A 72089-nucleotide genomic window follows, 5' to 3' on the forward strand; every position below is an offset into this window, starting at 1 on the left:
GTTGGAGCACGACATGTACAGTAAACCCTCATTAACACGAATATCAAGGGACCGAAAAATCAAGAGTTCCTGTTAAAAAAAAATTCATGCTAACCGGGGACTCAAATTTTATTGTTGCAATACAGCTCTTTCTACACATTAACCATTTACAATACGTATTATGTATAGAAAACACTACTACAGTACTTAACTTTAAAAAAAAGTGCTCGCAGATCATTTTCTGTGAAAAATTCCAGTATATTGCTCTGTTGCAGACGGGAACGCAAATGCCTGGTAACTTCACAGCAAACTGTACTCATAGCTTCAGTAAAACTAGCGGTCAATTCAGATGTTGCAGCAAAATGTTCTAAAGTGTCCAATAGAATAGAAAAACACATCTGAACACACAACTGAATTTGTTGGTTAAATATGTATAAGCTCATTGTTGACGCGATTGTCGAGCAATTGCACCTAAGTTTTAATCTTGATGTTACTCGTACTGGCTATGTTTTAAAGAATAGAAAACACATTTGAACACATTGTTGATCTGAATCTGTTGGTTACAATACTGTATAAGTTGATTGTTGACAAGATGAGCAGAGGAACGACAGAGGAACAACAGAAAAAAAATATGAAAAACTTTGAAAGTTCGTGTTAAATGAGATCTAATGATGCTATGGACTAAAAAACAGTTCGTAATTCGTGGCAACCGAAATTCGCGTTAACCGATAAAACTTTCTATAAGATATAATATAATCCCTACCGGGACCAACATTTCGTTCATGTTAACTAAGTGTTCGTCTTAAGCGAGTTTGTGTTAACGAGGGTTTACTGTATATGTAGGCACGAAAAAGTGGCTGTAATTCTGATGGATTCGCAGTGCAACTGTTTTAGGTACGTGTGGTAATCAGATTGTTGCATGCTCAGAATCCAGCATACAGCCACCAGCAATTGTATGCGATGTACAAGTCGGACATCGTGAGCGATAGTATGGTCAAACGATGGTGCAGACAATTCATGGAAGGCCAATTCAATGTACATGACCCCATACACCTGAGAACATGTCGGCTCTTTTGCATCACATCATGAGATATCTTGGCCCACAGTCCCGGCTTTGCATGTACCGAGTTTCATATTATTGTTCAGCTGAAGAGGTTTGGCAGGGTTTTGACAGTTACACTGTAGTACAAATAGTTCCTGTCTTTTCTGCGAGACACAGATGCCATGGCATACAAAATTTAATGCCATGCTACAACAACTGCCAGAACAACGATAGTGATTATGCCGAAAATTAGGTTAGTAGTCACTCCAACTAATGCAATAAATTAGTACTCATATTCTTCTTTATTTATGCCTAACTGGTAGGGACTTTGATTTTTCGTTATGTTTGGTGTTATTCTTTCATATTTTTTTTTTTTTTTACTATTCGATGTTATTTTCCCCAAAATTCATATTTTTGTGAAATCACAGACAAAAAAGGAATATCGAATGTGTGGGGAAAGTACGTTCAAGAGCTCTACCAGAAAGAGAATCGCCCAGACAGTCTGAATGTAGAAAATGAAGACGACGTGCCTGATGATGAGAAAGGATACTATATCCTGAATGAAGAATTTGAGCAAGCACTTAAAGAAATGAGGAATGGGAAAGCAACAGGCACTGATGAAATTTCTGTTGAAATTATCAAATTCCTGGGAGATGGAAAAAGAGAAATACTGCACTTATGCAATGAAATCTATGAGAAAGGGGATTGGCCACAAGATTTCACGGAGACTGTTTTGGTACCTCTGCAGAAGAAAAGCAATGACAGAAAATGTTCTGAGTACAGGACAATCAGCTTATCTCACTCGGCAACAATTCTTCTAAGAATTCTGAACAGACGCCTATACTCGAAGGTCAGTGGCGAGTTAGAGGAAGAACAGTTTGGTTTCAGGAAACGAAGAGGTACAAGGGATGCAATTGGTTTACCGAGGACCATTGGGGAAAGATATTTAGAGAAAGGAAAGGAGGTGTTTGTAGTATTTGTAGACCTGGAGAAACTTTTGATAGAGTGAATTGGGTTAAACTTTCAGAAATTCTGAAGAAAATTGGTGTAGATTGGAAAGAGAGAAGACTTCTAAGCAACTTATACATGAATCAACGAGTTAAAGGGAGAACAGGAGACGAAATGACAGAAGGCTGTGAAACTGGAAGAGGAGTACGATAGGCATCAACCCTACTATATACAATATTACATCCATTATCATTATTAATAAAGACAGCTAGGTAGAGGGGTACAGGCATTAAAACACACACAATTTTTCATTCATATATTATTATGTGCTAAAATAAAATATGCAGTACCACTCAATATAATTCCTCATTTAAACACAATAAGCGAGTTGCTTATCTGTTTTCACACTTCATTCACAAAATCTTTATGCTTTGCTTCTTTCTTCTTACATTCATTTTTATGCAGCTTTCAATTGTATTTGCTACTTTTAAAGCAGTCGTCTCCTCCCCACTAACCTACAAAAAAAACACAGGCTTCAACAATCTATTTATAAAATGCCAACATTTTCACACAAATATATAAAGACTAGGGCTAAGAAGTTGATAGCCTAAAAATGAATTATTTTTAAACTATTCAACAAAAAAGCTATTTTAATAGTTTTACTTCAAACTACTCCACAACTGTTTTCTACAGGAGTCATTCACTCTTCTTTCTTACATTAAGACTACCCAACATACAAAGTTATATAACAATATTTTCTGGTTCTATCAATCAGGTTTGTCATCAACTTCCTAGACCTAGTAACAACAACAAAACCAGCTTTAGCTCTAATTTTCATGGTATTACACAATTGAACATGTTGAAACTCCCAACATTCAGAAAATTAACCTCAAGTAATAAAAAAGTAAATGTCAAAATCACCCAGGTAATGTTTTGACTGCTACACAAGACAACACTTCCTGCTTGAAAAATTTTACAATTGCTTCCCTCAAGGATTTTTTATTCCCCTTAAAAACTCTCTCTACATTTAAGAGTTAATGAAGACAGATAGGCCAAATCTTCCAGATAATAGCCTAAATAAAACCTTTACAGCTTTCAAGATCACATTTTGATATATGATGTTCCAGCAAATATTTCCATTACCATTGGTAATTCTGCCTAAAACTTTGTCTGTCAGCTTTGGGAAGGACATAGACAGGAGACGCATTCCAGGAAATTAACAATATTAACTTTGTCACTCAACCTCTTAATGACAGAACTTTTACCACAGGCAACAAAAAACGAGGAACTTCATAAATATTTTTTTAAAAAAATAGCATGTAGAGTGATGCCTTCCAACAACTATGCAAAGTTTCATTGAGATCAAACTTGTACTTATAACATTATATAAAGCTGAAGTGTTGCCAGCCAGCTTTGGGACAAACTCCTAACCTAAAGAGAATCATGGTAAAATTCCACTTTATGAGAATATGTGATGCAACTTTCTCTTTATTTTTCAAAAGAAATTTCAAACTTTGGGCCTTTTTACTCATTCTCAAATTTATCCCATAGTAACAAAAATGAAACAAAAGGCTTTTTTTCAAACAGTGCTTGGTTTGATAGTTGCTGCTGTATGCAAACACACGGACAGGGCAAATTTTAACAATCGTGCCTTTGCCCCTTTCATTGTCGGACATTGCTTGTGGGATTTAAATTTATTTTTAAAAATGCAGTAGTTTAGATGTTATAGCCTCTTTTACAAATCTATCTCGCAATAATAATGCAGAAACAAATGACTTTTTCAAATTTCACTTGTTAATAATAGTAACAATGGATATATTGTTTTCTAATTTGACTATATCATGCCTTCATATTTACACTAAAGATTAAAAAAGACAGAAATATCATGTTTAGTTTTCAAGAAATCGCAAGTTAATTGCTGACACACATGGCTGGTCAAAATATCAACCATCCATCCTCAAGGGGTATAAATGTGGCAGTTGAAATTTCAATAAATTGTACACTAAAGGTAAATTATGTGGACACCAAACTGAAGATATTTGTCACGAACTGCAGACATTGTGCACTAATGACTAGGGGCACATATTTTTGGTAAATAAAAAAGCAAAATTTCGGTACAAAAACGGAGTCAATTTCGGGTTCAAAAGCGGTAAATAAAATAAAATATCGGTGTTATAGCGGTGAAAAAATGGATGAAAAGTGGTATATAAAAAGACATATTGGTTTTAAAATTGTGAATATAATCCTAAATTTGATTTGAAAACTACACTTATTCCACAGAAGTAACATTTCACTTCTAATAGCACATTTATGTAGTTATCAGAGTGTTAAGTTTATTTCTGTGTAAAGGAGCCCATTTTTGCTTCTCCAATATTAACAGCAGAATTAATCAATTTTCCGGGAATTGCATAACTCTCAGGATAATTCAGACCTCCAAAGGTGTCGCGTCGGTGAATAAACCCTGAATTTCGTATTTAAGAGTTAATTTCGCTTTTTGCAGTTCATTTCGCATTATTTCGTGACAAAATATGATCACAAAATGCATCTCACACCTTTCAAAAACATGAAAACTTAACACTACAATGTGTTTTTTCAAATTTCGTTTTTTCGTTAAAAACGAAATATGCATGCCCCTACTAATGACTTTACAATATGAAAAATACCTTGTTTGCTAACATCTCGACTTTCACAAAGATGCCTTTGTGAAAGGTCAAGGAACTACATCAGTCATTTTTATTGTTGCATTTCACATAGAAAGCACAGCAAAATACAACTCAGACTTGTTGGGAAAAGTGAAAACTGTACCGTAGGCAGCATCTACATTCAGCCAATGTGGTCGAAGTGAAGAATTTTTGATTTGCACCTCATTACATGTATTTCAAATGTCTTGGTGAAGTAACTCACAATAAATGGGCAACACATGGAAGAATTTATTGTAGGTCTCAATATAACTGCTGAAAACAGGGAAGAGGCAGCAACATTCACAAATCCAATTCCATCACCTGACCACAACATACCGCATTTACATTTACACGTGCATAATGAACACCCTGGTTTTAGATGAGGAAAAACAACAAGCAATTATATCTCATATAAAATGAGCAATGCAATTCACGTTCAAGAAATGGCTTTCTTAGTTGCAAGCTGTAAAGCTGTTGCTGTGCTGATCAAGAGCGAATAGCATCATACCTATGTGGACTAAGAGGAGAATATTGTCTTGTGTATACGATGAATCACCAAAACACCTCCACTTTCACTTCTGTAACCAACTTATTTATTTGGTAGTAGAAGAAAGCATTACGGATTTGCAGCAGCCAAGAAGTTATTTTCTACTATTTCTCACCCAAGAAATTCCATTGATACACACATCTTGTGTGACGATAGGTGTATGCTCAAATTTCGACAAAACGGCACAGTTTCTCTTGGTGTTGCAAAACATTCCGATACAAAGTAAAAAAATATTAGAAATCACCCTTAAAACTTATGTTTTTTTTTAAAATTATAATTATTTAAATGCTCACGAAACCCAACCTGATAATTTGTATTTGCACATGCTGATATATACATGTTTCGTGCAGTGACATGGTGAAAATATGTGTGGTTTCATGTGGTCTGTCCAAATTATTCCATGCATAATAAGCACCACAGTTTTTCGAGGCAAAAATTTTGGAAAAAAAGTACACATTAGACATGAGAAAATATGGTAATAATGTTTAATCTGGCAAAAGGAACTTAACTTGACTAAGACAAATTAATTAAAAAAATACACAGCTGAAGATCTGCACATGTTAGCAACCAAACTAACTTTTACAATGCAGACTCCCATAAAGGGATCTTTCTAATGAGATCAAAACACAACTTCCACATGCACCAGGAAAATATATGACAAAAAAAAATTGAATACAAATCAGACACTATGGTAAAACACAAATGGGAAATGCTCTACAAAATTGTAACTGATAAGATAAAAAGAAACAGTGATTAACAACATTACAAAAGGACTGGATGAAGACCAGGAGGCACATAAATGAATTATATAAGCCTTGCATTAAAAAAGAATACCTATCCTCCCCTTCACGATATATGAAATCCAACTGGATCAGTATAACTTCAGTCCCGAGGCGGAACTTTCTTCACAAGGATATTACACCTGCCGCAAAATGACTTCAGACCCATGTGAAATCTCTATCACTTTGTAGCCTTGCATCTAGTGTTGTTTTGTTTGGAACACGGAACTGTTACTGCATGAACGTATCTGGCAACAGTGTATTACTGCTGATAAGCGAGTTAATTTCATTTCGACACAGGAAGGGTGACTTTCTGTTGTAGTGTGTGCGATAAATTGCTGTGTTTTCGTGTGGTGCACTTTGTGTTGGATATTTTCCTATTGTATTTGTGCTGGATATCTGACTACTGAACAGGTGTATTTGTGATAAGCTGGGAAAGTACTGTAGTAGTGTGGAACAAGCCAGCGAAGTGAAAACGTCCAGATATAGACGATATGTAAATCAACCTGCCTCCGACTGTCATTCCAAAGCACAAATTCTTTGGTGGGAGGCAAAGAAAAACAACCAAATCTACAGACGCTCTCCTAATGAGAGAAATAAAGGAAAACCCTCGACTGACAGCGTCAGAACTTAAAGTAATGCACCCGAGTCTGCTGGAAAAAGTTAGTGTTCACAAGATCCAGCACTGTTTACAGAAAGACTTGGATTTGTCGTGTCGTATCGCTGCTGAGAAGCCACTACTCACCGCCCGCATGAAGAAAGACCATCTTGCTTTTGCAAATAAATATGCACACTGGAGGAAAGTCATGTTTTCCGATGAAAGCTCAGTCCAACTGTTCCGAATAGAAGCTGCTAAGGTTCGACGTCCGTCATCTACAGGTCGATACGACCCAAATTATATGGTTCCGACCGTTAGGCACTCCCAGTTTGTAATGGTGTGGGGGTGTTTTTCAGGTGAAAAGGGTAGGGCAGGTTTATATTTCTTACCGCAAAATGTGACGATGAACGCAGACCGATATATCAACATTCTTAAGGACCATTTAGTGGATATGCTTCAGATCAACGAGTGTGATCTTTCCATGCATGATAACGCTCGTCATACGGCTAAGAAGGTAAGGAAATGACTTGAGGAACAACAGTTAAAGATGTTAGAGTGGACTGGGAATAGCCCCAGTCTCAACCCAATTGAAAATTGTTGGCATCCTATGAAGCAATTCCTGGGAAAGAACGGAACCTACAGACCCTCCAAACAGAACTGAAGAAAATGTGGTGCATTGAGATGGACTTAAATTACTTCCGAAGTCTTAGTGATTCCATGCCCAAGCGCATCCAAATGGTTCTCAAAAGTAAAGGCAACATGACTCCGTACTAATGTATGCATTTTTTGCTACATCTAATAGCTTAATAATAGCTTTCCACATGAATTTTCTGTATTTTTTGTGCTTTTGTTATAAGGTCCGAAGTCATTTTGCGGCGGGCGTAAATTGAGAGTATTTGAAAATAAGATCCTTAGGAAAATATTTGGCAACTACCACGTAAATTCACTATACTGTGAAAAATAGCAAAAAAGTCTTGACCATAAGCATAATTTCTTGACTGGTAAACATCCTGTTATAGGTAAATTTGACCATGTCAACATACCTATCTTCTGTGTATCCTGTGGTATCAAGGCTTCATGTGCTGCTGTCACTCCGCCTGCATTCTTGTGGTATTAGAATTGCATAGTCCAACTGGAAATAAAATACAATATGTAAGAAACACACATCATAAGTACAATTGATCTATGTTTTCCAGGAGTTGTTCACCTCAGGAGCACGAATTTGAGTTTGCCATGCAGAATGCACTACGGAGGTTTGGTTTCGATCATCAGTAACAGTACATAAGCATAAAATATTCCAATATTAAATAAATAGTCATGGAGCACTGATTGTCTCATTATTTCAAACATATTTCAGAAGCTTTTTTTTCTTGACATGGCCCAGTGAAAACCCATTATAAGAAATTGTGATATTCGTTTTTATCAAATATCGGGGTGTTTACCAAAATAACAAATCCAAATTCATGACTTTCTCATTACTTTTTTTTTTTAGATATTTTTTAGATTTTCTTATCCTTTATTTATATGACTCCTGCTCAAAGTTGGAAATTAGGAATTGAGAAAATAAAATATTTATTTAGCGTAAAACCCCTACCGATAGGTCAGTTAAGATAAAAACTGAAGCTGTACTGAACAAGAGAATTATACTTACTTTATCTATTACTGCATTTGGCAGATTAGTGAGGTACTGGCATCTGGACTCACAGCCAGTAAAATCATATATGGGGCTCCCTTCATCCATTTTATTTTACCACCATTCATCCTCATCTTTGCTATTAGCCAGCTAGATTGCTAACTATTCTAGCTAGATTGTCTCAGTATTGACTTCCTGTTGTATTTTAGTGAAGCTTCAAAATTTTGAAAATGAGTTACAGATTTCGATTTCTGAACTTCCATTAAGGCTTGACTGGATGCTTGGCAGCTGTAAGGGTGCGATATTCAAAAATATGAAAAATTATATCCACTTAGAATTCCTTCTAGAGCATTGACGTGAATTTTTGTGTAGTTTGTTTAAGCTGCTATCTAGATATTCTCAAAAGTTTCACGATTACGTAAGTCTATTAAATTATTGATAATATCTAGAATTCTAAGAGTATGAAATTTTTCATATTTTGGAATATCAAAGAGGTTTTTTGAATGGAAAGGAAAATTTTTAAACATTCACCCTTATGGCTGCCTAAGGTCCAGTCGAGCATTAAGGCTCAGGTGGACCTTTGGCATGCAAATGGGTGAATTTTTACAAATTTACCTCTCCATTCGAAAAACTTCTTGGATATTTCAAAATATGAAACATTACATCAGCTTAGAATTCCTTCTAGAGCATTGGCGTGAATTTTCATGTAGTTTTCTTTCATTGTTGTCTAGATATTATCAATAGTTTAATAGACTTATGTAATCACAAAACTACTGATAATATCTAGATAACAGTGAAAGAAAAGTACACAAAATTTCACATCAATACTCTAGAAGGAATTCTAAGTTGATGTAATGTTTCATATTTTGAAATATCCAAGAAGTCTTTCGAATGGAGAGGAAAATTTGAAAAAATTCACCCTTTTGCATGCCAAGGGTCCAGCTGAGCCTTAATGCAAGAAGTTTCGGGGGAAGGGTTGAAACCTAAAAAATATCCCTCTAAATATGGCCATGGTTGCAACAATCATGAGAAGAACGCTTGGGACCCTTCTGTTGAAATGCAATAACATTATTGATAGTAATGGATACCAGTAAGTTTGAGTTAACATTCTTGTAGTAAAAAAAAGACCAGCAGTACCTGTATCACACAATGTCTTGGGATCCTCAAGTCAGTGACATTGGTTGAAGTAATGGGATCCTCAAGTCAGTGACATTGGTTGAAGTAATGGGATCCTCAAGTCAGTGACATTGGTCGAAGTAACAGGATCCTCAAGTCAGTGACATTGGTTGAAGTAATGGGATCCTCAAGTCAGTGACATTGGTTGAAGTAAAGGGATCCTCAAGTCAGTGACATTGGTCGAAGTAACAGGATCCTCAAGTCAGTGACATTGGTCGAAGTAACAGGATCCTCAAGTCAGTGACATTGGTCGAAGTAACAGGATCCTCAAGTCAGTGACATTGGTCGAAGTAACGTGATCCTCAAGTCAGTGACATTGGTCGAAGTAACAGGATCCTCAAGTCAGTGACATTGGTTGAAGTAATGGGATCCTCAAGTCAGTGACATTGGTCGAAGTAACGTGATCCTCAAGTCAGTGACATTGGTCGAAGTAACGTGATCCTCAAGTCAGTGACATTGGTCGAAGTAACAGGATCCTCAAGTCAGTGACATTGGTCGAAGTAACAGGATCCTCAAGTCAGTGACATTGGTCGAAGTAACAGGATCCTCAAGTCAGTGACATTGGTCGAAGTAACGTGATCCTCAAGTCAGTGACATTGGTCGAAGTAACAGGATCCTCAAGTCAGTGACATTGGTCGAAGTAACAGGATCCTCAAGTCAGTGACATTGGTCGAAGTAACAGGATCCTCAAGTCAGTGACATTGGTCGAAGTAACAGGATCCTCAAGTAAGTGACATTGGTCGAAGTAACGTGATCCTCAAGTCAGTGACATTGGTCGAAGTAACAGGATCCTCAAGTCAGTGACATTGGTCGAAGTAACAGGATCCTCAAGTCAGTGACATTGGTCCAAGTAACAGGATCCTCAAGTCAGTGACATTGGTCCAAGTAACAGGATCCTCAAGTCAGTGACATTGGTCCAAGTAACAGGATCCTCAAGTCAGTGACATTGGTCGAAGTAACAGGATCCTCAAGTCAGTGACATTGGTCGAAGTAACGTGATCCTCAAGTCAGTGACATTGGTCGAAGTAACAGGATCCTCAAGTCAGTGACATTGGTCGAAGTAACGTGATCCTCAAGTCAGTGACATTGGTCGAAGTAACTTGATCCTCAAGTCAGTGACATTGGTCAAAGTAACAGGATCATCAAGTCAGTGACATTGGTCGAAGTAACAGGATCCTCAAGTCAGTGACATTGGTCGAAGTAACGTGATCCTCAAGTCAGTGACATTGGTCGAAGTAACGTGATCCTCAAGTCAGTGACATTGGTCGAAGTAACAGGATCCTCAAGTCAGTGACATTGGTCGAAGTAACGTGATCCTCAAGTCAGTGACATTGGTCGAAGTAACATGGTTGCTTCTACTTCCACCAAAGACTTTCACTGACAGAAGAACCTCACATGAAGAGGACACCACTTCCTTCTACTATGAACCAGCTTCATTCACAAGGTAGTTAGGTTTACTTTAGGCAACTGTTCCGAATGTTGAATGATTTTTTGCAAGTTTTACGAGAGCATTAATTAGGAAGTGCTTAAGATTATTGGGAACGACTGTGGAAGTAAGTTAGAAGCTTGGAGAAACAAATTAGCAGACTTAAAAACTTCACTAAGTATTAGTTAACGGAAAAATTATGATTTGAAATTTAGATTGTGCCTTCGGCATTCTTAGTTTCTGTTTGACTTGGACACAAGTTTTTGCAGATTTTCATGCAAGCCTCAAAGGAGATTTCATTCTTGACACCAGATCTTACATGAGCAGGTGCTTAAAAGTATTTAGGGACATTATTTTAATGTAAGAGCCCGACACCTGACCATGCACATGAAGTAGATGGCAACAGCAGTCCATATCCAAGATGACAGTGAACAAATGGCTGCTAACAAATAAAAAATCATACAAATGGAAACGGAAGAAAAAAAAATTGTTTCTCCAGAAAACGTGCGATAAGTAATCACTAAGATGCTGCAGTATTTGTTAACAGACAGAAATAGAAATTGAACCATACAAAAAGTGCCTATGGACCATGATTCGCAATTAAAACAAATCAGAACTAGCTGTACTTACCTATGGAATGTTATTCCTTATGCTTCGTGTCATTTATGTTAGTACAGATGCTTGCTGAACAAGACCCTGTTGCTGCGTAAATATTATTCAAAGTACACAAAATTACATGCTTCCTTATGGTGCTTCGGAATGTTGTGGGTTAAGCTTGCAGATGCAGTCACATGACCTCGCCTTCAGAAACCTCATACAGGACTTCTTCCACTCTCTTCTTTACTCCATGTGGTAGTACAATTACATTACCTAGAAATTCGGAGCAGGAAAATTAGGTGTCAGGAATGAAAAAACCTGAATCATGGAATTTTTAAACAAAAATATACAGATTTTTTTAAATGAAAACTTAACATAACTAAAAAATCTAGCCTAAAGCAAAAAATACTAAGGATGGGACCGGTTAATCGGTACTCTATCGGTATTGGCTGATACAAGCATATTGGTGTATCGGGAAAATTACCGATTATTTTACTGATCCGATATATCGATAAATATCTGATAATTTAGTGCAAAATTCTGCCATTTTGTTGTAATTTTTATGGATAATCTCCAACCCTACTTTCAAAAAAAGTAAATGTGTAAATATGCAATTTCTTTAGCACTGGAGCCACCTTGAAACACACATTTATTAAGGTCAATGAACCTTTCAGGTTCTTCAAGGACCATTTCTAATTTTATATCAGATCTGTAGAATATCGGCCCATCCCTATAAAACACAGTGTCAAATAAATAGAGGATAACTTATGGCACATACCAACATTTTCACTTCAGTAATATTCACTTTTGGCACATCTAGCTTTCACATCAAGTGCAAGTTTCAAAACACTGAAAACTACTGAACATGTTGAAAGGCAGAAGTTTAAACTGGGTAAAGTTTGGCAAGATGAAACCACAAAGCTTGCCCTATCTAGATGTTCACTCTCCTCCATGTCTGTTGAAACTTGTTCATTGTTACATGTGCCAAAAGTGTATAGTACTTAAATAATGTTAAACCAATTAGGTTTCGTAATCTTGCTGTTTAGCAATCTACATTAGCTTATGCTACTAAGGTCTCATCCTTCCCGAACACGTGAATTTTTTTTTAAAGACACCTGCAGCTGCCAAATATAGACACCATCATAACTATATATATATATGTACGCACGTGCACAGGAGTGCCTTTACCTATTTCTTCTATGGAACTAAATGTCTTCACAATTTGTAGTTTTGTGTATTTAGCACTGGAATTTGCTTCTCAGTTGCATCATTCTCTGGTCTAATTGCATGAATGCACTGTCTCTCTCTCCTTCCTTACAATGTGAAATGCCATTCAACAAGAGAAAAGAGAGAGAGAGAGAGAGAGAGAGAGAGAGTAAAAGAGAAAGGAAGAGAAGGGAGAGGGAGAGAGAGTGAGAGAGAGAGGGAGAAGAAAGGGAATGAAAGAGAAGAATGAAGACGAGAGGGAGAGGGAAAGAGAGAGAAGAAAGGGAAAGAACAACCTTCCTTTCTTTCTTTTTCTCCCACCTCTTTTTCATCTCTCTCTCGGTGGAGGGGTGGTTATTTTCCTCTTTCTCTTCCTTCTCTCTCTCTTCTTTCGGGAGAGAGAGAGAGAGAGAGGGGGGGAAGGAGAAAGAGGGAGATAGAGGGAGGGAAAAAGATAAAGAGAGAGGGAAGGAGAAAGAGGGAGATAGGGGGAGGGAAAAAGAGAAAGAGAGAGAAAAGCAAAGGAAAAGAAAGCAAAGAAGAAGGAAGGAAAGAATAAGAGAGTGAGAGTGTGTTCCTCTATATTTTCTTTCTCTCTCTCTCTTCTCCCTCTCTTCCGGGACAGGAAAGAGAGAAAGTTATTTCTCTTTCTCCTCTCTCCCTTCCCAGAGAGAGGAAGAGAGATGAGAGAGAGAGAGAGAGAGAGAGAGAGAGAAAAGAGAAGGAAAGAAGAAAACGGTGTGAAAAGGAAGGAAAAGAAAGAGAGAGAAAGAAAGAGAGAGAGAGGAGAAAAAGGAAAGAGGAAGGGAGGGAGTATAAGATATAGTCACCCCTAACCAAATTCAACGAAATTCAGGCTAACTTGACCAAAACGTATTCTGACCTAACCAGCATGTACAGTCAGTCACAAAAAATAGCACCACAGCATTTGTGCTCTGCTATGAATTGATATTCTGGCAACTGGACGATATGGAAAACAATTTATTTTGCTCTGAGCCTGTGAACCGGACCAGAGCAAGGGTGGAACCATGGTCGCATACAGTGTGGATAAAAATTATGATTATTAAATAGTCCTCCTCCGTCGCCATGCAGTATAAGGCGCTGTGATTTGGACTCCGACTGCGGGATGGCATGGGTTAAGTCTCTCGGTTTTCATCCTGTGTAGAGAACCACTGGCAAACCATCGTGAGGAAATTGAGTAACTACGAGAGAGTAGCGTAACCTGGTCTCGGATATATCCTATAACGGCTGAGGTTTCGATGTGCTGACCACACGGCACCCCATTATCGGTTGAAGATCTCCACACCCCTAAGAAGGATTGTGGGAGGGAGACTGGCAGTCGGGAGATTGGCCAAAATCCTTCGAGGGCTGTCGAGCAAGGAATATTGCTATTATTGAATCACGCTAAACATGCAATTTTTTAAGAGTGCTATTTTCTTGTGACGAACTGTATATATGCAGGTAACAGCAAAACGTAAAGAATTAAAAGGTTGTTTCAATAAAATGACAACATTGTTAAATACGTTAACCAACAGCATTGCAGTCGTGTAGATATTGCATCGACAGAAGCACAGACGGAGGCAGGTTCCGCTACCCTGAAAAGGTAACAAGGGGAGAGGGCACCAATGCAAGGAAGACTTTGGGGCAAAGTGTGCTACGGTGTTATTCATATGCCTGTTACGGGGCCCAGTTACCGGTCAGGCCTGCTGGAACAGGCCAGTGTTGTCACATTGGATTGCCAGAAAAGATCTAAATCCCATCTAAACTGGGGATACGATTTCTGTGAAGCAACTGGATGTAGATTGCAAAGCCAAGGCTAGATTTAACTACAACTGAGACCAGTTAGGTAATAGATGAAAAGATAGTTCCTCGGTGCGATTCGTGATTTGGACAAACCTTGCTCCAAAATATTAAGTTGGCAACAGTAGTACGTACAGCTGGGCAGGGCTTCCCTTCCCTTCCACATTGACTGTTGCTGGAGGGGTGGAGTTCTGTCATCTGCTCACCACACAAACGTCAAACTGACCCAAAAAAAGTGTGGTTCTTCTCCCCCTTTGCACTTGCAAAGGAAAACAGAGACAGATGAAGAATTGACAAGGGTCGACCACTGTTCATTGGATGTGGCCACGGTGGCTCAGTCGGTAACGCATCTGACTACCATGCTAAAGGTCCCGGGTTCGATCCCCGGCCGGTTCAAATCCGGGAACTTTTCTAACGATGGAAGCGGCCCTGGCACCCAACCAGCGTCGAATAACATGGGTACCTGGGGGAAACCCTGGGGGGTAAAGGCGGTCAGGGGCGTGATGCTGATCACATCACCCCCACTCATGACCGGATCAAGAAAGTGTGGGGCGTTACCCCCACACCCCCTATACGCCTTCATGGCGTGGTGCTATGCACAGGGGAGCACTTTACCTTTTTACTGTTCATTGGATTTTCACGGAAACTGTATAATGAGTGGTAGTTCTTTCTAAGAGTGTTTGTGGCTAAATCACCGAGCAGATTGGAAAAAAGAACGAAAATCCAGATCGAAGAGGTTTTTTTTTTTCGGGGGGGGGGATGATGATGTCTAGCAGACATAATTGTCATATTGATGGTCCGTACCACTTTTGAAAAGTTACGCCACGCCACTGGACCTACCAAACTGAACTAGCATTCACTATTACTTGCACTACATACGAAGAGGATCACTACCAGTATACAATCAATCAACTTCCAAAACCATGCAATCATATTATTGCATAAGAAATGCTTTTCATATTCAAGAATTACAAATTCTTAAAAAAATAAGACTATTTCAAACTATGGTAATATTAAAATTAACTATTTCCTTATTGCAACTATTCTAATTACATGCTGTAATTCAATCTCTCTCTCCTGTCCTGTGGTGTATATGATGCCATATAGACCTGTATGTGCAAATTGTCCATCAGCAGAGCTTCGTCAGGACAACCACATTGACCGATACCTGACCATGTGCTGCTTCGCCGCCGTGAATCAAACATCTAATTTAAAACTAAATTCTATTTTAGTGTGCAGCATCATACCTACGCCATAATACACAGTTAGATCATTTTCTTATTTTTGTTGTTATCTTTCATATCTGTATGGTAATGTGGTAATGGCGTTGTCACTGCCATTGGGATCGTGGAGGTGGGCACTTACAGCATGTTAGGTGTTCATAAACTAACAACAATAGTGTTAGTGTGATAGAGATATTTGATTTGCATTATCTTACTTCATTTTTTATGCCGCTTTTGGATAATTTGCGAAGATGGGGATGAGTGATGATATGATGAATGGACACTCACATTTCACAAACATCCATGCCCAGGCCAGGATTCAAACCTGGGAACCTTGGCATTGTAGCACGATGTGCTAACTAATACGCCACGGGGGGCAGTAATAAAGAGAAGAAAATCTATCATAAAACAACACATTTCAAGTTACATGGAGCTGAGCAATAGAGAATTGTCTACTCCACTAAAATAATAGATACTTTTATTAGAATACTGAAAATGAAATATTTAATTTTTCAGTCATTGTAAATGTTTGTTGTGGCAACTGAATAAATATTGATTCACTCTTGACGTTCCAGAGTCCGTAACACTTTGTTGCAGCATGCTATAACTGCGGAATGTATCTTTTGCTTTTTGCCATTTTAATTCCTTTGCAGTATTAAATTCGTTTCATATTGTTTTGAGTCTAATACCGCATTTTAGGGTGCCTATTTTTTAATATTTTTATTTTCACTCACTTACTCGTTGTGCTCTGAACCCCTCACATGTAATAAATGAAAAGAAATAGAAAACAATCAACACACTGGAAATGTTTAAATTTTCGTTCTAACCTGGGACCCATCGAGTCATAGTGTGATGTGCTAACCACTCCACCACGGAGGCCGGCATGGTCATATGCAATGAACAGATTACCTAACAAGTGGCAAATTGATAAACTCACTGACTGACTATGATAAATCTCTTTGCCATATTCACAAAAGATCTTTGAAGGGTGATGGTGGAGTTAGCTACTTGATCTTTTCACTCAATCTTTGTTCTAATTTACTAATAGGTATTTGGTCACAAAGTGCAGTTCCCTCCTGAGATTGACATCTTTCTCCTCTCAGGGTGGCCACTCTAGGATCATTATAAAATTCAAGTATAATTCCCGGTTTTCTAGGCAAAGTATCCAAAAAATCAAGGGTACAAGCAGATGTTTCTATTTCAAACTTATGTATTACCGCCTTTCACCACCCACACACAAATACATTAATACTATAAAGGGTGTGTGCGATTCCAAGGTAGCAAAAAATTCAAATTCAATTCAATTGAAAGTAATTCGTAAAGCTTTCCTGGCGGTGAATGATGAAATTTTCTCGGGATTAATTTATTTTATATATTTCATTTAAGGTGTGGCGTTTACATGTCATATCACATACTTGTACATTTACAAACACAAGTCACAAATTTAAGAGGTTTTCTCGGGCAATCAGCCAGGTGATTTCCGGAAAGGCTTCTGAGCTTTCGAGAGCTAACGTCACTCTCATCTTCAGGGAATGAAGTGCAGAGATAAGTCAGAGTGACGTTATATGTATTTGGTGTGGGAGGGGTCTGGTGTAGGTGGCGTTTCTCCAATATCTGCACTCCCAGTCGACTTTGCTAACCAGGCTGGGTCCAGTTTGAATCCCGTGTCTCTGTTGAGGTTGTCCTTTTCCCTGTGTATGGCTATTGCTTCTTTGATGAGACGGTCCCAGTAATTTGATGATTTTGGTGGTTGTGAAGTTCTATGGCCCTCCTGGATTGAATGTTCTGCTAACCCTGATTTTTCAGGATGAAAATTCTTGATGTAACTGGTATGTTCTTTGCAGTGCTGTACGATTGTCCTCCCAGTTTGTCCAATGTAGGCTTTACCGCAGGCACAGGCAATACTGTAAACCCCGGGTGTCTTCTATCCTAGGTCGTCTTTGGGGTTTTGAAGTCGGCTTCTGACTTTCGATGGCGGTTTGTGGATCGTCTTGATGTTGTGTTTTGAAAGAATGTGGCTGATGACTGCAGAGAGGTTATCAGTGTATGGGACGATAGCTATCTTCTTGGTCATCAGGTGGATCCGGGTTTGTTCGTTGGTTGTTCTTGTGTTACTTTCTTTAGCGTCTTGTTGATAATGCCTTCACTGTATCCATTCTGTCTGAAGGCTGTGCGCAGGTGTCTTATTTCCTCTTAAAGGTGCTCTGTGTCACTGATGGTGATGGCTCGGTGAAACAATGTCGAGAGTACTGTTGATCGCTGGGCTGGATGGTGAAACTCTTGGCATTGAGATATAGGTCGGTGTGAGTAGGTTTCCTGTATACGCTGTGTCCTTAGGTCCCGTTCGGTTTGTGTGATGAGGATGTCCAGGAATGAAGGCTGCCGTTGATCTGTCTCCATGGTGAATTTGATATTCTGGTGCTGGTTGGTGAGGTGGACCAGGAACATCTGTAGCGCTGCTTCACCGTGCGGACAGATGACAAAGGTGTCGTCTACATATCTGCAAAATGTGGAAGGTTTATGTGGAGCTGAACGGAGAGTGCCTTGTGTTCGCAGATCTCCATGAAGAAATTGGCTATTGCTGGTGGTCACAAATGTTACAGGATATAGTAATTCACGATAAATTATGAATTGTATCAATTTACCTAATCCACTTCAAGATGTCTTACCTTGCAATCTTCCATCTGTCAGATTGTTCTGCAAAGGACACTAACAAAGTAAACTGACTGAGAGAATTCTGTTTTATTTTCCATGCAGCTTCCCTTTCTTTTCCTTCCTCAATATAAATAAAAGCTATACTGTGAAAAACATGCCTCAGGGCATTTATGAATATGAATACATTCAATGGGATTTGGATTAATAAAATTTGAAATTTTTCACGTCTAAGGAGAAAAATTCAAGCAGAATTCATACAATTCTTGGAGCCAATAAATCACACATAATTCCAGGAATTCCCGGTGAGTAGCCAGCCACCCTGCCTCATCAACTAGGTTTGGGGGAAATAACTCTTCAACCATCTACGATAAAAACTAATCAGAACCTAAGAACTACAAGTATACAACTAGATTCCCACACACATGACAAATTATAAACATGAATTGCTTACGCATAATATGGGGGGGGGGGGGAATTCTGAAAGCAATGAGAAACTTTTTTTTAAAAAATAGAATCCATCAATCCACGCAAACGAAAGTAAATCATTGCAGAATATAGACTTTACTGAATGCGTCGAAGTAGTGTGACATCATTAACTTTGATCATGCAAGCGCAGTCAGTTGTTTAAAAATGACTGACTGTGATGTTTCATTTCGACAAAATGTTGAGATTGAATTCCTTGTTAAAGAGGGAATTCCTATTGCTGAAATTCAGAATAGACTTCAGCATGTGTATGGAGATGTATGCATGGGTGCTAGCAGTGTTAGAAGATGGTTAAAACATTTTTAAAAAAATTGAAATACACGCATGAAAGATCAGCCTCTGAGAAGTCACCCCCAAACTGCCTCAACGGAATGCAACATGGAAAGCAGAGGGGTGAATTCTCATTGAATTTCTTGAACCTGGGGTAACCATAAATGTTCGCTGTCCTGGAAAGAAAAATCATCCAACACGATAATGCATGCCACCACTCTGCTCAGTTCACCAGGGAGGAAATTTGGGAAATGGGGAACTTCTGCATCACCCTCCTTGCAGTCCCGACAGGCTTCTTGTGTATACTTTGTCTGAAAAAAATCTTAATATATTTTCCTCACTTCTAAACTAGTGGCGTGCATAGGATTTTCAAAACTGGTGGTATATATTTTTTCTCAGCAGTCAGCCCTCTTTTTGCCATTTTTCCTAATTTTGGCCTTTTTTTTACGAACACTGGGCCAAATGGGGGCTATGACCCGCAGCAACTCCCCCTCCTTGCACACGACAAAGTTCTAGACAGCTCTTAGTAATGTTGTAGGGCTATGGCACAAAGATCGATGAGGATATTATTAGGTGACTGACAGAAAATCTCTCCGATGTAGACACACCATTTGAGGATAATAGTGATGAATGCAAGGTAGACCTGTGCCCAAGAGGGGTGTTGGCAGGGGTCATAGCTCCCCTCCCCTGCCATAGTATTTTTTTAAAAAGATCACCAGAAAGTGGGAAAGATGGAAAATAAGAGCTGACTACTAAAAAAATATAGTGATATGACTTCTTATTTACTATTTCTTTCTCATTTGTCTTATAATTTATATGTGTCTTCTAAGCAGTATCTTCCAAAATGTGTAACAGGCAGGGTGTAGATATTTTGCACATAGGTGTTGAAGGTAGTATATAATTTATAACTAAGTACCATCTGATACATCATTTCTCTGTTTATACATAACATGCTAATGGCCTGTCGGGACTTTCACGTCCCATTAACTGTAATTAGTATTATTACAATGTCAGATGATTTTTTGTTGTCAATCCTGCCAAAGGAAGTCTTACTCATACATATAAATGTTTCAAACTGCCATTTTGTTCCATAACAAAAATTCAGGCTATAAAGGGTTAACCTTTTGAGTCCCAAGGCCATTTTCACAAGTAAGCCTCACGGTCCCGAGCCGATTTTGAGCAAAATGCAGAGTTTCAATTAAATGAGTGTAGATCGGAGACTAATTGCCCTAGAGAGATGAGTGATATACCGTTGTATGCGGAATGAACCAGAGATTCAGACTATATGAAATTTATGCAAATTCGGCATATATGTGGTGGGGGGAGGGGGCTAACTCTCAAAATTCCAAAATTTCGGAAAAAGAAATTTGGTTCCCCCACCCTCCCCCCCTAGAAAAAAGTACATGACAGTGTTGACATGCACATGGAAATGATCGCTGACATGTAAGGAACACATTTTGACATCGGATACTGATAAACAAGCTTCCTTCGAATGCAGTTAACAGGAGGGAGTGAAAAGCATTGCTTTAGAACAACAAAGCCAGTCTTCCTTTGTCGGCAAAAATTTGACCTTGAAAAGAGATGCAAAAGAGAAGTACCTTTTCCCCTCCATTTTCATGAAAACAAAAAAAAAATGCTAAAAAAAAATTCTGTTAAATACATGAGTTAGGAACAATATATATATATATAAAAAAAACGAAATTCTAGCCAAAAATAGAAAAGTTATAACGTAAAAACTACGACCTTGACACAGCGTCTCGATCGAGAAGCTTGGGACCGTGAGGCTTACATTTGGGTATCTCAATCGAGTCGCTTGGGATCCAAAAGGTTAAAGAATGCTTTGTAGCACACACTTTATATACTGAAATTGCTGTTCTCTCCAAATTTACAGTAAATTTAAATGTGGGAAGGACTTTTGGAAAACCCTGTACACGCGTAAATATGGCACTTAAAGGGAAAGGTTTCTGATGCTCATTACACCATGTCATGAAGGCACATAACGAGGGATGTGGAAGTATGGCTCCACACATTCATGACCATACTCCAACTGCATTAGAGGCTGGGTAAAAAATTTTAATACGGTTTGAACATTGCAGAATTATCAAAAATATGACTTTCTTTTTTTGTAAATTAAGTTGTACACAGGTAAAGATTTCACAAAAGCAAAAACATAAACTTCCTCAAATTATATTCACATTAAATTATTCAAATACAGAAAGGGTGACAAATAGTTCTCGCTAATATACAAAAATCTTCTTCGAAAATGACAGAATTGAATATCACACATTGTCTTCAGTTGCACCAAAAATTGTTCTTAATAAACTGTACAGTTTTCTGCATGGAAAAAAAAGCACCTGGAGCATATGTTACAAATTGTGTGAACAAACTCAAATAATTTACCATATTATGCACAAAAAGTCGGAATTTCCAAAGTAAAATTCGACATCATCCACCACACTCTGCGCAACCACACAATTAGGACCTTAATGACCATACCTGAAATAAAAAAAATATTCATTAATCATTTATGTTTATTGTGGAAAAATAAAACAATACATCGAAAACAGGAAAAGTTACGTGGTTCATGATAGAAATTCTCATCGTGTGTTCATTTTGATCTTCAGCCGAGAGATCGAGAGAAGCGTGGCGGAGATGCCGACATTTGCGGCCTGTAATGCCCGCTTATTTTTATGGACATATGCAGACATTTATATAAATATTGCAAAACGAGCACTAACCTGTGTTATAAGAGTACGGTTTTAATTTTAGTAGCTTAGTGGCAGTATGTGCTGATGATTTTGACATGCCCATCTCCTGTGAAACACGGCGTAGAGGTTTGTTTGGAGAACGTTCTAACGCTGCACCAATTTCATCGAGTTTTGCTTCGGTTAGAATCAGTCGTTTTTGCTTAGGTGTTTTAAAATTTAACGATCCAGTTTCTCGTAATTTAAGGACAAGATGTCTAACCGTATCTCTATGTGGAGGTGAAACGCATGGGAATTTCTGTACAAATTGCCTACACATGTCTCGACACGAGTTTGTTTTCACGTAAGTGTCATACATAAAAATTCTTTGTTCTAACGTGAACCTTGCGACTGTCATTCCAATCGTCTCACTGACACAACACACATACACACTGCAATAACACAAACAAGTAACGGCAAGTAACCAACAATAACACTCTTGCCCACAGTACGAAATTAACACGCTCTTGGTTTACATCTGCTCGCCACTATATTCACAGCTCTGTCTTCATCTAGTTGCGAAGGAACAAAAAACTCAGATTTCGGATTGCAAGGAAGCTCACGAACACCATAGACTTTTAACGGTTTCGTCTGCAGGGTAATCTTGATACAGTGTTGCACATTCGAAATCTCCAAACGATCCCCATTGACACAAAACTCTTTCAAGGATATACTCTTAAGCAGGACGTTACTGGTCAAAACTATGATTAAAATGTTTCATTATCTGTGGCTCTTAACATCGTTTCTAAAGCGTATTTATTTGTGTATATAAGGGCAGAACTTGGATGAATTACGGAAGAACTTTTGCGTGTTATAACACAGGTTAGTGCTCGTTTTGCAATATTTATATACATGTCTGCATATGTCCATAAAAATAAGCGGGCATTAAAGGTCGCAAATGTCGGCATCTCCGTCAGCGCCGCCCGCCACACTTCTCCCGATCTCTTGGCTGAAGATCGAAATGAACGCATGGTAGTTTTATACTCAAAATACACAATTACTTCCCCATCATATCAAGAATAAGTCTACATCACTCAAGGGCAAAAACAAATGTTCTGCATTGTGTGCAAAATATTGTAACATTTTATAGTCACTCACCTATGGCTCATTTTAATATAAATTATAAGTTCTATCAATGTAGCATTTCTCTAAGCTTTGGAGAACATCCTGAGCCATTTTTGGATGCACTAGTAAAGAATAAATGAGCTCCAGTTTAGCCAATTGTGCTTCTGCCTTTGATACAAGTGATCCTAGGTTTGAATTCCCAAAATTTTGGTATGGACCCAACATAGTGAAGACATTACCTGAGAGAGACAGTAGCTGTCTCGGTCTCAAAAGCCAGAAAAGAGCTGTGATGGAACTCTTAATGAGCTGATCATGCGTCACCCAGAGAAAAGCCACTTGGCAGGCCTTGGCCCTTGGAAGGGCTGTCACACCATATACTTTGGACTAAACACTATGATGCAATAGACATGTGAGGGTCAATGCTTGTCATGCTGGATGATACATGTTCAGCCTTGAAAGTCTTATAATAAGTTCTGTGGCTCTGAGACTTCCACTACTGCTGTCAAGTAGCTAAGTGAACTCACAATGATGCTTCAACATGAACTTTTAGATTTCTATTCGTCTGCTCATATGCAAACCCATTATTATTATTATTATATATTATACAGGGTGTATCATAAGCAATAGCACAAACTGACACAGTTGAAAGTACACGATAATAGAAGCCAAAAAGTCTCAGTAAACATGGGTCTGCTAACTAGCTGTTTTCGAGATAATTGCGAATGTGTGGTTACAAGCCGCCACTGACTTCATTGTTTGTAAACGTCGTCCTAGTTGGTAAAATGCTAATAGTGTGTGTGAATGTGTGGTTAGATGCCATCACTGATTGCATTTTGTAAACACCAAGTGATTTACTCCTTGTGTGTTCCGATGTTTGCTCTTTGCTTACAAAACAGAACATTTCCGAGAGATGGCGTTGTAATCAAACAGGATGGATACAATCAGTACAGAGAATTGTACATCCTTGCGACCAATTCAGTAATGAACCGGGGGTGTTCGAAATAATTTGAAACTCAATGCAAAATTGCATACAGTATTGCATCCAGATTCAAGGATGACACCTTGAACACCTCCTTTAATTGTAACATGTAACATACTAACGTTTGTTAATGTAAGTAAGTAAGTAAGTAAGTAAGCAAGCAAGCAAGCAATGAGATCTCCAATGACTTTTCTTACTGTATTATTAGCATTTCACCAACTAGAGCAACGTTTACAAACAATGAAGCCAGTGGTGGCTTGTAACTACATATTCCCAATTATCTAGAAAACTGCTTGTTTGCGGACTCATGTTTACTGAGACTTTTTTGCTTCTATTATAGTGTACTTTCAACTGTCAGTTTGCACTATTACTTATGATACACCCTGCATATAAAGGGTCAAACAAAAAAAAGCAACTAAAATTGTTGCTACCATACGGGGATTTTATTGGCAGACAACTTGCATATATTTGTTTCCTAATGGTGTACATTTGCCTTCAATTAATTCTTACTCTTTACAGATTGTTGCATACAAGATCAAAGAATTCTGCAGCATGCTATACACGAACACACCCGGGGTATTGAACATTATTTTTGCAGATATGGTGCTGGAAGAAACAATGGACCTTCATTGAAAATTGACCGCAAGAGATTCCAGGAGATTAAAAAAAAAACCACAACATAATAACCAGTTCAGTGTGAAACAATGGTTAATAAGATTGTAAATTGTATGGAAATGGTTGCCGACATGTAGAAAACACAGTTGAGCAATAGATAACATGGTGTGTACATAAAGAATAAATAAATAAATTAATTTTGGTTAAAGTTTTGGGGCCACACTGCATTATAAGATTTTAATCATGTGAAAAACTACATGTGTACAGAGTGCCTGCAGGCAATATTACAGGGTGTACAATAAAGGAACCCAATAAAACATATTTTTTGCATCACCGTAGATACTGGCTCCAGACTTCACGGAAACCATCACTACACTGTGGAATTTATTTTGCACATTCCTTAGTTCTCAGACTTCAGCAGAGGGTGATGAGGAAATATGGCATCTTATGGCCTTCAAGGAAAGACAGCAGAAGGCTTGGAAGACCAAAAGAGCATTTTTCACCAAGTGTGGGGTGGGTGAAATGGGACCTGGACCAACATCTCAAACACCAATTTGATGGACAAACTGGAAGTGTAGCAGATGAGCGTCTGTGGTTGCTTATTGGATATAGACTTATGCACATGATTATTTATGTAATTTCAATTTTGAATGGACTGAATATCAGCTTGGGTTGGAGAATTATGACTGTTCCTTTTGGTAACAAGTCAATTTTTACACCCTGTAGGAGCCTTGTGCTTAATTAAATGCATGTTCATGGGCAGATATAACTGATTGCTTTATAATTTTTTCCTTGTTTCGTTATATTCTCTCATTTTTCAAAATATTATGATGTACATAGTGATGCAACAGGAATTTTAGATTCCAATCTACTCACAGCTAACACAATTGTGACAATATGTTTTAAATGGAAACTTAGTGTAACTTCATGCATTTGACTACAAATAGTTTGTGCTTTTGTAATAATAAACATCCTTACAGATTTTACAATGGTACCAGAGCATATGTATTAATAGTTTTTCTTGTATGTACGCATTGCTTGAATTGTAGAATTATTTTCCTGTAGTTTACGGTTATTACAAGCATAAGAAAACAGTTTTTCGTTATGGCGTTTATTAATTATACACACATGTATTAACTCGATACAAACACCGATGAGCCATTACATTATGCCACCCCGACCCAAGAACATTTAGCATGACTGGAGCGCAGAGAGTAACATGTGACCCACTCGTAGCATGATATATATTGGGCAGGTGTGCCTTGGTGCAAGCATTTCTGAAACTGCGCAGCTTATTGGCTGTTGTGAGCACGTATCAAAAGTGGTGCAATGATGGGCAAAAAACGACATGTCACCCAGCCGTGTGTTGACAGCGGCTCATTGATGCTAGAGGCCATGGGAGGTTGTCGTGCATTGCTCGGAGCGACCACAGGGTGAGACACCGCTCTCAAGTACAACAGTGGAGACCAGGACAATGGGACTGCAGACATAACGTGATAGCTCATTAGCGTATACCTCATTTCGATACAACCAGAGCCCTTTGCAGGTAGTTCCAACATGGAAAAAGCAATACAAATTGAAAAAGGTCTTAAAAAAAATTAGCAACATTGTGACCAGTGAAAAGACAAATTACACTCAAAATTTAATACTACCACATTAACCATAATTTCATAATAGCTGTAGATTGTATACTTTTTTTTACTAAAAGAAACAAGTAGAATTATACAATACTTATGCATCCCACTTTACACCTTGCAGTAGGCAGTTTTCTTATATTTACGCAACCCTACTTTTAATGACCACAGCAGCAAGGTCCTCCCTCATGACATGGTAATAAGAGTCCTGGGTTTGATCCCAGTCGGGATGCATTGCACAATGTTTCAGACCCAACTTCATAAACTGTAGATACAATACTTACAAACTTATTCCACAATACTTACTTTTGAAACTCCCATTCACTGTTGTCCAGGGGGCACACCTGTCGAGTCTTTATCCATCGAGATATGCAGTGGAAATGAAAAGCATGCTAAATGGAAAGGGGAAAAAATAATCAGTTATGCAAGTGATTTGATTTACATCTTTAGATTATTACATCACCACAAAATTCAAACCATTCAAACACAAAAACTCCTTACACTAATCAAAATTATGAATTGTGGAAAATCTTCACAATGAACATGAGAAAACTACTAAAACAAACATAGTTTCACACCAAATAACACATCTGCATACTTTATCTAAACATGAGCAAGAGCAATCCTGCACTGTCTTAATTGGTGATTAACATATGCATGTATTTTTTGACTCTGTATAAAGAAAATTTTAAATTCACTTTATAAAATATTCAGTCAAATCATATACTATTTTACACTAACATGGAAAATAAACTTTCAGAATAAAGAGAGACTTTTCACACACTGACTAATTCTATTTTAGCTTTTTTTAGGGGGGGATAGATTTTTGTCTAAATTTGTAACACTTTATTGGGTTTTTAATCCATATCTGGGCCATTCCACGAAAAGTGGTCCTACTCCATGTTAATAAAATGAATTAATATGAAAATTATTATTGTTTATATTTACATGAAGATTTATAGAAGTTTGTGAATGCATAAATTTGCACATTTCACCAATAAAAGTTAATAGCATCTGCAGCCTGTATGTTTCACAGGCAAATGAAGTCAAAACTGAGCCTATGCCATTACTCACAAGTTTCTTTCATTTGTTAGCAACAACCATAAAGTCCTTCATTATTCCATGAAATCAGCTCATGAATACTTTGATTCAATCTTGTCTAGAACCTTAGATTGTGTGTGTAAAATGTCACACACATAATGTTGGAATGCTCCATATATGAATGCAAAAGTACAAACCTGCACTGTCTTAGCAAGTAATTGTTCTTACACGCTGACTGTAAATATGATATTCACTTCATAAAATATAAAATATTCAAATGAATGAACCTTCACAGTCAAACCAAGTTACACTACAAGGAACGACCAGAAAGTAGTACAAGTTTCATAATAAAAAAAGAAAACTAAAAAAAAGAGTTTGTTGAACAAAAAATTTTCACTTATTTACATATGTTGAGCTATTTTTTCTACATTGGGCAGCCATGCCATCAAGGCACTTATTGTACCGGGGACAAGTTTTTGTATACCCTCATCATATACTTCTACGGCCAGTTCACTGAGAAATGCAGTTACCATTTGCTGGAGTCCCCTGTTGTTATTTAAGTACTCCCCCAAATTTTAATTTTGTAAAACAGATAATAATCACTATGGGCGATACCAAATCACAACACTCATTTCACACTTGGCAGGATTCTCAATTTTCTGGTTCATCTTGACAGCCCCAAGAAACATGTACACAAGCACAACCATGATGCATGTTCCATGCATGCATGATGATTGTTCCGATGTATTAAAAATTATCACGTAAATGAATGGATGCCAATTAAAAATTAGAAAGATGTTAATGCAGTAATCTTTAAGTATGTAACTGATGGTGGAAAGTTTAAAATTTGTACTTTTTAATGTACAAATATTTGTTAACTCAGAACCTGCAGTTGTTCAAATGTAACAACTTTCCTAAGCACAATGCATAGTGTGCAGAAGAGTAACATATTTGTTATGATACATGAATGGCATCAAAAGGGAGATGTGCATGTTACGACACACGCATCAGCTTGTGAGAATGTTTGTTTCAAGCGTCAACTTCATATTACAATTACTCGAGAACTACTCGACGTATTACAATGTAACAAATGCCATTCTTAATGAATTTTTCTGTACTTTCAAATGAGCTAAAAATAAAATGGGGTTTCCATTTTAAAAAACTAAGTTTGTGTTGAAAATTGTACTTTCTTACGTAGTTGAACATATTGTCCACTAATTTCATGAGCCCCTCTCATACCTTTATATCTGCAAAAGCAGTTTTGCAATATTTATTGTTGTTCATGAAATATTTCCGTTGGTAATATTAGGTGACTCACCCTGTATATACATACTGATAATGTGCTGATTGCTCACAATTAAATACAAACTAAAGGTTAAAAGATTAAAAATCAGTAACTTACGTGTGTGAGCATGAGATTTATCAAACTACGTTTCGAAGGTTATACTACCTCCTTCTTCAGGTTGAAACGATGTTTTCAGACACCTGGCTTGGTGCCTCATCGAGAAAGTGATGGTTGAGGATTTAGGTTAAAATGGTATAGGAAGGACACTTTCTAAAAAAAAAAAAAAGAATGTAAAATACACATACTAAAACCGCACAACACACTATAAAAACATAAGAACGTTCAAAGCTGATGACTGCGAACTGCCGATCGGTGCTCGGGGTAGGCAAATGCACAGTGTCAGCTCATACCTGGAGAAGGAAAATCCCCCCCGTCTTTCCTCAACTGCGGCTTGAGTCACAAATCCAAGGTGAATTCAACTTCCACCTCGGCGGCTTTCCTAACCTCAGGGGTAACATGGAAGCCCATCTCGTCTCTACTTCTGGCTGCTTTTTCCCATTTTTTAAAAAAGTTTATCCAGCCGTCTTCCAAATTCCCATCATCCCTATTGAGTTTATTCCTATTATCCGCGCATATATAGGCTGCCTCATACACATTCCTGTCCAATTTATTGTTAATCTTCCTAATGACTTCTCTTTTGGCGATCTTATGGCGGTTAACTAATACGTGTTCAGATAATCCTGTCTTGGGTATACCCTCCTTTACATCTTTATCATGCTCGCCCCACCTAATTTGCATACTCCTCCCGGTAGGTCCCACATATTCCTTTCCGCATTCACATACTATCCTGTACACTCCCTTTTGCTCTTCAGGGTTATTGCGCCTATCTCCCCTCCCTTTCTTATAAGACGTGAAGTGTTTTTCAATGCTCTGAGGTGCTCTCACCCCACATTTTATCCCGTATCCCCTTACGGATTTTTCAATTTTCTCGGAAACACCCTTAAAATATGGAATCCCGACAAAATACGTGTTCTTTTCACCGTTTCCTACCTCCGTTTTATCTTCATCTTTATCATTTTGCGATATTTCTTGTCTAACAATCTTTTTTGCTTTCCTAGCTACTTTTTCCATGTCGCTGATAGTATACCCATTCTTTATACCCACCTTCTTTATCCATTCTTCTTCTTTTTTTTTCTCTTTTTTGTCATTGCACAGTCTTTCGGCGTGAATGAAAAAGTTAAGAAAAACATTTAATTTAGTAAAAAAAGTAAAAAAAGTAAAGTGTTCCCCTGTGCATAGCACCACGCCATTAAGGCGTATAGGGGGTGTGGGGGTAACGCCCCACACTTTCTTGATCCGGTCGTGAGTGGGGGTGATGTGATCAGCATCACGCCCCTGACCGCCTTTAACCCCCAGGGTTTCCCCCAGGTACCCATCTTATTCGACGCTGGGTAAGTGCCGGGGCCGCTTCCACCGTTAGAAAAGTTCCCGGATTTGAACCGGCCGGGTTCAAATTTAGTTCTATTCGAATGTTGGGATCTCTTATGGAGGTACAGCTCGCCAGCCAACGGTTTATGAAAGACCCCGGTTACAATCTGTTGTTCGGTTTTAGTAAGGTACAAGTCCAGAAAGTGAATCTTTCTGTTGGCTAGATCTTCTCTGGTAAAACCAATTCTGGGATCTTGCTTACCCAATTTGTTGAAAATGCTATCAAGTTTGGTTTCATTCCCTATGATGTATCTCCCATAATATTTTACCCCTCCGCCCAACATGCTCCATGGCGGCTTTTTCGACATTGTGCATGAAGATGTTGGCCACGAGGCCGGAAATGGGGTTACCCATGGCCAACCTTTCTTTTTGTCGGAAGATTTTATCGTTAACGTAGAAGTAATTGTACCCCGTAATGAGAAAAAAACCACCGGACATATTCCCAGGCGACCGAGATATCAACATTTTGGTCTATTAACCATCTATACAAGCATTCCAAGGCTTTGTCCCGGGGGACACTGGGATACAGATTAATAACATCGAAACTACAGATTGCGTCTCGTTCTTCTTTGGTAAGTTTCTCAATGGTTTCTTTGACCATAAGGGAGTTTTTGATACTAAACTGAGTGTCCGTATTAATTTTCATTCGCGCCGAAAGACTGTGCAATGACGAAAGAGAAAGAAAAAGAATGGATAAAGAAGGTGGGTATAAAGAATGGGTATACTATCCGCGACATGGAAAAAGTAGCTAGGAAAGCAAAAAAGATTGTTAGACAAGAAATATCGCAAAATGATAAAGATGAAGATAAAACGGAGGTAGGAAACGGTGAAAAGAACACGTATTTTGTCGGGATTCCATATTTTAAGGGTGTTTCCGAGAAAATTGAAAAATCCGTAAGGGGATACGGGATAAAATGTGGGGTGAGAGCACCTCAGAGCATTGAAAAACACTTCACGTCTTATAAGAAAGGGAGGGGAGATAGGCGCAATAACCCTGAAGAGCAAAAGGGAGTGTACAGGATAGTATGTGAATGCGGAAAGGAATATGTGGGACCTACCGGGAGGAGAATGCAAATTAGGTGGGGCGAGCATGATAAAGATGTAAAGGAGGGTATACCCAAGACAGGATTATCTGAACACGTATTAGTTAACCGCCATAAGATCACCAAAAGAGAAGTCATTAGGAAGATTAACAATAAATTGGACAGGAATGTGTATGAGGCAGCCTATATATGCGCGGATAATAGGAATAAACTCAATAGGGATGATGGGAATTTGGAAGACGGCTGGATAAACTTTTTAAAAAAATGGGAAAAAGCAGCCGGAAGTAGAGACGAGATGGGCTTCCATGTTACCCCTGAGGTTAGGAAAGCCGCCGAGGTGGAAGTTGAATTCACCTTGGATTTGTGACTCAAGCCGCAGTTGAGGAAAGACTGGGGGGGGGGAATTTTCCTTCTCCAGGTATGAGCTGACACCGTGCATTTGCCTACCCCGAGCACCAATCGGCAGTTCGCCGTCATCAGCTTTGAACGTTCTTATGTTTTTATAGTGTTTTGCACGGTTTTAGTATGTGTATTTTACATTCTTTTTTGTTTTTTAGAAAGTGTCCTTCCTATACGATTTTAAACAAAATCCTCAACCATCACTTTCTCGACAAGGCACCAAGTCAGGTGTCTGAAAACATTGTTTCAACCTGAAGAAGGAGGTAGTTAACCTTCGAAACATAGTTTGATAAATCTCATGCTCACACACGTAAGTTACTGATTACTGATTTTTAATCTTTTAACCTTTAGGTTGTATTACACCCTGTATATGATTCAATACTATTACTAACATCTTCTTGCATACGAAGACAGTCTAATTTAATGAAAACATGTTGAAATACTACCACTCATGATCACTGATCATCCAAGCAAACATGCTGCATGAAGTAAAATATTTTGTGGTTGGATTTCGAACATTACGTGCTGGTTATTCACAGATGACAGCTTGCTGTGTTTAAGCTGCATTAATGACATTTTTTGCAGGAGACACAAAATGTGAAATAACACATTAAAGTGTGAGGTGCATTTTCCTACCATGTCTTGTCACGAAACGATGCAAAATCAAGTGCAAATGGTAAAATAAACTCAAACACAAAATTTAATGTTTGTTTACCGACGCAACACTTTCTGAAGTCTGAATTATCCTGTGAGTTATGCAAATCATGGAAAACTAATTCTCCTGCAAATATTTAAGAAGCAAAAATGGATGGACTTATTTATACAGGAAAAAATTATTAAAAATAAATTCATGTTGCACACTCTGAGAGCTATTTGGTCTAGGAATTAATTTGTTCGCCTGGACAAGAGATGGCGTAACGAGCATATCGTCCCACAGTTCCGTGTAGCCACACATGCGTTGAAAACTTCTGTCAGCGCGCATCGTTCGTCGTATAGGGCAGTTGATTGACGCGTCAACAACAGCATTTTGTAGTCAACTGAACATGGCGCAGTTCGTGCTAGATAAAGTGTTTTTGCGGGGTGTTCTGCTTCATTACTTTAACATGCAGAAAAGTGCTACCGAAAGTCATCGTATTTTGGTGGAGGTGTATGGTGACCATGCGCTAGCTGAGCGAACGTGTCGGAAGTGGTTTGCACGGTTTAGAAGTGGTGATTTCGGCCTGGAAGACCAAGAGCGACCTGGACAGCCAAAAAAATTTGAAGACGAAGAATTGAGAGCATTGCTCGATCAGGATTCGTGTCAAATGCAGGAAGAACTTGCAGAAGCATTAGGCGTTGATCAAACAACAGTTTCCAAACGCCTCAAAGCCATGGGAATGATTCAAAAGATGTCACATTGGGTTCCACATGAATTGAAAGACAGAGACGTTGAAAGACGAAAAACCATTTGCGAATTGCTGCTTCAAAGACAGAAAAGAAAGGGGTTTTTGCATTGCATTGTTACTGGCGATGAGAAGTGGATCCATTATGAGAACCCGAAACGAAAAAAGGCCTGGGTGAAGCCAGGTGAACCAGGTCCATCACAACCGAAACAAGATATTCACTGTGCAAAGGTTATGCTGTGCATATGGTGGGATATGAAAGGTGTGGTGTACTATGAGCTGCTGCAACCGGGTGAAACTATTAATGGAGAAAGTTATCGACGACAATTAATGCGTTTGAAGCAAGCTCTGGCCAGAAAACGACCAGAATGGGAGAACAGACATGATAAACTTATTTTTCAATATGATAACGCTCGCCCACATGTCGCAAAACCGGTCAAAACCTATTTAGAAAATATCGGATGGGAAGTTTTACCCCACCTGCCGTATTCACCAGACGTTGAACCTTCGGACGATTGTATGAATAACTATTTGATTGGACAGCGGTTCACTTCTTCAGAAGATATCGAAAAATGGGTCTCTGACTGGATCGCTTCAAAGGATGAGGACTTCTTTCGCCACGGAATCCGTAACTTGCCTGACAGATGGGCGAAAGTGGTGGCTCACGATGGACAATATTTTTCTTAAGGTATTTATGTATTTTGTGTTTGAACTACAGCTTCAATGTGTGCGTAACAACCGCACGAATTAATTCCTAGACCAAATACAATAATGTACTATTAGAATGGAAATGTTTTGTGTAATAAGTGTAGTTTTTAAATCAAATTTAGGGTTCTATTCACCATTTAAATGCCAAAATGCCACATATTATATTCCACTTTTGTGGTCAGTTCTTGTAATGAAAACTTCCATCTTTTATACCATAAATATGTGGTTCTACATACTAGTAAAGGAAAATGTATGCAGAAACAAAAGGTTTCTTTCCAGTGACAACAGTTTCTGAACTTCACAGCTGGTAGGGTCATGCTGAATTACTATTTCGAAATTACAATGAACATGAACTCACGTTGCACACTCCCCATGCCACTGTACATTCTTCACTGGTGACCGAGGCCTGGTTGGCTTGGCACTCAATACATAGGTCCATAATATGGTTTCGGCAGATGGCGCAGTTGTCTACTACAATATCTGAAAAAACAAATAAGGGCAAATGATAGAACTGACTACTTCAAGGTCATATTAGAATTTTTCAAGAAAACATTTCATGGAATTGTACTAATCCATACCATTCTTGCTATCTGGAATGTCCTACAAAAGCTCTACACTACTTACTGATTGCCTTACTGATTATTCTGATATTGTGCATACTTCAGCACATGGGCAATATTTGACCATCATGCAATACGGGGATATACCACTTAACTAAAACAAAATTAAGACCAGGCCTCTAACAAGAAAAGAAAATATCGCTATTATAAACTTCAATATTCTTACTTACTTCTTCTTCCCCTTCGTGCTGTTAGGCATCGGGGTCCTTCAGCCATCTGCTAAAACTCCTCTTCTCGTGTGTCACTCACTTAATTTCCAATAGTGTCTTCCATATTTAGTAACCATCTCTGACAGGTAGGGGTGTGCACGACAGAATTTTTTGGGTCGGGACAGAATCCCGACATTCGAGACTGAAAAAATTTGCAATTTCCCGACAAACTTGGGAAATTTTCAGGACAAGATATGTTCGAAAATTACCGAACATCTGGAAATCTCGAATTCTACAAGTCATTTTCACCTTAAGTGATTGTTTTTGCATCTGGAATAAAAACTAACAATTTCCGATAAGTTCCAGAAACTTACAATGCAGAAAACATCGAGAATTAATGACTTCTTAAAATGACCATTCGGTATTTCCTGACTGTTCGGGATCCCGAAAAGTCAGGATTTTTTTTCCTGATCCCGGTCCCGACTTTTCGGGATCCCGCACACCCCTACTGACAGGCATTGTTTACATTCTATCCGAGGTCTTCCTCTCCTTCCTTCTGGCCTTGCTTCCATTACTTGTTTCGGTTTTCTTTCATCCCCCATTCTCATTCACTGTATAAGAGAAGTTAAATATACTGTATATAAGGACTAAAATATCCATACCTGTTTAAAGCAATGCAGCACTTATGGAATGGCAACACTCAAGAAGCAATTCCATAACTGGGCTACCTTGTCAGTACAATAATAGTTATTAGTAGGCAAGGAAAAATATTTTTTAAAAAAATGTCTCCTCCTGGCCTTGTAAGCCAAGTGGTCACGTGTTTGATCCCCAGTGGAGGTGCATTGCATAGAGGTTCAAATCCAAAATACTTTGTTGCAACACTGTAATCTTCATCCAATATCCCCCACCCTTCCTGACTAAACACAGGAAGAAGTACCAGACTTCAGGAGATAAGTAGGCATTTTCAGAAAAACAAAATGCCAACATAGGGAGCATTCAGTGTGAAAGCATCTCATCCATCACAAATTGTGGTACGCATCATTTGCTACAATAGCTGAAATCATGATCCATACAGAACTGGAAAGTTGCATTTCAGCTGCACCGACATAGCCTTCATAGGGCATATTCTAAAGTCATACTAGTTTAACGCGTTAAATGAGTTAAGGTCACTTGGCATTCCATAAATTCTGTCGTGAACTTCAATATGGCGTCCCTTAAGTCAATTTTTGTGCAATGCATGAAGTTCGTTCTCGCACGAAACACACAGACTGGTAGGCTGGTTTGTTCAGTTAAAATCGCCTACTACTTGCAATGCGTGTGCAGGAGAGCTTCAAAATGCACTAGTTCGGGACATAGCTTTTAAGAGATATGAAGCAACATGCACAAGATCAGTGTGCCTCAACTGTTCTTAAAATGAGACAATGCCAGTAGTCGAGTTTATTCTGCCAGAAGGGAATGCCTTCCACTGGATGCCATGTGGAAACTTTCTATAAACAAAATGCTGTGTCTGCTCTTTAACCTAGAGCATTCCACAAGTAAAATAATTGGTTTCACCGGTCCACAAGCCCCGATACCTTCATTGAATTTGTTCGTTTCGTTAAGACTTAAGGAACGCATCCATCATCAGCCGGAATTTCTTGTACTACCATAATCCAGAAATTGCAATGCACACCTAAATTTGTACTTTACGATTCTCCATACACAATACAAAAATATTCCTAGAGGATACTACAGAACACTATGTATTATCTATTAAATCATACCAAAATTTAAATATTGTAAAACACTAAATCATTTCTTCACTTACCCCATGCCCACAGAGCGACGGCATTCCACTGAAATAAAGAGAAACAGATTTGAACTCTCAGAAAATAAATTTAAAGGTATATATCTTTTGAACCATTCTGTATCAAGTTTACTATACACTCACCTCACTTAGTACTATGTTAGTTTGTTTCTTTATACAGCATATTTGCAAAAGATACAATTCAACCAACAACTGTTATATGTTGTATAACACAGAACTTATTACTAACTTCATTTAACCTGTACATGGAAGGTTAAAATCTGGAGAAAATTCACCAAAAGCTGCCTGTGCAATATAGTGAAACTAAAAGTTTCCACGATTACTGGTTGGTTGCCAGTACTTATAACAAAGGTGCAAGAACTTAAACCATCAAAAAGATATTTGGCATCATTCTACAAAGCAATCACATTTTGACTCTCCCAATCTTCCTGAATTTTTAACCCATTCAGTGCAGAGTCACATGACATAGATAAGCAGGATAGACAGTAGCCAGCTTTTCTTTTCTTTTTTGGTTTGTTGCAAATACAGGCTAAGAAAGCTACGAAGATACAGATACATAGGCCTTTCTTAAGAAAGCTCTACCAGTATCATAAATAACTATGCAATACAATCTAATATATGGCTGACTACCTTATTGCTGCAGGTTTTAAAATTCGACTAGCATCAGTGCAAAAATTTATAATGGCATTTTTATTATTCTGATTAATAACACACATATAATGTGTACTCAATAGAGTACTGCACTGAACCACTTTCGCTCGAAAATACAGAATATCCAATATCATTTCAATGGGACAATAATCGCACAAATATATGTGTAAAAATTCATCCTGGTAGTTGCAGCCCATAATCATTTATTCATTTTCATATATTTCTATGTATTCGTAAGATAGTTTAAATTACATTTTAACATGGAGATGACTATGTTCACTTCAGTTTCAATCACACTTCAAGATCCATGTTTGAAGGGCCAATACTACAAAAAAATTATGGTTACACGTGAACTATGGGGTTTTGAGTGTTAACCGTTCGAGCAAAGAAACTGCCCATTCCGTAAGCCATCTAGTGTCATCCATGCAAACTATTAGACGATTGAGCAAAAAAGCCTCGATGCAGCACACTAGTACTAAATATTAAAAAAAAAAATTGATGGAAATTTTCATAAGTGGACTTGAATTAGTTTTTAACAGGATATGAAAATTCAGGTGTCAGGTGATAATTTTTAGGCACCCCAAGATCAGAGGTAATTTCTCTCTTCTGCTTCAGTTGATGTTATTTTAGTTCACAGCACTGACAATGATTTTTCTCCTCCAAAGTGACTAGACCTTGGGTTTCATAAAGCTTACGTCGGTGTACATTTTCATTTTCACCGAGTGACTATCTTCACCATGTGGAGCTATTTTAAACTGCGCATGTGCATCATTTACAACCTGGCCTGCGCTGCTACATGGATGTGTGTATTCTTTAATTGTTGATGTGTGAAGCTTACTTCAGTGTGCAATTATTTTCGGGTAGGAAGAATAATTTTTTCTACACGCCATGGATTTGTAAAAATACTGCAAGGCGTTCTGATATGGACTGGTGCTACTAATATGGTCACATGACAAGTATGCAGGTGACCAGTACTTTTGTTCCTGCACACCATGGAGTTGGAAAAATACCGAAACATGTTCCTCTCTATGGACTGCTGATAATAATGCAAAAGCAGGTATGAAGGGGTATTTCATTCCTAAATGCTTTTGTTGTTAGGTTAGGCACGTCAGGTTGAGGACTGTTAGCATTATTACTTCCATAAATACTACCAACACCTGATCATGTGATTTCTGGTACTCATAACTCTCAGGTATCTAGTACAATCTGGCAAAAGTAGCTACATATCCTATTCTTACCACCTTGTGAAAATAGTCCCATATCCTACTTTCACCACCTGGTGAAAATAGTCAAGACATTATATTTCACTTCTTGGTAACTACTCGTATTTACATTAATGGGAGTGAATGTACAATATAGAGAAAGTCTCCAATTTTGTTAATTTTCGGTATACTAACTAATTTTGACCTCCTAATCACGAATCTGTTGAAAAAAACCGGGGGTCACGTCTGAAAATTTGAAAAAAAGCCGATTGAATTTTTTTATATATATAGGTGTATATGCATAGTTTTACGAACAAAAATGTAATCTCCTGTCATTGTGTCCAACTACGCCGTTGTTTTACAAGAAAATGATTTATGATGTTCAATTCTAGTACGATCCCTATTTTTTTCGATTAATTTAGGGGTGAAATGAGTGCTAATGGAACCTAACCTAACCTCGTGTGAATGGTTTGTGGGGCTACCCGTGGATGGTTTTTGGGGCTAACGTCAATGGTTCGTGGGGCTACCCGTGGATGGTTTTTAGGGCTAACATCAATGGTTTGTGGGGCTACCCGTGGATGGCTTTTGGCGCTAACGAACAACTTTTGTACAATTTCCAGACGTGACCCCCGGTTTTTTACAACAGATTCATGATTAGGAAGCCAAAATTAGTTAGTATACCGAAAATTAACGAAATTGGAGACTTTCTCTATATTGTAAATTCTAGCCCATTAATGGTTTATTGGCATCAATCCACATCCTGCATTGAATATCTACAAGTTTATATGACATGGAACAAAATAATAATCCTTTCTTGTAATTCTTTGCAAAATTTTTGGAATGATAACACTGATGGTATGTCATAATGCAAATCATAATATTTTGTACTTTTACAAACGCAAGTCTGTAGTGTACTATCTAATAGAGTAATTACATTTAAAGAAGGTTGTAAAATGGGTATTTACCCTTAATTTGCACACACACCAAAAGGGTTAATGGAACGAAACTTTTTGATAAAAATGAACATGGTAACACTTCGTTCTAGTGAAAACGGATTTCTTCATTGTTACACAAGAAACTACTTACCGAAATCAGTTTCTATAGCATTATCGAAGTTCGTCAATGTATTTTCTTTCATCGTGTAATCTTTTTTAGCGCGAATTCCTAACCTAACCTACCTTGGCGTGATTGGTGTTTGCATGCGTGAATGGTTTGTGAGGCTATCCGTGAATGGTTTTTGGGGCTATCCGCTATTATTTTCGTGAAAACAGCATAATTCCACCCTAAAGAATGTTCCGCAATGCAGAATACGTAAGTAGGAATGTTAAAAAGGACGAAATAAATTAGTTATAGGGGTTTTCACGAGATCCAAGTGGTACCAATGAACATTATCGAAACACTTTTTATAAAAATTAACATTAACTCAGCTTACATGTATCTACACGATTTCACGTTCCCTTCTCTCGAACAGAAAACGAAGTATTAATTCTCTTGACGTTAGAAGCTTACTTCAGCTCGATGACAACCAACGAACACGAAAAGTATGTTAAGAACAAAAGGAGAAACCGTGGTCATAGTAAGAATTATTTGCCAAAAGAAAACAATCACATAAATTCTTATTTATTATTAAAACGATTAAACTTACCTTCTTGACTTCAAATCTTCTCTTCTCTCCTTTAGAACTGCTTGAAGTGGGCAATTCTGATTCATCATTGTCTATATCCATTGTGGAAGCCATGCTGAATGCTTTTGAATCTGTGGTCTCCTCTTCATAAAACTCAGCAGTGTAGCCAAAACGTTGTAATAAAGATTGCACTGCTTCTTGTAACGATATAACCACTGGCTCTGTCAGACACGAAAGTTACAGTACAAAAACTTGGAATTAGTAGAGTGGGATCACGGCCATCTTTAATCCGAGAGAGAGGCCGGAGCCTTCAATTTGACAACCCTGTAAACCGTGACATCAGCCGGCGGATGAATAATGATCAACGTACTAAAAACTGTCGTGAATTTTCAAATGTTTCTTCAGGTTTCAGTCTAAAATAAATATGGCAAAAACTCCACCCAAATGAATAAATTTCACTGTGCATGCCCAAAGAAATTTTCATTCTAAAGCACCTATCACACGGAACTGGATTTCTAGTTAGTTGGCGATGAACTAACTTTCTGGGTAGCAATCATGGCCACCTGGCTGACTGCTTGACTGGTTTTGAGGAATAGGACATGTTCTAATTGCTACTAACTTCTTCGACTAGATTCTGTGGAACAGCCAATCAGAGCAAAGTTTGGCCATGTGAAGATATTCTGTGAGTTTGTAAAGTAGCCTTTTTTTGTCTGTGGCTTCCGAGTGCATACAACACGAAAGGCAAGTTTACAATTGAAAAAGCTAAAATATTCTTCCATACGTGTATAGTAAACGTTGTAAAGTACGTATTTTATCAGCGCCGTTCTTCTCTACCTAAAACCATTTAATGCGATGAGATATTCCTCTCGTTTGGATAGTTATCGTATTTTAAAAGTGTGAAGTGATACGTTGTTTACATCTCGCGCGGCCGCCATTATGGAAACGAAAGACTATCGACAAGTACGGTATAACAAGTACCGTGTGAGGCGAAAACTAGCAAATGGGTAGTCAGTCCAGCATCAACTTGAGCATTCCTACTAGAAATCTAGTTCCGTGTGATAGGGGCTTTACACAACTTCCAGTACATAGCTCTTTTGCATTGAGGGCACTCCAATTGGAGGAATCAGGGTTGGCAAAATTTGTGTTTTTTTTAAAAAGAACAAAACAAACTGTTTTTTTTTTGTTTTAAACATAGTTTTAAACTTGAGTTAAAAAAACATGTTTTAAACATGTGTTTTAAACAAAAGAAAGTCAACCTTTTCCCAGTAAATTATAGTTAAAGTAGTTAAAGAAAAAATTAGGGGTGTGCGGGATCCCGAAGAGTCGGTACCGGGATCTGGAAAAAAAATTCCCGATTTTTCGGGTTCCCGAGCAGTTAGTTTTTGTACCAGAAGTGCAAAAACAAGCACTTAAGATGAAAATTACGTGTAGAATTCGAGATTTTCAGAGCTTCGGGAAATTTCGATCATTTCCCGTCACGAAAATTTCAAGACAAAGTCGGGAAATGGCGAATATTTCCCGTCCCGACCAAAAAAAATCTGTCTCGCACACCCCCTAGAAAAAATACTCATTTTTATGGAGGGGTCGCAGGTGGGCTACGATTCTGAGAATAAATCCTGTTTCACTCAAATTTCAGAATTCCAAATGTATGAAAATTCTAGCTCGATCGCTTCAACATTGTCTCCATGTATTTTTGTGATGCTTCGAAAAAAAATTTTAAAATTTGTTACAGATTTTGGTTTCTGAACTTCCATTAATCCCACACGTCAGAAGTTTCGGGGGGTTTGAACCCTAGAAACCCCCCCTCTAAATACGGCCATGATCGTGATTTCATCATACTATGTATGCAATTACGTCCGTAATACATACTGTGAAGTTTTAGTGATTAATTACACAAAAATATTTTAAGATTAGGTCCCTTAGCATTCTTCTAATAATAAACCTAAATGCTCTCATAGTTAGGTTAGGTTCTGTTAGCATTAAAATAATATAACTAAATGCTTTCTGAGAAAAAGGTTCTAAATTACCAGTACAATGATTCCCACTAGTCTTATACTGGCATTTTTATCGTCTTCATTTGTTCTTAAGATTTGTAACGTCCTCTTAGCAGACGAATTACGTAGCAGGAGCAAATTTGACGCTTATTCTTACTGCTGACACGCGCGTGGCAGCAGACTCGGCCAAAATTAAAAAGCTCTCTCCCGTGATGTCAGAACATAAGGCTGCTCAAGTGTTGTGCGATAAGTTAGACCCGTAAAGCCCTAATTAATTGACACTGATTCAATGAAAAGACAGGGTTGCCAAACAAAAAAATATCACAGACTATAAAATATCAAGTACCAAAATGTGTTTTAAACACTTCTAAAAAAAACATGTTTAAAACACATTGTTTTAAAAGTTTAAAACTTTTGTAAAAAAAACAAAGCCGTGTGTTTTAAACGTTTAAAACAAAGTGTTTTAAACACTTTTGTTTTAAACATGCCAACCCTGGGAGGAATCCATTGTGTATTCACAGGCGAATTGCCTCGTGAATGTTCATATGATTCTTGAAGGTTTCATTTTCAGTAAACTTCTTCTTACACTGTGGGCATTCGTAAGGGCGAATATTCTCATGAGTTCTCAAATGGCATTTTAAGTTTCCTCCTCGAGTAAATCTCTTTTTGCACTCAGGACATTCGTAAAGGCGAAGACCCTCATGAACTTTCAAATGCCTTTTCAAGTCATCCTTTGCAATAAATTTCTTATTGCACTGAGCACATTCGTATGGACGAACACGAACACCCTCGTGAATTTTCAAATGTCTTTTCAAAGTTCTACTTTGAATAAAACTTTTTTCGCACTGAGAGCATTTGTAGTGACGAATACCTTCGTGAATTCTCAAATGTCTTTTCAAGGACTGACTTACAGTGAACCTCAGTTCGCAGTGAGGGCAGTTGTGTGGACGAATTCCATCGTGTCTCATCAGATGATCTTTCAAGTGTCCATTTTCCTTAAACTTCTTTTGACACCGAGGACATTCGTATGGACGAATACCTTCGTGAACTCTCAAATGATTTTTCAAACTTCCATTTGCGGTAAATCTCTTCTTACACTGAGGACATTCGTATGGACGAATACCATCGTGAATTCTCAAATGTATTTTTATGGATGCCTTGCGAGTAAAACTTTTTTGGCACCGAGGGCATTCGTATAAAGGCGCTTCTACTTTTCTGAAAAGACATATTTGAGTGTACACTTAATACATTAGAATAAAATTGAACAAAATTTTCGATGTTCTATTAAGTTCATGCACGTACAAAAAAATGTATGCATGCGTTTTGACCAACCATACAAATATTTATTCGAGCAGCCACATTGTTTTCACTACGTGAGATGATATTTCATTTACATTTACGATGAAATAGTGGTTTGAAAGTAATAACAGTTTTCATTAATCAATTTACAGATGATTTTTTATTTGTTGAGTCAATCATTTGCAGAGTTGGCAAAATTTGTGTTTTTTTAAAAAAGAAAAAAAACAAACTGTTTTTTTGGTTTAAAACATGTTTTTTTTGTTTTAAACATAGTTTTAAACATGAGTTAAAAAAACATGTTTTTTTTGTTTTAAACATACTTTTATACATGAGTTAAAAAAACATGTTTTAAACAAAACAGATTCAACCTTTTCCCAGTAACTTATACTTAAAATCGTTAAAGAGAAAAAATACTCATTTTTATGAGTTCAATGGCGACAAGGACAGTTTATTTACCTTTGGAGATAAGGTTTACCATACTGCAGGGAAGGGGTGTGCGGGACAGAATTTTTTGGGTCGAGACGGGAAATTCTTTAAATACATTTGGGACGGGGAAAATTCTCAATTTCCCGAAAAAGTCAGAAAATTTTCGGGACGGGAAGTGTTCGAAATTTCCCAAAGCTCTTGAAATCTCGAATTCTACCCGTAATTTCCATCTTAAGTGCTTGTTTTTGCACTTCTGGTACAACACCACAATGCAGAGAACGTCTAGAATTGACGATGTTTTAAAATGACCATTCGGAATTTCCAAACTGCTTGGGATCCCAAAAAGTCGGGAAGTCATTTCCGGAAGTCGGGATAGGGACATAAATTTTCTTTTCCGATCCCGGTCCCGACTTTTTGGGATCCCGCACACCTCTACTGCAGGCATAGGCGCCGACTCAATGGGGCTTGGGGGGCTCTAGCCTTCCAATATTAACAATGTAGGGGCAGATCCTCCCAAATAATTTTGCTTAAGAGGATCTAATGTATTATTTTGCTTCTCTTGTAAAGTTTACTCTGAATTGTGCCACATGAACTTAACTTTCAATACACATTTAAAATTTTCTAGACCATCAACTTTGGGGGCTGAAACCGCTAAACCATCAACTTTGGGGAGGCTATGACCAGAGACACCAAAACGCATGATTTATTACTAGTATATAGTAAGTATGTAATTATGAGTATTGTTAAAATTTTTACTAAAAAAGAGTTTCAAAAGACGATATGCATGAACTAGGGTAGTGGATGGGACGTTCAGGCTACAAATGGCTCTCGCATGACATTCAGAACGAGATCATTGATATATTAGGGAGATCTCTTTTACGCTCCGTAGTAGCAGATAATAAAAGTCGGGAATATTTTGCTATTATGGTTGACGGTTGACGAAACTTGTGACATATCCATCCGTAGACAATTAATATTCTGCATTCGAACTGTGAATAAAAGAATGATATTTTTGAGGAATTCATGGGTTTTTATTAAAGGTGTGCTAGACGGGATCGGGACGGAAAAAATTTTCAATTTCCCTACTGAGTCGGGAAATATTTTTTAAAAATTTCCCGAAACTCTGAAAATCTCGAATTATACACGTCATCTTCACTTTAAGTGATTTCTTGATTAAAAACTAACAATTACGGTTAGTTCCACAAATTGACACTGCAGAAAACGTCGAGAAATAACGACATTTTCAAATGAGCATTCGGTATTTCCCCACTGCACGGGATCCCGAAAATTCGGGAAATCATTTCCCGAAGTCCGGATCGGAACGGGAATTTTTTTTTCCCGATCCCGGTCCTGACTTTTCGGGATCCCGCACACCCCTAGCTTTTATGAGATTCCGAACACTGAGGCCAAAACTTAAAAAAGGGAGAGAGTGAGTCATTCATTAATTTAATTCACTGATCAGAGCCCCCCCAATAATTTTGACAAGTCGGCGCCCGTGTCTGCAGGGACAAAAGTTGTGGGTAATAGCCCCCCTTTTTCCGCCACTACTGAAGTAGGTTACGATTTATATTCATCTAAATTTCAAGAAACTAAATATTTTAGAATTACTATCTTCGTCCTGAAAAAATCACGGTGAAATATTTCCTGCTGCCTGAACAGTTTATATAGCAGAAAACAACCTGCAGTGTCATAATAGATTCTTCAGATGAAATTATCTTTCAAAGTACAAAATTATGTTACCAAAAGTAAGCATCTGCGCTTCATTCAGTTATACAGACCAATGAATCGTATCGCAAAAGAAAAAAAAATCACGTCATGATCAAAATCACGCATTGTGTATTTAGATAATTAGTTTCCATTTCAAGCTTTCACCAGTCTCAAACTTACAGGACGATACGAAACAAGGAACTGAGAGGTTTTGATTTCTACAGTAAAGAACGGATCTTTCTTGTCGCACAACAATTTTGCTACCTTGTGCATACATAGCTAGCCAGCCTAACCTAACAACATAGGCATTTAGCCTAAAATTAAAAAGCTTTCTCCCGTAACGTCAGAAGAAAAGGTTGCTCAAGTGTTGTGCGATAAGTGAGTCCTGCAAAGCACGGATTAATTGACACAGATTAAATGAAAAATAGGGTTGCCAAACAAAAAAAATATCACAGACTATAAAATATCTACCACCAAAATGTGTTTTAAACACTTGTAAAAAAACATGTTTAAAACACATTGTTTTAAACGTTTAAAACATTTGTAAAAAAAAACAAAGCCGTGTTTTAAACGTTTAAAACAAAGTGTTTTAAACACTTTTGTTTTAAACATGCCAACCCTGATCATTTGGCTAATTCGTTATTTTTCGGGAAAAGAGGGAACCACAGCTGCAATAAAGTACACAAAGTGAATTATTGAGGTTAAGAGTTGGTTTTAACATCAGTTTAAGCACACATAGGCTAATCGCGACTTGGGATACATCTAAATTGGAATTTGAAACATTATGCGAACTGACTGGAACTCGGAAAAGGGCACACTGATTACAAGACGTCGATACTTTACCACTATCCTTTATCGAACGTCTATAATAATATGGAGTTGTATGATGTTTTATTTAGTACCATCGCAACATTCTAGAATTTTGGGTTCACCACACTCATCATGTTACCTGTATATTTATGTGTTAAATAAAATAAAATTACATTCAATCACGTCAACAATGTCAAAAATCAATCTATTTGAGCACTATTTCAGAAGGGAATATAAAAATTCAGCAATGTTGTCCCATATGTTGCTTAAGAAAGTCTCACACGGTCGTTTAGTAGGTCCTCACTTCCCGACCCACCTCCGACTCGAAACTACCATTTAAAATCACATAATTAAAAATTGGTCATTGCACAAACACGGTATACCACCTCGCAAGTTTAGATGCAAATAACTGCTGAAGAATTGGAAAAATAATGTTTTCTCTTAAAAGAATAAGAGAATAACATTGGCACTGTTGAAAAATGCAGTACATGTAACACGTGCAGTGAATATAAGCATAAAACATTTCTTATTATACCCCTTTACGGACACTCTAGCATAATGTTGCATTACACGTATATTACGATAGAAGTTGTATATTCTACGAAACCCTTCTCGTGCGGTTTTGAAATATATTCCCCAATACAAACTAAGCCGCGCGTCAAGCTAACTTTGCAGCATGTTTATGTATCAATCCGCGCGAGAACTGAGCTCAGAATCTTCTGTGCCAGTCTTTCCCCAACCGCCGAGCTGCTTACATCGCAGACACTGAGAAAATCCACAGTATTGCCAACCGCACAACACATCAAAACCCGCATGCATGTCAAGCGGAATGTATTTTTGCTTCTCTTTGTCTCCTGAAACATAACATTTTAAAACAACTTTCTGCGCATAGATTATTTAATAAATGTGTAATAAATTTAATATAAGTGCGAAATATCTTCGAAACATGAGAGCATGTGTGTATATTTCAAGCACGCAAAACGAAAAATAAACAAAGACAAAAGTAAACAACGATAGGCCCTTCTTGAATTTAATGACAAATTATTGTTTTTGGTATAGAAAGAAATACATTTATGAAAAACTTGGTTGCTTTGTTCGCAATACATCCTTTACTGTGAGACACACGCACTTCAAGTTATACCACCATAAAAAGCATGATTTGTTATTGGTGATATATATACAATCAGGTGCATTGTCTGTTGCTATTACTCTGGTTTCAATTTATGAATCATTTCACTAAACCAGGATTCAAATCTTGGTATGTCCATTTCTTGCTGATAATCAACCTTCCCTTTCTTTGCACGGCACAGTAAATATGCGCCTTCAACAAAGCTTTCATTGCCGCCAGTGGATGAAACAATAAGCCTCCCCCTTCTCCTGTCCCTTTCTCGTCGGTTTCTTCAGCCCTGGTGGTGGTATCCCTCAATGTACGCCCCCCTCCCCCCGCCGAGTACAAGCACGTCTCGTCCAAATAATAAGCATGTTTCTTCTCACCGCGATATCTTCTAATACAGCGCAGATTCTTTTGTCGTCAAACAACAAACAATTGTTTCCTCTTGCTAAACTCAAACCGCAAATTCATTCAACATCCGTGATACAGTTCGTGCGCACATTGATGGCAAATCACGTCACGCCCTGTTTTACTTTGATCTTGTTGCCGCAAGGAAGATTATGCATAAAAAAAAAAAAACAACCTCGAGTAAAAACCACGCGCTGAACAGGAGATTCAGCCATTCTCGCCGCTGTATAGCACGATTATTAATCACAATAAACATAGGGTTAAAATAGTGGGATGTGCAACACTGGTATCACGCACTCTGCAACGCATTCAGTCTTGCTCGACTTGCTCTTGGGCTTCAGCACAATAGAGATCACAGTTGGCGAATCTGCGGATCCAAGTTCATCTGCACAGTGATTGCAACCGATCAAGTTCATACCTGCCAATGGATGTATTATTTTGTCTGTATTTTACAAATTAAATAACTGTTTTCTTGCAAGTATGCAGTTGTGTCGCAATAGAACCCGTCTCAGTGGAACTATTTTCTTGCGCGCACGATTGGATCTAGATATGCGAAAACCTGCTGCAAACTTAACATGACGCTTGGTTGTCAAATAAATTACGTAAACTTCACAACATTCAAAGTGCAAAATTGTGGTATTTACATTAAGTTACCATATTTTATTTATATTTCATTGAACTTCTTTGCTCCTAAAATACTTTAATTTTGAAATTTACTTTGAAGTCCATGTAGAACCACTGTGCAAGGACTAATTACAATTCATAAATTATACAGGGTGTTTCAAAAGTTCGTTTCCAACGCGTAGGGGGTGATTCTACAAGTGAAAACATAGAAGTTCATGTGACGAGATGCCGAAACGGTACCCATTCGGATTTATTGAAGTGGGGGAAAAACATGCAAAACGGCCAACCATATGACCACTGCGAAGGTCGTTCCTCCGCGATGTTTTTGGTCGCGATGTTGTGTGGTGGATATTTGTACGTACCCACATGCAGAAAGTCCGAACCGTGACCTTGGCGTTTCCCGGTAGGTGCGCTACCAGAAGTTCTCTTGCGGCAGGAAAGCACCGGTCGCTGCCATTCGTGCTTCATGTAGTTTTGGAGTGTGCGGGACAATTTTTTATTTAGTCGGGACGGGAATTTTTTTCATCCCGACATTCGGGACGGGAAAATTTCGCCATTTCCCGACAAAATCGGGAAATTTTCGGGAGGGGAAATGTTGGAAATTTCCCGAAGCTCTGAAAATCTCGAATTCTACACGTCATTTTCAACTTAAGTGCATTTTTGCCTGGAATAAAAACATTCCGATAAGTTCCAGACACTTGCAATGCAGAAAACGTCGAGAATTAACAACTTTTTAAAATTATCATTCCGTATTTCCCGTCTGATCGGGATCCCGAAAAGTCAGGAAGTCATTTCCCGAAGTCGGGACGGGAAATGTTTTTCCCGATCCCGGTCCCGACTTTTCGGGATCCCCCCACACCCCTAATGTACTGCGATATCAGCATCACCGCTAGTGTTGTCCACGGAACGAGACAGGACAGGATTTTAAAAATTCGACACGACACGAGACGAGATTGACCATGTGCCCCGAGACAATATAATATTTTCGAGACGAGACAGCATTTCCATGAGACTTCAACGAGACGAGACAGGCCAAAGTCTCGTCTCGTGGGCAACACTAATCACCGCGCATCAGGTTACTATCACACGTTTGCGGTTGAATACGTACTAGTGGAAGGACGTGAACTTGACAAATTGGGCAAACATCGCAATAGGCACTGTTAGGTGTTATCGATAGGCACAGCCCATCATGTACAGTGCACTAGTGTTCGTCGTCTACGGGTCGGCAGATATCCAGCAAGAGGGATGGCTGCATACACCGCAGAGGAGCTGGCAGACATGCATCTCATTTATGGCGAGGCAGGAAATAATAGCCATGCAACACGGCGTTTGTATGGGGAACATTTTCCAAATAGGAGGCTGTCGTCGCACACCTTCTTTCAAAGAGTGCATTTTCGACTGCTAGCACACAGTCGAGAAATTGGAGGACCATGAAGTGTGCGCACAGATCAGTTTGTGGATGCGGTGTTAAATGCTGTCAGGGATCGTCCTGACACCAGTACGCGCGCTATAGCTAGTGCCAAAAACACCTCCCATGTTAATGTGTGGCGCGTCCTGTCCAATGAGAGGATGTACCCTTTCAAACTCCAAAAAGTACAAGACCTTTTACCTCAGGACCAGTGGCGTGGGATTTTTAAAAGTGTTACCGGTTATCAGTAGGACATTTAAGGGAGGAGCCGTAAGACTTGAGCGCCTCCCCACCCCCATGCCCCCCCCCATTGTCTTCCAAGTACTTCATATAATATTAATCTGGTACATCTGCAATTCAATACTAGATTTTGGTAAAGTTATTAATCAGGAAAAAAAATGTTGACATAAGGACTGAAGCGAAATCGCAAACATTGGTTGTTGACACAATAATACGTAATTTGATACTTACAGAAACATCGAAAGCTACTTATAGAGCAGATCAATCCGACGACTCTTCTTTGAAAATAGTTATATGATGCTGTGGTCCCGGGTTCGAACACTGGCTTGGGCATGGACGTTTGTGATGTCTATTCATCAATTTCATCATATCATCAATCATCCCCATCTTCGCAAATTAGCCAAAAGTGGCACAAGCGAAGCAAAATCAATCAAATCAAATCAAAAAAGTTCTATGATGCTGTCATAAAGTGAAGTTTTTCATTTGAATTTGAATTTTTGGGTGCGTCATGGTCATGGTCCATGTTATCCACACCTGCATTCCACACTTTTTTTTCACCTGAAAATGATAGAGTACATGGCCAACAAAACAGTTTCGACAACTGCGCACATCCACATAACCACGGATAGTCATTATACCACGAAACATTGAAATGTGGGTCATATCCAGCAGACGACTTGGTTTTTAAATCGTTCAAAATGGGCTTTGGCCTCCCGTTCGCCACAATTTCGCTTTTTCTGCAAAAGAACGAACCAAAAGATTGCTTCAAAATATCTTCTATCGCACGATTACACACACTGTTCAGATAGGATGAACCCGCCACCTCGGAACTCGGAGCAAGCTCCATTAATTAATTGACAATGCCCGAAAACAACAAAGACGAAATACACGACTCCCAAAACTCGCACTGCACAGTCCCTCCCGCAAACCGTTGTTTACTTTTAGTAACACGTGAAGCACCCACTTTGCCCCCTCCCCTCTCAGCATCGGCGCTTCCCCAATATTTCCTTCGGAACCTGCAAGAAGTCCAGTTCTACTCAGGCCCGTAGCCAGGGGGGGCTCAGCCCCCCCTGGAACTACCGTCAGCCCCCCCTGGCACTGAGGTCAGCCCCCTTGACATTAGGTAAAACTGTTTTGTGTAATTTGTTTGCAGTGAAAAGTGAAAATGTAGACAACAGAAACTATTTTGCTCACAACTTTGGTGAAGGATAATTTCAGGGAACATTACATTCGTTCATCTTATTTATAAGAAGAAGTCGTAAGTAGCGGCAAATATTTAAGAGATTTTCTTCTCTAGACTTCAGAAAGTTTATTCACAGGGGAGCTTCTTTATCTGTACCTTCGGGGTGCAAAGGGTAATTCTTCCACGTAATACACCCAATTGTCAACCTCGCTTCCACATAGTACACCCTGGACAGCTTTTTGCAGACTAATGAGTCTCTGGCGACTGACCCTATGAGTGCCCCTTTACAGTCTCAGCTTTTAGCGGGTCAGAATATTTTAAGATTTTAGTTATGCGACACTATAATTTTGTTATACCTATGTTATGGTAAGGGGCTGGACTCCGCATAACGTGATGGGTGCAAAATAGCGTAAGCGTATACGCACCCAAAATTTTAAATTTCAAATTCAATCAAATTATCTGTACCTTCGTTACCCCTGTTGAGACTTCCCATTTATACAGAAATCTGTGACTTTGATGTCATTATGCAAATCCCCCTCTGCATCTGCATCAAAGGTTAACAGCTCCCAAGTTTTGGGAACGAAGGGGAGTGGAATGTACGGTAGGCACTATGATCGAATATTGTCCATCTTTTCTTGGGTGATATAAACATCTGTATCATCAAACGTAGTATGGAGTGTGTAGTAAGGGATGATTTCAGTAGCAGCCAATTAACACATCAAGTGATATTTTAAAATATATAAGAAAATGTAGTATTTGTGTGATATTTCTAAACTTTATGCAACTTAATGACCCCCTCTCCCACACACATAATTTACCTTCATTTAACACTGTTAAACTTTTGAAAAATGGACTTGATATACAAAGCCCCCCCTGATAACCCGTGAGCCCCCCCTGGAGATCAATTCTAGCTACGGGCCTGGTTCTACTACTGTTGCCATCTTAGTTCTCGTTCTTTTGAAACCAGATTTGCCCAAATGGCGAAACTTTTAGTTTCAAATAAGACGTATGTAGAGTAGATGTAGCTAGTCTTCATCTTTTTCCTAACTACTCCCACTCCCATGTTTCGCTAAATCCACTGAAATCTCATTTCTGACACCACTACTATATCGTATATTTTACGTCCCTTGCTACCTTTAAGGCTTTCTCCTTATAGGATAATCGTGACGATGAGGATGCATGGTGAATTATTGAAATAAAATTATTATTTCTTTGTGTATGTAATTATTAATTTTAATAATTATGTAAGTAAAATAATAACAGCAAACATTGAAATAACCATTTCTTGCTGAGGATTCGAACCTGCGACACCTGACACTTCAGAGCGTGCTAAGATAGCAATCGGAAATTATGCTTGTAAGTAACGTTTTCACCCCAAAACAGTTCTACCACCTCAAAAACATTGCTTCAATCTGAAATTATCGCATTCCTGCGACAACGTATGTCAATCTTGATCGGCCCTTTCAACAATTATCACAAATTCCTGTAACCGAAATAACATTATATGTGTGAAATATAGAATTTTAGGTTGACATTTTTAGAAGGACAGCGGACCCCTTGATCATACCCATCCCTCTCCTCTCCTTCTCGCCCATGATGTCGAAGAAGGACAAAGAGGACTTTCATAATCGCTGATATTTAGAGTAAATACAAAATATCACTTGGTAGTTTGCTTTTCCCCCAATGTGATTTGATTTTTTAAAATTTTGATTTGGCGATTTAAGTCCACTCATTCACAGTAATGTTAATTGGGACAGTTTAAAGTGGGATCCGAACTACTTGTGCCTCCACCAGGTATCGAACCCGGGATCCCTTGATTACAAGGCGGCGACGCTACCACTGCACCATCGTTCCCCAGTGTGAGTCGACACCTTCAGAGTAAGATAGACCTGATTAGGCGACTTAGCTCTTTTCTGTCAATTGAATATGGCAACACTGATCTGTATCCGGTAAGGATCACAGGCAACTGCGGCGGCTAAACAGTCCTGTCAATAACCCACCTCCTCATCCTGCCATAACAGTCTTTGCCGCGACGGAAAGTCTTCCTTGGGTGGGCTCAGGGCCCTTTCCTCATGTTGCCTGAGGAGGGTACCGGATCAGTCCTCCTCTTCGCTTTTGCCGGTGTAAAAAAAAATGTCAGTCTGCAATGTTTACTTTGGGACAATATTACCAGTTTATGTACGTAATAATATTTTAAGACAGGTTCTTCAATTCTTTATATTTTTGTGTTACCTGAGGTAACAGCGGCTACATGCACGCCACGCCTCTGTCTGAAACACATATCAGCTCATCATTCCCAGTTCAATTGTTGTCGCTTTCAAAAGTAACTTCTCGAAAGTTTCATCTGTATTTGATTTGGCAAACCTTCAATTCAATTCTATCTAGCTTTCCAGAAGTGTATGTCGACCTTCGTGGTATAGTGGTTAGCACAGCACGCTACTAAGCCAGGGATACTGGATTCGAATCCTGGCCAGGGGTTGAATGTTCGTTGTGAGTGTTCCTTCATCAACTTAATTCTATCATGACTCATCCTCGTCGTTACGATTAGCCAAAAGTGACAGAAAATAGAAGCTAAATAACTACAATGAAATTTCGCTACATAAAATGGAGAAACTGAATAAGAGCAAACCTTTGACATTTTCTTTCCCAAGCCCGATCAACTAGAGCGGGTCGTTCAGGCACTAAGCCCGGGGAGGGCTCGGGGACTGAAGCTCCACCCTAAATTCTACAAATATATAATTTAAACACTGTATAGTGGAAATTAATTTTACTTCCATTAAACATCTTGTATAATAACTTGTAATGTACTGAGAAATTCATCCTAGGGAATTGTACCGCCCCTCCTCACACACACAAAATTTTCGCTTTAGATGGCGGCTGCTGCCCTCCTCGATATAAAATTCAGGCTACGGTCCTGGGGCCATTAGTAATATTTTGCAGGAGGGCCCAACATTTGTAGAACCGGCACTGTTTGTATGTAGTAGTAATTTCAAATTAAAATTCAAATAATCTGATATGTAATGAGGAAGAGAGGAAAAGTTCTATTTTTAGAATAGCACACACCGATTTGCTGTTTCCATTTCTTCAAAATTTTATGGTTATTTGAAAGATATAGTATTCTTTAAAACAGGTTTAAAAATCGTTTTTCTGGAACAGACGAGACTATGTACAGAAAAAGATGCATACAGAGCTCATATTGAATTGCCATTTCTATAGTTAGTGTGTCTACAGATAAAAAAGGTAAAGTGCTCCCCTGTGCTTAGCACCACGCCATGAAGGCGTATAGGGGGTGTGGGGGTAACGCCCCACACTTTCTTGATCCGGTCGTGAGTGGGGGTGATGTGATCAGCATCACGCCCCTGACCGCCTTTACCCCCCAGGGTTTCCCCCAGGTACCCATGTTATTCGACGCTGGGTGGGCGCCGGGGCCGCTTCCATCGTTAGAAAAGTTCCCGGATTTGAACCGGCCGGGGATCGAACCCGGGACCTTGAGCATGGTAGTCAGACAGATATTAATTAACAATGTGAAGCTGATCGTAGAAGAATTTGAATAAACAAATCTTGATGTTAAATTTGCATGGAAAATTACTTTTTACTCGCACAAGTTCATTTCGTATCTGTATTTACAAAATTTTGATACATTCTAACGTGTTACATACCTATATACTCTACATGAAAAGGTACTAGAACGCCGTTTCTCCCCGTTCAATATCCACATCCTGTGATCTCCGATGAAATAACGATACAATCCAGTTTGAAAACCTTGAGCCAGGTGAATACGTTCTGCAAAATTCATTCCAATAATTTACATCCATTGCGTACTCTGGTGCGAACTGCGGCGATGAACGGATGAGATTTCGCAACCGTTCTACCAGAGTTCCGTCCATGTTTGCTACCATCGTTATAACGTAAGCTGGAACGAAAACTATTGTAAGGAACGATACCTCCCACCCTGCTGCTAGAGTCCAATGGGGGAATAGCTCTGCCCCGTATGAAATTTGTTTGCTGCATACAACGAAGGAACCAAAGATGCAGAGTAATGTTACCGGAGTTATTAGCATCCAACACAGCCACCATAATCCATTAACCGTCCTTCCACCGTGAACGAACTTCAAAAGTCTTTCGTAGTTTTTCCTACCGTACATGAACACAAATGCAATCAATTCCATTATGCATATGATTACTAGTGTCGGCGTAGCGTGGGTATCCAGCAGTTTGAACCAGTATATGCCATTTTCTCGAATGCAGAATGCAGAGACTAGGAAGATAAAGAATACAGTCACAACGATGCGAGGCACTCTATCCTTCTTCAGAGCGGGATAACTATCATACAGACTCCACTGGAAAGCATCAAGCTGTATTACTATCCAAGAGAGTGCGGTATAGCCGAGAGAGGCAAATACCAGCACGTTCCATAGCAGGGAACAAGGCATGGTGGCTATCATCGCAGGATAAACAGAGAACATTACTGCTGGCCCGTCCTTTGCCACGGAGAAGAGTGGGATACCTGTTTGCGCTTGCAAGAAGCCCAAGCCGCAAAATAACACGAGTCCAAAGATTACACTCACAGCCATACTCAGATCAGGGACGCAGAACACTTCCCACCAGCAATTGTGATTCACGTAGTTGAAGCGAGCTCTATGAACCACAGTGCCGTGTCCGACCCCGACGGTGAACAGCGCTTGGACTGCTGCATCCACCCATATTCCGACTCTAAAAAGTTCCTTAATTTCAGGCACAAAGAATGCTCTGAGCCCATTCGCTGCGCCTGGAAGAGTGACTCCACGGATCATCATGATTATCATGGTTATGTAACCGAGCGGCACGAGAAAGTAGAAGCTTATGCGAAAGTTCTTCCAGCCTACTTTACAGCAAGTAATTATCAGAGCGCATAATACGAGATGCAACGCCTCCAACTCCAGCACAAGTCCTCCAGCAGGATCCTCGATACTTGAAGATGTCCTGAGGGCGAATTCCGTAAGATACTTCTCTGATGGGCTCTGTGCATTAGTTGCTAAGCTTGCCAAGGTACTGCTTCCCAGCTCGGTACAGTTTCCGTCAATCCAAACGTTCTTGCACGTGCTCCAATCTATACTTTCGCTCAGGGGATATGCCACGAAGAAGAGTGAGTACATGCCAATGACTGATGCGAACGCGCATAAGAACATATTCACTATTAGCGTTGCATATCCAGCTCCTCGCGTGATCGGAGACGCACCAAACATTTTGATGTAGCCGCTACTGGTAAACTGTGCCACCGCATGTTCTAGGTGGAACATAGGTAATCCACAAATGAGGATGAAGATTAGGTAGGGGATGAGGAAAGCTCCTCCCTTATGAACGTAACACATGTATGGGAATCTCCAGATGCCACTGATCCCGATGCACGGGCTGAGGTAGTAGAACAACACCTCCATCCGTTTTAGGTAAGTCTTGGCTTCGGCGGGATGTGCGTCGGGTTTCATCCGCTTGATTCTTCGGGTCTCATTCCGGATTCGAAGTTCGGAGATTATTGACCGCGAATAGTTGCTTATGGTGCACTCCTCAACAACATCTAAGAACTGAACTACTCTTGGGGGAATGTCTTCCGTCTCCTCCTCAGCTTCATCATGGGGTTGTGGAATTCTTTGTGGGCGAATCTTCAGAGGAATCAATTTCGACCTGGTTTTCCTCAGTGGACTTTGAGAAGGACTGCTCTCAACTGAAGGGCCAGCTTCATCAGTTATACTAGTAACTATCTCAGTCTCGGTAACTATCTCGGACTCGATATCTGTCTCGGTGTCTTCTAGACTTGACAGCGATTGCTCTTCACTTGCCGTGTTATCCATGTCTTCACTGTCTTTTTTATCTTTTGCTCGTGAAGATATCGCTCACTACTTTCTATTTCTTAATCTTTTTTTTTCTTGTCGCAAAATATGCGTTTAGTGCTAATCTTGTTTTTCGCTGCACTAATTCCATGGAAACACTTTGCCTATTTTTAAAACATCAACAATCAGGAATATCCAAGGCATTGCTCCTTCCTTGTGCACGAAAATTGACATACTTTCCATTCTTTCGCACAATTTATGTCGGGAAAGAAAAAAGAAGGGAACTTTCAAGTCTTATCAATCAGCGATATTGGCTTTAATAGAATTAAAATATTTTTAGTTTACCAAAAGATACTTCCAGTTTCAAACCCTTAATCCAAAATAAATAAATACACACACATATACGCACATGAATTTCTTTAACAATATTATTTCTGTTTGGCGTATATATTTCGGCTTACCTATAAATAGTCAGGTAGAAACCTGCTTAATACGTTTGAAGAAGTTGCATAATGAAGTTAATTTTGCGTAAGTCATTTTTGACATAATCTTGTACAGTCACGGACACTGATGGCTTGTAATGAATACATTGACTTTCGATGGAATCGTTACAAGCCGGCAGTGTCCGTGACTGTACTCATGGTGTCCAGGGTTGATTCCCAGCAAAAGCACAGTGGCTAAATTAAAATATCTTGGCATAAGGTATTCTGAAAAAAATGACATTGAGGCCGAGGATCTGATATTAAGACTTGATCTCGTCTCGATTTTACAGAGATCTGTCTCGTTCTCGTCTCATTCTCGCCTCGATTCTTACAAGGGCGTCTATGTCTCCGTACGATCTTTCGAAAGAGGTGGTTCAGTTTATATGATGTGGACATCTTGTAGTTCTTCTTTTGAGGTATTAATATTTTGACATTTTAAATTGCAAATTTCCACATTTTTTTCATCACATTATTAAAATGAGATAAGAATGCTTAAATAACTATCTATATTCATTAGCACAATGAAGTACAAAGGCCATCTCTGAGGCCACCATATTACGCCTGACGGATTATACAAAGGGCGACATAATCTTTACCATTCACCAGTGTTTGGAAGTAACAGTTACCTCTTTTAGGAATTACAACTATAAGTAATTAGCTGTACCTGTAACAAAGTTACTATTTGCAGTAGAAGTAACGTTATCAACAGTTGCATTACTACACTTAAATTATTACCTTTAAATTTTTTAACGTGGGGGGAAGGGTTGCATTTGGCAACTCTGTTTCCAATTTGTATTCTCTGTATGCTAAGGTGAAAGGATTTTCATGGAAACTTGCCTCCTTTGAATGCTAATATCAGAACAGCCACGTTTTATTACAATTCGCCATTTCCCGAATTTAAAACAAATCTCTTCAAGTATAATACTGGCATGCACACCATATCTGCAATCAAAAGAGTGTTCATTTCAGGGAATGACAAAGGGGTACTGGTCAAATTACAAGTTTGAAATTAAGTTGCTGTTAAAACTTGATACCAACTTCATGAAATTGAAAAACCTTCTTCTGGAGCTGCTAGTTTCCGGAGAAACGTGTTTATCTTTTGTGCAGTTTTCTTGAAATGTATTTAAAAATTCTTACTTAAAAAGAATGATAAATTAACGTAGGTTAGAACCATCATGAGTCAGAACCTATTTAAGAACACGTTCAAGAAAAAAAAAATGACCTGTGGTTTTGTTACAAATTCATTTATTTACTATTTATTCATTTTGCAAATGAGAATAATATTATTACCATTTTTTATTATTAACTTCTTGCTATGAATAATAATATTTATTTATTTATAATTAAAATGTGTGACGGTCCTGTGAATCCGCACAATATGATTATATGTTTATTGAAATTATTAATTTCATATTATAAAAATCACTTTATATTAACGTTTAAAAATATGTATAATTATTACTTTGTACAACGTTAATTATGTTTTATGTTATTTATTGCACTATACGCTGTATAAACGAGATATTTGGAATTCTAATGTTGCTATAGCAACAAGAATCAATAGTCATTATGTGGTAATGTGTGTGACTAAAAATGGAAATATAGGTAATAGTGAACTGCATATTGCTCAGTTATTTCACTAAGAGAATAGACCCATAGAAGTTGTATCTTCACCTTCGCGTTTTAGTTTCAAAAATATATGAACGAAATGTAATCGTGCAAATGATTGACTTGTGAATGTCACAGTATAATTGGTGGTCCAGTATTGTGGAACGTTATCAGCACGATCTTGAGTGATGTGTTTTGCGTAAGTGTTAACTTACACCATTGTTCTCGTGAATCTAGTTTGTACATAAATTTATATTATGTACGCATCAAGCAATCCTTATAATCTGAGATCCAAAACAAGTCTTACAGCTAGATCTATCAATTGTGGCGATGAACCTGATGAATCACAAAATGAGAATGGTGCCATGAATATGGTGAAGTGCTGCAAAGACCCCGATAAGGAAAGGTTGGTAGCTTGTGAAAATTGTGGCCATTGGTATCATTTACAATGTTTGGGTTTGTCCCATAAGCATTGGGAGTTATACCAGTTAAATGAAAATTATTTCTGTACAGATTGTGATCCATCTTATGATCCGTTCAGTGTTGAAGCTTTTGTGCAATGGAAAAGAAGTCAAGAAAATGTTCAAGAAATTGACATTCGTCCTTCTGTGTTGGCAGAGACGTCAATGGGGCAAAGTAATGTTCCTTTTCAAATGTTTGATCTGCTGGCAGAGTTAAGAAAAATGAGCGAGTCACAACAGATGGAATTTACAAAAATTAGGGAAACTCAAGATTCTATGAGACAAACTCAAGAGTCTCAACAGCTTGAGTTTACAAAAATGAGGCAAACTCAAGAATCTCAACAGCTTGAGTTTACAAAAATGAGGCAAACTCAAGAGTCTCAACAGCTTGGGTTTACAAAAATGAGGCAAACTCAAGAATCTCAACAGCTTGAGTTTACAAAAATGAGGCAAACTCAAGAGTCTCATCAGCTTGAGTTTACAAAAATCAGGGAATCTCAACAGGAAATTCAAAATTCACAGCAACTACTCAAGCTTGACTTCCACGAATTGAGTACATCGTTACGAAAGGAATTAGCTGAAGTTGCCGAGTCCTGCAAATTAGCAACACATTTATTACATCAGGAAATGGAAAGAGAAGTGCAAGGACTAACAGAGAAAATCGAGGAAGTCAACACTACTTGTACAGAGAATTCTGATAAACTTGCTGGATTGACTGATCAGATTACAGAATGCCAGAACAATGTTTCAGGGTTGTCTCGGCAAGTTCAAAGACTTGAAGTCGTTGTGAGCAAGGACGAAGTAACTAAGCGCGTGGAAGCATGTGAGGAAAATATTGCTAAGTTGACATCTAATATTTCGACTAATGTTGAATCAAGTAATCCTGTACAAGTTTACAGTTCTCATGTGAATAGTAACTGTCAACCTGGTATTCCTGCACGGAACCTAACCTCTCCTAAATCATCTGATTCTTCAGCGTGTGATGTTTCTGATGATGAACACAATCGCATTGCTTTACAAAGACACAAACGTTCTAGAAATAATCGAGTGAGAACTAGTAATACTAACAAGTTATGTCAATCAATCCGTTCCTTATATTCTGATGGTTCTGGTCAGGAAAGAAAGAGGCAAGTAAACCAAAAGTCAGCAAATCCGCAGAATCATCGATGTGATTATCCTGACAATTGTATGCGTTCGCTTACTCAGGAACCTCGACGGTTGGTAAGATTGAATGAACTTACTGTTCTTCCTAAATATTCTGGAGATCCTGAAAAATCAAGTCCACGTAAGTTTATTAAAACTTTAACGTCCTACTTAGACTTACTGCAAGTTCCTGACATGCAAAGGCTTGAATGTATTACTAATTGTTTTCAAGGACCTGCAGAAGGTTGGTATAATACTCATGTCGATTCGTTTACATCGTACAAACAGTTTGTTGACGAATTTCTGAATCACTACACGTCCTATTCGTTAACTCAGGCTCAATTATCTGAACTTAGAAGTCGTAAATATGATCCTAAATCGACGAGTAGTATGGAAGTTTTTGCTATTCGTACGCATTCAGCATATTATAATTTAGTTGATCGTCCGAATGATGCAGAAGTTATTGATATTTTAATCAATCAGTTGCCCACATCTATTGCACAAACAATATTAGCTGCTAGATTAGTTAAAATGGATGATGTAATTGCGTTACTAAAGAGGTTGGATTTAGTGAATTCAAGATCAAACAAGAGTTTTAATGTTCATGATAATGTACGTGAAAAAAATTTCCGACATGATGGGAATAATTCTAAAAGTTTTACCGACAATAATAGTGCAAGGGCAAAACTTAAGAGTTCAGAGTGTTGCTAAAAGTTCATCGTTTGTGAACGATGATGAACCTAATGGAAATCAAGGTTCAAGACGTAGCGTAAGACCTAATGATACTGTTCATTTTGTTTCTTCTAGCGATGAAAATAAAAGAAATAAGATTCCACGTACAGATGTTCCGTTTGTTGCTGAAAACCAACAATCAAACTCCAGCCAGAAGACGATGATATTTAATAGAAATAATAATTTTGGGAAACCTAACCTAACTAACAGACCATATAATCGTTACAGACGTAATGGTGCAGGAACTCAAAATTTCCGGCAAAATAGAAGTCCACAAAGCTCACGATTCTTCAACAATAATGGTAGATTTATGAGCAACAGTTTCAATGCCAGAAACGAGCAAGAACAACAGCAATTTACACTGCGTCCTCACTCTCAGTTCTCTAACAATAATTTCCACTCATTCCAACCATGCAGTGTATGTGCCAATTGCGGATATTCGTCTTCTCAGTTGTCAACAGGAAACAGTTGCAATGCAACTGCAGTGGCGAATACTCCATTAAATGAAAATGCTCCATCTTTCGATCCAAGAGAAACTTCTTGTAAACAGTTCATTTCTTCTGTCCCTGAAGCAACATTAAACGAACGTCGCGGGTGAACGTGGACCAGTTTGCTCGCACTAACATAATGGAGGGTCCGTCTAAATCATATCGTAGTGATAATATAGGCACAACTTGTCAGTATGCTGTATTAAGTAATTCCGTTTTACCTGAAGTTGATCATTGTTATCCACTTTCAATATTTTTTCAATTAGATTGGTACGAAGATGAACCTACTTGGATTTTAAATGATACTGGTATTACTCCTATTACTGATCAACCTTTGATCACAGGAACAGTTTGCGGTATTACGATACAGTGTGTCATCGACAGTGGAAGCCAGTGTAATTTAGTCAGTTATGAATTATGGTGCAGTATAAAATCAATTATTCCGAGCGCCAAACTGGATACAGTGGATCAACTTAAGTTATTGCCGTTTGCAGGACATCAGAAGTTTCGTGTTGCTGGTCGGAAGATTATAAGTATTTCAATTAACTCGGAAGTTTTTACTTTGGAGATGTTCGTATTGAAGCAACTGCATGCTGAATTAATTCTCGGAATACCATTTTTAAGGCAATACAAAGCTGTACTCGATTTTAGAAGAAACGAAATTAGTTTGATGGCGTCTACTGGTTCCGAATTGGTTCAGCCATTAAATTCTAGCAAAATCACAACTGATAGGGATCGCTGCCAGATGCAGGAAGTTACTATAGTCAAAGAAGCAGAAAATTTACTTTTTGTTTCTCTAGATCAGATCACAAAGAAGGTGCGGTCGTGTGAATCACTCAACACGGAGCAGCAGTCTCAGCTTGAGAATCTAATAATAGAATATCATAGTTTGTTTTCTGATCGACCCCGATCTGCATTCGTAGAACCTTATCAAATTGAACTAGACACAAAGGAACCAATCAAGGCACCTATATATCCTGTACCGTTCGCCAAAAGAGCAGCGTTGGAAAGGGAACTAGAGAAATGGAAGGCCTAGGGAATAATTAAAGAGATGTCTTCGCCTTATTTAAACCCAGTACATATCGTCCCAAAATCTAATGGTGAGTGGCGTCCAGTGGTGGATTTTCGTTGCCTAAACCAACATGTAATTTCACCACTTACCCATGTTGAACCTATAAACGAGCTACTTCAACATTTTAAGGGTGCAATATATTTTTCTTCGATTGATCTCTCCTGTGGATATTTTCAAATACCACTTATGCCCGACTCATATAAGTACACAGCTTTTTCATATCGAGGACGACATCACGTGTTTTGTTACTTGCCATTTGGTATAAAATCAGCTGTTTCTGTTTTTGTTGAGAGAATGAATAAGGTGTTTGGACCAGAGACTCATTCATTTCTGATGATATATGTGGATGACATTTTAATATTTAGCCCAACAATAGAGAAACATTTTGAACATCTTGATTATGTTCTACAGACATTGCAGATGACGAACATGTCCATAAAATTTGCCAAATGCAAATTTTTCCAAACGGAAATTAAGTTTTTGGGTCATGTGGTGTCTGGTTCCGAGATTAAGGTCGATCATGATAAAGACTCAGCTATTCTACAGTTTCCTGTTCCTCAAAACAAAAAGTCACTTCGCAAATTTTTAGGACTGGCAAATTGGAGGAATCGTTTTATACAGGGATTTTCAGATATCGCTAGTCCATTATATCATCTTTTACGCAAGAATGTGCCATTTTATTGGACACCTCAGTGTCAAGAAGCTTTCTTGTTATTAAAGAATGCTCTAATTTCAGCACCAGCATTGAGTCAACCAGACTTTGAGTTGAGGTTTTGTGTTTCTGTTGATGCAAGCCAGAAAGGATTAGGTTGTGTACTTTGGCAAGTTGATAATGATGAAATTCGTGTCATACAATACGGCAGTCGTTCTCTTAGAGGAGCAGAGATTACATATAGTACACACGAATTGGAATGTTTAGCTATATTATTTGCTCTGGAGAAATTTGCTATATATCTTAAAGGAACTGATTTCAACTTATATTCAGATCATAAGTCGTTGTCTTGGCTTAAAACTACACAATCACTTAATTCTCGTCTTACGAGATGGGCTCTCAAACTGCAGTGTTTTGATTTCACGTTATATCATGTCCCAGGAGTTTCGAATAATATTGCTGATACGTTGAGCAGATTTCCGCCTTGTACTACTTATTCTGCACTTGATGATAAATTATATATCAATCAAGTAATTATGGAAGATTCACAAGATGATACTTCTTCTATTTGGTTAAAAGCTCAACGAGCAGATGAAAAATGCAATAATATAATTTCTCACCTGGAAGATAGTGCAACGGATAAAGACTTTACAAAGTATCTTCTTCACAACAAAATTCTTTTTTATAAACCCAATTCAGATGAAATTTGTAAACTTGTAGTGCCACGTGAGCTTATACCTTTGGTATTGCACAAAATGCATGATTTAAATGGACATTTTGGTTATCAGAAGGTTTTAACAGCTTGTAGAAGAGCATATTTTTGGCCGTACATGAGAAAATCAATTAGAAATTACCTGAAAGATTGCTTAGAATGTGCACGAACAAAGATTGTAGGTCGGCCGTTGCAGAGAGATGAATATCACATCGTTTCTCACAAACCACACGATTTCCTCTCTATTGATTTAATCGGAAAATTACCAAGATCACGTACATATGAATATCTCCTCACAATTGTAGACGTTATGACAAAGTTTGTTATGATTTATCCGTTAAGAAAAGCGACTGCCAGGGAAATTATCAATCGTTTTGAAGAACAATATTTTAAACATTACCCTGTATGCAATGTATTATTATCAGATTGTGGAAGCCAATTTACATCAAATGAGTGGAAAGCCTACATGGATTCAAGGAAAATTAAGCATATTACTACCACTACATACAATCCGAAATCTAATCCTATTGAGAGGTACAATAAGGAGATTGTTAGATTACTGCGATTATTCTGCAATGATAATCACACCGGTTGGTATCCAAAAATAAATTCTATTATTCAGTTATTAAATCATTCATGCTCTTCAGTTACCGGATTATCTCCTAGTGAACTTTTCTTACATGAAGATATGAAGGACTCAATATTTGAAGAAATCGGCTGGCCAGAACAAATTAAATCTTTGCCATGGAAACGCAAATTGTTTTTAGCAGAAATCAAGACTAGACAATCTAGAAGAAGTAGAAAGATTAAGAATGCATTGAACTCGATCAAACTTCAAACAGGAGATTTGGTTATGATAAAAAATAGGCAAGTTAGTTCTAAAATTAACAGCCAGATTCATAAATTGTTCAACTTGTATATTGGGCCATTCCTTGTCAAGGAAATTAAGGACAATAATGCAATTCTTTACACAATGAACCAGCAATATTATGACAAGGTGAACTTTTCAAATCTTCGAGTGTTTAACTGTTCGGAAGAAAAGAGGAATCAACTCTTGTCTGAAAATTAAATTTATGAGAGTAGATACTGGAAAAAGGAAACCATTCTGTTTATTATTTTGTACAATTGAATGTTGTATTATGTTCTGATTTGTTATTACCTGTTAGGCACAAATCTGTTTATGTGCACGTTGTTGTCGAATGTCAGATAATATTGTCCATTTGTAACTTTGTTGTAGTTATGTTGATACACATCTGACTGATTTATAAATGAAAACTCCTCCTCGTTGTTTCGTAGTTTTCATTTTCCCGGAGGAGGGGAATGTTGTGACGGTCCTGTGAATCCGCACAATATGATTATATGTTTATTGAAATTATTAATTTCATATTATAAAAATCACTTTATATTAACGTTTAAAAATATGTATAATTATTACTTTGTACAACGTTAATTATGTTTTATGTTATTTATTGCACTATACGCTGTATAAACGAGATATTTGGAATTCTAATGTTGCTATAGCAACAAGAATCAATAGTCATTATGTGGTAATGTGTGTGACTAAAAATGGAAATATAGGTAATAGTGAACTGCATATTGCTCAGTTATTTCACTAATAGAATAGACCCATAGAAGTTGTATCTTCACCTTCGCGTTTTAGTTTCAAATATATATAATATATATGAACGAAATGTAATCGTGCAAATGATTGACTTGTGAATGTCACAAATGAGAAACGATAAGTTATTAAATATAACAATTTTGTTTTGCATCCGTGTATGTAATCTTTGTTTTACCTTTTACAATTCAATAATATTATATTTAGTTTTCTAATAAACTATTACTAATTTATAAGTAAATTAGCGTTCTTGCTGAAAATGAGAAAGTGATATGGATTCATAGAAATATATAGCCTTTTATTAACAAATCAAATTCAAACTCTAAGTTGCTTCTTAACTATGATAGTCGACCAGATTGCACCTTGCGATATGTCAATTTGTTGATATAGTATAATTGCTAAAAAAAATCGTAGTACATGCTTTAATATACAAAATGTAATCGTTTAGTCCAAATGGATTGTTCAAAATATATTTGTTTATTTGTTGCTATTATACTTTAAAGGATTCACAGTTTCCTGTAAAATACAGGGTGGCGCAGAGATATGGCAAAATTTGAATGTGGAATTGGCAACACTGTAGCGCCGGAATTTGTTTGGGACCAATGAGACATCATTGAGGAGGCTTTGCCATTTAATAATTATGCAGCATTGGAATGGTTCGGAGCGTGTTTTCGCTGTGAAAGTTTTTTATAAGAACGGTTATAGTGTGACTGCAGCGCAAAGGGTATTTCGGCAGCATTGCCATCTAGGGTGTCATGCTCGTGCGATTACAACATGGGTGCATAATTTCGAAGAAACCGGTTGAGCATTGAAGAAGAAGCCCCCAGGTAGAGTTCGTAAAGTACGTATGCCAGAGAATATTGAAGCAGTTCGAGTTGCCATTCAGAAGAGCCCTCGCTGCTCCGTTCGACAATATGCATCAGCCATAGAATGTAGTCGAAGAAGCGTACAAAGAAAACTGCATGAAATGAAGTTCCACCCCTATAAGTTACAAATTGTGCAGCAATTACATCCTGAAGACCCTGTGTTGCGTAACAAGTTTTGCGAATTGGTGTTGGCTAAGGTTAACGAGGACGCCAATTTCCTTAACAATTTGTGGATGTCTGACGAAGCCCATTCCCACCTTAGCGGCTGTGTTAACAAACAGAATTTCCGTTACTGGTCACAGGAAAATCCTTGTCAGCTTCACGAGCGTCCATTACATAGCACAAAGGTTAAGTATGGTGTGCAGTGTCAAGTCATGGTGTTTTCAGGCCTTATTTTTCAGAAAGTGCAACAACAGTGACATCAGATCGATATGTTGCTATGAATGAAACATTCATTGCACCGAAGTTGCACGACGCACATCTTAACACCGACAACATATTGTTTCAGCAGGACGGAGCCACTTCACATACTGCTCGACAGTCGATGGAGGCGATTCGCAAACCATTGCTGAACTGAAACAGGAGATTGCAGTAGAAGTTATTGATATTCCTCGAGACATGATACAGCGGGCAATCCAGAGTTTCCACAGCAGGCTTTCAGAATGTGTACGCCAAGATGGAACACATCTTTCTGATGTAATCTTTAAGAAGTAAAGTGACATTTAAAATGGCATTTAAATGTCATAGTTTATGGCATACTATGTACTGTACATGCATATCAATCATTATATGTATTTTTCCTGTGATTATTCGTGCATTTTAAGTCAATTGAAATTTTGCTGTTTCTCTGCGCCACCCTGTATATGTAGTTTTCTCAAGTAATTTCGCGAAATCTTATTTCTCGTTCTTGCGTTTGGGGAGGGTAGACACATTCACCGCACTTACAGTACGCCGTTTAATCAGTGTTGCCACAACCAGAAAATATAACTTTTTATAGGAAGTGCAAAATTCCCCTTTCACGCAAATGGTCCCTTTACTTTAGAGAAAAAACTGAAATCACCAAATATGTTGTTATTCTTATTATAACGAGTAGTAGTAGATTATTGCCACCATTTCAACTGCCTTACAAAATCATTGTTTCGCAGAGGTATTAGGAATTTCTGAATAGACAAGAGAAATTATGAAGGGTCAAGGGAATAATGAAGATTATTGGCAGCCATTCTTGCACTTGACGAAAATCCTATTTGAAATATGACAATTTTCACAAATATTAAGTGTATGTTTAAGGGTATATTACAATTACTTCGAAAATAATGGTAAGATATTGTTCCCGCAGGTCCCCGTGGCGGAGCGTTTAGGACAAAGTGCTACGACACGAGGGTTTCCGGGTTCGAATCCCAGGCTGGGCATTGATGTTCTTTGTGAGTGTCTCTTCGTCAATGTCATCATATCGTCAGTCATCATCATCTCGCAATTAGCCGAAATCTGCAGAAAAGCGAAGTAAAATAAACCAAATCAGTCAATCATTTTTTGTTCCCGAGTCTTCAACCAGTTTGACTTTCATATTTGAGATGGGATATTTTCAAATTTACCTGCAATTTTGATCTTCTTCATGAAATTTCTTCCCTACCTCCACCGAGAGAAATTACCCTTATTGTGGCAACACTGCCTCGGATCCAGGGTGCGAAATCGTTGAAGACTGGTATGGGAGGGGGTGATCTTAATCTAACACAATAACAGATGCATAACTTATAAAACACGATATTGCTTTTTATAATATTTAAAAGCCTTTAAAACATAGTGTTGCAAAGTTTCCTTAGACTTGCTTAAAACACATTTTCATAACATATTTTAAACCCTTAAAACACACAACATTCTTCTTTTACAAATGTTTAAAACGTTTAAAACATATTGTTTGTAAGCTTTTATTTTACACTTGCTTAAAAAACATTTTCATACTTGATATTTGATAATCTAGTTATTTGTGTATATTGTAACTTTATCTATCATTCAATCCGTGTAATTTTGTTTCTTGTGCACAGAGGAGATAAGAGTGACTGAAAATGTAATTTCACTTAAGAAAGAGACATATCGTGTGATGCGCAATGGGGAGAGGCGAAAGGGATGACATGAGACTCTTATAGAAAGTTTACGTAGGTGTTAACCCTTTCCCAAGCTCGCTGGCGTGATCACTATAATTTGTTCATTAAAAGAAACCGATACAATACTATGTATACAAATATTGAATTTATTATTTCTGTGTTGTTAAAAACAAGAAGATTAAATGATTACGAACATTATTGGTTATATACCTTTTGCATCTTGTTGTATATTTACAGTTCCGTCTTATTGACGTTATTAGAGATCTATATTATTATTAGTTTTACTTATTCGATTCACACTAACCTCGGCGCCTTCCGTTGGGGGCCTTATTCATTCTCTACAGGCTGTTTTACTATGTCCTTCTACTCTGCCATACTCTTTCTTTTTTGTCCTTTTGTAGCCTCTCCTCGAAGAGAGAAAAATCATTTTAAAAAATCCCCCTTCCCCCTCCTGGGGTGGTTCTTGAACTGGCCGGCAGAGGGGGTGTCCATAAGAGCCCCTTTTGGTAAGTCACACGAGGTGCTGCCCTCTTGCGTATTTTGTTATACTACATGTTGAAATTCCATATCTAGCTGCACGTCAGTGGCGTGGCGTGACTTTTTCAAAAGTGTTACCGGTCATCAGAAGTTATCATCTCCACCCTAACCCCCCCTTAAAAAAACATGCCTTTGATCTGGATTTTTGTTCATTTCGTTCTTTTTTTTTTTAAATCCGCTCAGTGATTTATTTAGCCACAATCACTTCTAGAAAGAACTACCACTCATGAGAGAGTTACCGCGAAAACACAGTGAATAGTAGTCGAGTCTTGTCAACCATCTCTGTTTCTTTGCAAAGAGGTGGAAAGGGGAAGAAGAACCACACATTCGGGTCAGTTTGACGTTTCTGCGGTGAGCAGACGAACAGAATTCCCCTCCTCCAGAGGTGGAAGGGAAGTCCAAATGTACGTTCTATTGTTGCCAACTTAGTTGTTTGGAGCAAGGTTTGTCCAAATCACGAATCGCATCAAGTACTTATCTTTTCGTCTATTATGTAAACGGTTTCAGTTGTAGTGAAATCCAGCTTTGGCTTTGCAGTCTAGCTCTTGTTGCTTCAGAGAAATAGTATCCCCGTTTTAGGCGGGATTTAGCTCTTTTCTGGAAATCGAATGTGACAACACTTGTGCTGATCCGGTATATCGCAGCGGCAACAGGGCCCCTAAAGAGGCACATGAATAACCCCCAGCACAGTTGCCCCTAAGTCTTTCCCCACTGTTCCCTTGCATTGGCGGACGCCCTTTCCTCTTGTTGCCTCTTGAGGGTAGCGGAACGGCCTGTCTCTTCGCTTTTGTCAGCTGCAGAAAAAATGTTCTCTGCAATATACACTCAACTGCAACGCTGTCGGTTAACTTATTTAACACTGTTGTTATTTTATTGAGAAAAAAACTTCTTTATTTCTTTAAATTTTTCTGTTACCTGCGGTAACACCGGTTACATGCCTCTGCTCAGGACTTTGGCCCACGTGTGGTGTTTTGCCCATGGTTTTTGCATCAGATGGAAACTATCCAGAACTTTGAGACCAGGGTGTTGTGGACCGATTAAGCAACGTTCACCAAAACGGGCATGTTCAACAGTAAAAACAGTCACGTTTGGGATTTTGCAAATTTACATGCCATTCTCGTGGCACACCATCAGCACAGGTTTGCGGTTAATGTGCCGTGTGGGATAGTGCATGACCATTTGATTGGGCGTACATTTTCTCTGTTCCCCTTGTGTGGTGGTATATATCATGTATTTCTTCATGATGTTTTTCCTGTTGGAATGCCATTGGTACTGAGGCAAGAACTATGGTTCGAACACGATGGTGCACCACAATATTTTGACCAAAATGTTTGTCACTTCCTCAATGGTATGCTCCACAATCGGTGTATTGGTAGGGGTGAGTTGCCGGACATCACTCCCCCTGGACATCTTTCCATGGGGAGAGATGAAACGCTTCGTATATGAAACACCTGTCGTGTCAGCCGAGGACCTCGTTGCACGCATTAATGTCGCCGCAGCGACGATAGCAGACACCACAGGGTTTGCTCGCACTAGATAATCGTTGATTCGGCGTTGTCATCTCAGTGTGGAAGTTAATGGCAGGTAGTTTGAAAATCGTCTGTGAAGTGGTTCCCTCAGCACCTCCACTCTGCACACAGTGAATATGTCGACACATATGCAACCTTGTGCAGCACCACCACCATCTTTGTTTTTCTACGTAATGGTGATGTCCACTACGGATATTCGCTTTCTTCTTGGTTGTCAGTCTCCACATATATATAACTTTCCGTGGATAACACTTCTCGCTAAACCCTTCCTTACCCCCCTGACTTCAAAAGACCAATTCGCTTCCTTTGGGGAATCCCTTCCGCATCAACTTCACACATCTGCCATGTGCTTCTTTAATAAGAGCTTGCTGCATTTCTTTGTGAAACGCCCTTCGCCGCGGTCATATGGTTGGCACAATTTCCTTGTAAACATAATTTTCGCACTTTTTCCCACTTCAATAAATCCGAATGGGTGCCATTTTAGGCATTTTTTTCTGTGTTTATTTTCACTTGTAGAATCACCTCCCATGCGTTGGAAACTAACTTTAGGAACACCCTGTATATCTCATTACAACAGTAGCAGATTTATATACTGAGGTGCTACACACAGCACCAGAGAGTATACAGGGTGTTTTGTAAGTTCGTTTACAATGCTTGGGAAGTGATTATATGAGTGAAAATAAGGTGGAAAGTTCATGTAACGAAAATCTGGAAACGGCTTTGTTGCCGAGTTGTTGACGTTTGAAAACGTGGGAAAATCATTTTCCGAAGTGAATAATGGCAAAACGGGTGGAGAGAAGTTGTCGGTGTTGGGCAGTCCACTAAGAAATTGGGTACGCTCTTGTCAATAAATCACGCGGCAATGTTGTGCAATGTCGGCACAAGGGATTCCCCAAAGGACGCGAACGAAGATGTTGACGGGAGTGGGGTGGGTGTGTGTTCTGCGTGAGCTGATATCGATGAAAATTGGCTTGAGTTGCATGGCACCAAAAAACAAAGAAAATTTTCTGAGCGCAGGGCACCATGACGTAAAAACGAAAAAATGAACTGTCATAGGTTGCATACCCTGAAGGGCACACAGTATGCTTAATGGAGATGTGAAGGGAACCTCATCACAGACGGTTATCAAAGTGTGTACCATGTACTTCCAACCAGAGGCGACAACGGCGAATCAAGGATTGTCTAGTGCGGCACAACAACCCCGGCGTTTCTGCTATCGATGCTGCAGCTACATTGATACGGGCAACGAGGTCCTCTGCTGACACGACAGGTGTTTCGTAAACGAGGAGTTTCATCTCTCCCCTGAGGAAGAAATCCAGGGGCATAATATCAGGCGATCGAGGTGGCCATGGCACAGGCCCTCACCTGTCAATGCACTGGTTGTGGAATACGGTATTGAGGAAATGGCGCATATTCCAATCAAAATGTGGCGGTGCACCGTCATGTTGAAACCACAGTCTTTGTCTCAGTGCCAAGGGCACGTCCTCTAGTAGTTCAGGCAAAACCTCACTGAGAAATGCTTGATAAGTGGGTCCATTTAGGCGAACAGGGAGAATGTTCGGTCCAATCAAATGGTCATGCAGTATCCCGC

The 72089-nt window shown here is 38.5% G+C and overlaps 2 protein-coding genes and 1 long non-coding RNA gene across 3 annotated transcripts; all 3 read right to left on the minus strand.

The window, feature by feature from the left end:
• Window positions 1–2379: 2379 nt before the first annotated feature.
• Window positions 2380–11633, minus strand: LOC145981857 (uncharacterized). Its single transcript, XR_014440993.1, has 3 exons — window positions 11440–11633; window positions 7618–7706; window positions 2380–2484 (listed from the first exon to the last, which is right to left on the minus strand). It is a non-coding gene; the product is annotated as an uncharacterized LOC145981857 (long non-coding RNA).
• Window positions 11634–21214: 9581 nt separating this feature from the next.
• On the minus strand, window positions 21215–39762 carry LOC145982067 (RING-box protein 1A-like). The gene is made up of 5 exons (XM_083115660.1): window positions 39501–39762; window positions 36003–36030; window positions 33785–33906; window positions 26387–26472; window positions 21215–21539 (listed from the first exon to the last, which is right to left on the minus strand). The coding sequence occupies exons 1-5, from the start codon at window positions 39591–39593 to the stop codon at window positions 21527–21529; spliced, it is 342 nt and encodes a 113-aa protein (XP_082971786.1). The 5' UTR covers window positions 39594–39762; the 3' UTR covers window positions 21215–21526.
• A 14610-nt stretch (window positions 39763–54372) lies between these two features.
• LOC145981748 (sodium-dependent dopamine transporter-like) lies at window positions 54373–56517 on the minus strand. Its single transcript, XM_083115154.1, has one exon. It carries the CDS (start codon window positions 56515–56517, stop codon window positions 54373–54375), a length of 2145 nt encoding a protein of 714 aa, XP_082971280.1.
• Window positions 56518–72089: the final 15572 nt, after the last annotated feature.

This window comes from Lepisma saccharinum, chromosome 30 (assembly GCF_977018435.1).
Source record: "Lepisma saccharinum chromosome 30, izLepSacc3.1, whole genome shotgun sequence".
Classification (NCBI taxonomy): Eukaryota; Metazoa; Arthropoda; class Insecta; order Zygentoma; family Lepismatidae; genus Lepisma; species Lepisma saccharinum.

Coding starts and splice junctions, on each gene's coding strand:
- LOC145981748 (XM_083115154.1), bottom strand. CDS start 56,517: ATGGATAACACGGCAAGTGAAGAGCAATCGCTGTCAAGTCTAGAAGAC.
- LOC145982067 (XM_083115660.1), bottom strand. CDS start 39,593: ATGGCTTCCACAATGGATATAGACAATGATGAATCAGAATTGCCCACT. Junction 33,907..36,002: donor CGTCGCTCTGTGGGCATGGG/GTAAGTGAAGAA, acceptor TTGTTTTTTCAG/ATATTGTAGTAGACAACTGC. Junction 26,473..33,784: donor TGGCATGGGGAGTGTGCAAC/GTGAGTTCATGT, acceptor CTTTCCATTTAG/CATGCTTTTCATTTCCACTG.